The sequence below is a fragment of the Empidonax traillii genome, unplaced genomic scaffold (genome assembly GCF_003031625.1).
Source record: "Empidonax traillii isolate 1590-97213 ecotype Southwest subspecies unplaced genomic scaffold, ASM303162v1 scaffold451:size1465578, whole genome shotgun sequence".
In the NCBI taxonomy this organism is placed as follows: domain Eukaryota; kingdom Metazoa; phylum Chordata; class Aves; order Passeriformes; family Tyrannidae; genus Empidonax; species Empidonax traillii.
In genome coordinates this window covers 863,805-928,959 of record NW_020955644.1, presented here as the reverse complement: position 1 = coordinate 928,959, position 65,155 = coordinate 863,805, and the positions used below count along the sequence as shown (strand labels likewise).

At 50.5% G+C, this 65,155-nt stretch overlaps 7 protein-coding genes across 12 annotated transcripts; 3 read left to right on the top strand and 4 right to left on the bottom strand.

The window, feature by feature from the left end:
* The first annotated feature begins 7,557 nt into the window (after nt 1–7,557).
* On the top strand, nt 7,558–11,184 carry GUCA1A (guanylate cyclase activator 1A). The gene is made up of 4 exons (XM_027895193.1): nt 7,558–7,755; nt 9,877–10,026; nt 10,569–10,659; nt 11,027–11,184. Exons 1-4 carry the CDS (start codon nt 7,558–7,560, stop codon nt 11,182–11,184), a joined length of 597 nt encoding a protein of 198 aa, XP_027750994.1.
* A 5,805-nt stretch (nt 11,185–16,989) lies between these two features.
* Nucleotides 16,990–23,332, bottom strand: GUCA1B (guanylate cyclase activator 1B). Its single transcript, XM_027895175.1, has 4 exons — nt 22,615–23,332; nt 20,461–20,610; nt 18,718–18,832; nt 16,990–18,108 (listed from the first exon to the last, which is right to left on the bottom strand). Exons 1-4 carry the CDS (start codon nt 22,816–22,818, stop codon nt 17,981–17,983), a joined length of 597 nt encoding a protein of 198 aa, XP_027750976.1. The 5' UTR covers nt 22,819–23,332; the 3' UTR covers nt 16,990–17,980.
* A 4,737-nt stretch (nt 23,333–28,069) lies between these two features.
* IRF6 (interferon regulatory factor 6) lies at nt 28,070–35,746 on the top strand. 6 transcript variants are annotated; one of them, XM_027895218.1, is made up of 8 exons: nt 28,070–28,117; nt 31,263–31,439; nt 32,326–32,530; nt 32,825–32,947; nt 33,051–33,197; nt 33,899–34,291; nt 34,681–34,799; nt 35,159–35,746. In XM_027895218.1, the coding sequence occupies exons 2-8, from the start codon at nt 31,266–31,268 to the stop codon at nt 35,378–35,380; spliced, it is 1,383 nt and encodes a 460-aa protein (XP_027751019.1). In that variant the 5' UTR covers nt 28,070–28,117; nt 31,263–31,265; the 3' UTR covers nt 35,381–35,746. The 6 variants fall into 6 exon arrangements, with proteins under 6 accessions (XP_027751019.1, XP_027751022.1, XP_027751018.1 ...); XM_027895221.1 differs by lacking the exon at nt 28,070–28,117 and adding an exon at nt 28,695–28,699; XM_027895217.1 differs by lacking the exon at nt 28,070–28,117 and adding an exon at nt 29,362–29,582.
* Nucleotides 35,747–36,726: 980 nt separating this feature from the next.
* Nucleotides 36,727–37,639, top strand: CUNH1orf74 (chromosome unknown C1orf74 homolog). The gene has a single exon (XM_027895192.1). It carries the CDS (start codon nt 36,727–36,729, stop codon nt 37,558–37,560), a length of 834 nt encoding a protein of 277 aa, XP_027750993.1. The 3' UTR covers nt 37,561–37,639.
* A 478-nt stretch (nt 37,640–38,117) lies between these two features.
* Nucleotides 38,118–50,608, bottom strand: TRAF3IP3 (TRAF3 interacting protein 3). The gene is made up of 16 exons (XM_027895191.1): nt 50,096–50,608; nt 48,297–48,617; nt 47,080–47,194; nt 46,526–46,586; nt 46,287–46,311; nt 45,642–45,671; nt 45,429–45,524; nt 43,345–43,416; nt 42,938–43,078; nt 42,051–42,188; nt 41,702–41,837; nt 40,904–40,966; nt 40,772–40,825; nt 40,084–40,235; nt 38,753–39,025; nt 38,118–38,352 (listed from the first exon to the last, which is right to left on the bottom strand). Exons 2-16 carry the CDS (start codon nt 48,573–48,575, stop codon nt 38,269–38,271), a joined length of 1,719 nt encoding a protein of 572 aa, XP_027750992.1. The 5' UTR covers nt 48,576–48,617; nt 50,096–50,608; the 3' UTR covers nt 38,118–38,268.
* Nucleotides 50,609–51,063: 455 nt separating this feature from the next.
* On the bottom strand, nt 51,064–54,553 carry LOC114063139 (corticosteroid 11-beta-dehydrogenase isozyme 1-like). Its single transcript, XM_027895209.1, has 6 exons — nt 54,307–54,553; nt 53,634–53,764; nt 53,017–53,128; nt 52,698–52,883; nt 52,126–52,269; nt 51,064–51,739 (listed from the first exon to the last, which is right to left on the bottom strand). Exons 1-6 carry the CDS (start codon nt 54,392–54,394, stop codon nt 51,519–51,521), a joined length of 882 nt encoding a protein of 293 aa, XP_027751010.1. The 5' UTR covers nt 54,395–54,553; the 3' UTR covers nt 51,064–51,518.
* Nucleotides 54,554–56,058: 1,505 nt separating this feature from the next.
* Nucleotides 56,059–59,897, bottom strand: HSD11B1 (hydroxysteroid 11-beta dehydrogenase 1). Its single transcript, XM_027895188.1, has 7 exons — nt 59,766–59,897; nt 59,560–59,651; nt 58,817–58,947; nt 58,169–58,280; nt 57,393–57,578; nt 56,627–56,770; nt 56,059–56,294 (listed from the first exon to the last, which is right to left on the bottom strand). Exons 2-7 carry the CDS (start codon nt 59,645–59,647, stop codon nt 56,059–56,061), a joined length of 897 nt encoding a protein of 298 aa, XP_027750989.1. The 5' UTR covers nt 59,648–59,651; nt 59,766–59,897.
* Nucleotides 59,898–65,155: the final 5,258 nt, after the last annotated feature.

Sequence of the window (65,155 nt, the reverse complement as noted above, 5' to 3'; positions counted from 1 at the left end):
CCAGCACTGCTGGAAATGATTTTTTGTGTCATGCAAGCAAAAATCGAGAGTTAATGAGTAACACTGGCTACTAACAAATGCAGAGGGTTCTGGAGAACTTTAAACCCAAAATAGCTGTCAAAACATTAACTCTGAAACACAGTTTCCAGCTTCAGGCTCAGGTAGTCTTTTCTTGTATCTATTTCCACCAAATTCAGAGTCAAAATGATGATATAGATTTCCTTTTTTTTCAGTGATAAATGTAATTTATTTACTCGCTTCAAAATTACACTTTTCTTGTGAAAAGCATCTCTTTTTTTGCCTTAAAGTACAAATTAGGGTGACAAATCCCCTGCGAAGTGTGAAAAATGAGCACTGTTATGATATTCTAATAGGAAAATCCTGGCACAAATTGCCAGGCAGCACCTCAATCAAGTGAATTAACGTGAATGGCAAATGGAGAAGGAAAAGGAGAGTTAAAGTGTTGGAATTCGATGCTGTGGTTGTGGTAGAGAGGCTACAACAATTTAAGGGATTTTCCAGAGAATTTCAACCCAGGCTGCAGATGTTCAGCTCCACCCAGGGGGTCAGGCAGATTCTCCTGGCTGGGAAGGGTCAGCCTGCTCCAGGCTCCCACTGCTGCTCCCAAAATCTGCTGGAGGAGCGGCAGATGACGCCGAAGGGGTGGCTTTGTGCCGAGCAGCAGGCCTGCAATTAGCGGGGCTCGCACCCTTTGTGACAGTTATCTTAACTGCTCTCTGTGTGAGACAGGGCAGGGAAACACTCCTCTAACATCTGCCCCGGCTCCCTGCCCTGGGACACACCACAGGGACCTTTCTGAGCCAGGATGGCAGGAAAAGGGATAGCCCTGCCTGCGGGGAAGAGGGGTGGTAGGATGGAAACTGGGAAACAGCAGTGCTGGAACCAGCTCCTTGAGGGAACTGAGCTCCAAAGAGAGTCACAGAATCAATTAGGTTGGAAAAGACCTCTGAGGTCCTTGAATCCAAACTTTGGCATTTAAAGAGAATTCACTGGTCCCAAAAGCAGGAATCAGGTGAAATGAAGGACCCACTCGCTGCTGGAAGGACAAAGGACGTGATATCTCTGCCGGGTAGGCAGGACATAAGTGCTCACTGATATCCACAGTCCTCAGCTGAACAAATCAAACAGGATATACAGACACAGTCATGGAAAAGGGGAAGGAGAAGAGGAACTGTTTTAACAAGTGAAGCCAATAAAATTCCGTGGAATGAAAACTCCTCGGCTCGTGCACAAAGGTGTCCCACAAAATCTCATTAGACCAACGAGACTTCAAAGGGGCTGCAGAGATGCTCTGTGGGAGCAGCAAGGCGTGATTCAGCTCCCTGACACTGCTGCGAGGTGTTCCTGAGCCCCAGGGCTGGGGGGATGCCAGAGCCCTGCCCGTGCCACCCCACCAACGATGCCTTTGCCTCACCCTGGGTGGTAAGCGCAGGGAAAAAAAAAAATCACCCTCCCAACATGAAGGGATGTGTGTTTTGAGGTGAATTTATTATCCCAGTGAACACCAGCTGCTAAACAATTCTGCCAGGGTTCGTGTGCACACTCCCATTTATTTGTTCCAGATGAAAGGTGGTTGCTCTTTGCCTTCCACCTCCCAGAAGAGCACAGACCTCCCCTCAGAAGTCCAGAAAAGAGCCCTGGACCAGCATGAAGGGCGTGCTGGGTGTGCTGCTGGGCAGGGGGACTTCTGTGAAGTGCAGACTCCAGAGACATGGGAAAGTTGCCCAGTTTGGTTGTATTTTTAAGGAGGGACAACTGCCACTCAGTGCAGTGATTGAGGCCACACAGCTAAAGGGACGGGTGGGCTGGGCTTGGGCACGAAGCTCAGGAAAGCACTTGGAAGATCTCCAGCAGATTTTATAGCGTAGAGATAGCCATGTGAGCCCTGCTCTGATGTAACACGCCGTGGTGTGAGGCTGCCTTTGATCCTAGCACGGGTAAACACCCCAGAACAATCTGCTTTTGCATCGAGGGTGAGGAGCTGCACCCTGCAGATGTGGATTGTACCCCACCACGCTCACAGGGGGGAGAAGGGATTGTGCAGCTCGTGCAGCTCCAGAGGGACCTGGAGGAGGGAGGGAGGGAGGGAGGGAGGGAGGGCAGGAGGGATGGGAAGGGAAACTCTCATGTGTAGCTGCAGAGCAGCAAACTGCACCTGTGGAAAGAGAACCGACTTCTGTCAGTGGGGGCAGGGGTCAATACTGCCAAGGCCACGTTTCAGTGAGGGTGGCAGGGCTGGCAGAGCATCCTGTGCTCTGACTGGGGGGTTCCCACTGGGTGTAAATCCTAATCCCCATGGCTGAGCCCCTCCTCTGCATCCTCTGCCCGAGCAGCCCTGCTCAGCCTGGGCACCCCTGTGACACCCACCACCCTGGTGACAGCCCTGTGGTCACAATGGCCCCCGTGGTCACAATGGCCCTGACAGCCCTGACAACCAGCACTGCCCACCCTGTGGGTGCTGCCTCCACGCCCCACAGCCCCACATTCCGAGGTGCCCACCAGGCAGAGAACCTCACAGGTGGGTGCTCCAGGCTTAGAGCTGGGCAGGAGAGACACCCTCTCACCACATCCCCATCCTGAGGGCAGGGGTCTGGAAGGTCCTTGCCCTGAGGGTGACCAGGGTGGAAAGGTCCCGGTGATGTCAGTGTGGTGAATCATCCCCTCCCCGCTGCGCAAATCCCGCTGCTGCCGTCAGACGGCTTTGCCCCCGTGGGGCTGAGAGCTCAGAGCAAACCTCACGTCATAGTCCTGGGGTGGCTCCTTGGAAGTCTCCAGGGGGACAAGAGGGGACACAGGCAGCGCTGGCATCCAGGCAGGGCTCCGGCAGCTGCCCAGGGAATGCTTCACCCGCACGGCCGAGCCCTCCCAGCTCCCTTGGTTGCTGAACCAACCTGTGACCCCTCCTGCGGGATCTTCTTTGACAGCCAACAGACAGTTGGGGAGGGATTAAATGTACGAGTGGGTGCAACAGGATTACGTGGGGCTCTTCATTCAGGCAGTGCCATAAATAATGCTGTGGGCATTAAACTGGTGCTTCCCCTCCGAGGCAGTGATCACGTAAGCAGGTCCATTCACACAGGGCAGGGAGGATGTTTCTGCAAAGCTTCAGGTGACCCAGAGGATAAGTAGGAGCTTCCAGGGCACCACAAGAGCAAAGCCCAAAGCTCAGCACTCCCAGGCTCGGTATCTGCCCGTCACTGGAAATGACTGTCAGGTCTCTATCGCCCAGCAAGGCTTGCACATCTTGAAGGCATCTACATGACTTAGCAATTGGGTTGTCAAGGTAGCTACAGCCTCCCCTCCACGCCCCAAACACACGGGATTAATGACATTAGTGCTCCCCAATGGGTGGGTGCAGCAGCAGCAGCACCAGTCGTGTGTGTACTTGTCTCTTCCGAAGAGAGAATGTCCACGAGCTATCAGCCTGCATGTGTGTGAATATAATCATTTCTGAACAAATCTAAGTGTGTTCAGAGCAGGGATACACAAACCACACTGAAGTGACTGCGGTGGTACAAAATCTGCTCTTCAGGAGTTAAAAATCCCATTATTTTCTCCCCTGGGAGGTAAAAGGACTGAGGTTTCCTTGTGGCAACAACTGCTGAAATAACCCTTGTCCTGAGCTCCAGCCTTGCAGGTGCTGGAGAAATGAATGACCTTGGAGAAATGAACAGCAAGAAGAGGTGGTGAACCTGTAGGGATCTGGTGATTCCCCTGGGAAGGAGATTCCTAAACAATTTGCAGAGTTGAGGGCATTCCCCTGCTAATTGGTTTAGGAGCCAGGGAACAGAAATAGAGCACCGAGTACGTCACGGAAACTACGAAACCTCTTTACGAGGTTAAAAATAAGCAGAAAGCAGAGTGTTTATTTAGAACAGCCAGGAGTAAAGTGGCTAATTGCTGAGGGAAGAGGCAGTTTCCATTCGCACAGAGGTGTCGTCAATGAAAACAAGACAACTGAGTCATGCTTAGGTAACAGCAGCACAAATACCTCGGCAACCAAGCACAGCCTTGGAGCAGCCGTGGGTCACAAGTCAGCCCCATGTGTGTCTTGGGGCTCATCCACAATCCCCTCCTCTGCAAAGGGTTCTTACAAATGCCTGGGCCAAACAGGGTGTCTCTGCTGTCCTTGTCCCTCATGCTGTGCCTTCATGGGTTTTTTTGGGGGCGATAACCCACTTAAAGGTTCAGCAAGAGCAGTTCACCCAGTGGGGCGAGGCACGGGGTGGTGGGAGGTCCCTCAGAGGCCCCTGGAGCTGCTGAGCTGATGCTCAGGCTCTGAAGGACAGTGTCAGGTCTCTGTCATCACTGCTGTGTCCCATTACCTCGTGGGTCAGATTGTGTTGAACCATTTCCATGCCTTGTTTTCCGTGGCAGGAACATCAGAAACTGGGTAGCACCTTATATTTACTCTTCACAGCTGCAAATAACCAGCTGAAATGCGAGTCAAGAGAATCAAGTCCTTCCTGTCTCACCATGTGCATCCCCTCAGCATTTGTTTTATTTCCAGTAATTCACTTTTGTATTTCCAGAACATCACGGGATTTTTAAACTCCCTTTCTCTTTCTGCAGCACCACTTTAGATTTTTAGCTAAAGAAATGTAAATACTTCTCATCGTTTACCCTGTCATGTAAAAAGCCCTCCTTGTTTGTTTAACTTGCCGGTTTTGGCCACCAGCACACAGCTCTTGCACTGGGGGCCTTAAGCACTGATGAGGATGGCAAAGCATGGGGGCAACACTTTAATGCCTTTGTCTGGCTCTTTTGCTCCACAGGGATGATGTTTCTGCAGAGCTGCAGCTGCCCCAGAGGATAAGCAGGAACCTCCAGGGCTCAGCCACAGGTGGCTGACACAGCAGAAACCCCCGGCAAAGACCACACGAGACCCAAGGGAATGGAGAAGGCCAAAGCAAAGCAGGGGCTCTCCAGCGCACAGCCCCCCCCAAAAAACAAGCCCCCTGAAGAACCCCAGCAGAAGGACCAGCCTTTGGCCAATCGCTTCGTTCCCGTCGTTGTCCACACCGGGGGACGTCCCCTCAGCTCCTTCAACTTTGTCTTCTACCGAAGAACTTGCTCCAACTCCTACTGCCCCTTCTACACCGTGCAGAGGCCCTACTGTGGCTACCAGTTCCGAGAGGACACGAGCCACGGCAGGATAAAAACCGACCTGGAAAGCGCCGACGTTTTCAAATGGAGACCCTTCCGTAGCAAAAAGCTCTAGTCAGGACCAGGCAAGCCCAAGCAATAAAGCCCAAACAGCGCAACCAGCAACTGGTGTGGCTTCAGTTTTCCGTCGGTGTCTGAATTAGGACCAGCAGCAAACATGTGAGCCAAGGGGTGGGTGCTGAGGTTGTGTCGCTGCTCCCCAGAAAAATATGCAGCGTGGATTTTGCTCTGAAAACCCGGTCCAACTTGTCCTGTCGTTTATTGGCAGCTGCTCGTGCAGAGGCACTGGGTGTCAGCAGCACAGGGCACTGAGTGAGCGGCCACCCAGCCAAGCTCGTCTGCACCAGCCTGGCCCCAGCACAGGCTGCAAAACCTGGGAAGGTTTCACAGAGTCACAGAATGGTTTGGGCTGGAAGGGAACTTAAAGCTCACCTAGTTCCATTCCCTGACATGTGCAGGGACACCTTCCACTAGACCAGGTGGCTCCAAGCCCTGTCCAGCCTGGTCTTGGACACTTCCAGGGATGGGGCAGCTACAGCTTCTCCGGGCAACCTGTGCCAGGGCCTCCCCACCTTCACAGGGAAGAATTTCTTCCTAATATCTGACATAAATTTCCCCTCTTTCAGTTTGAACCCATTCCTCCTCATCCTGTCACTACAGCTTCCTTGTAGCCCCTTCAGATACTGGAAGGCTGCTCTGCCTCCACACAACCTTCTCTTCTCCAGGCTGAAGAGCCCCCAACCCTCTCAGCCTGAAGCCAGCTTCTCATTTCACCAGCTCCCCTGTCCGAGTCCAAATTCTGCTCCTTCTCTGAAAGGCCATGTTCTTTCACTCGGCTTTCCTAGACCCAGGCAAAGTGGTGTTCTCAGTGACTGGTGAGCCTGTATCCACTTTTGACACACAACATTCCCACTATTAACAAAAACCTCACTACTACAGCCCCTCTCTGTGCTCCAGGGCTATTCCAGCTGTCCCCGTGGTGTTGGGTCAGAGCCCAGGTTCACCTTGCACCCTGGGGGGCCTGGTGGTGAGTCCAGGATTAGCACATCCAATTATCCCAGCCTAATTCCCTTTTCATAACTCTTTCACTCTTGTGTAACGTGGCTTGTTTTAGCAGAGTTATTCCGAATTTGCTTCCGCGCGTACGCAATATTGACCTCTGAAACACGCAAGAGTCGGGCTCTTTCAGTCATTTGATAAGTCTTAGATATAAAAATGTGTCCTATGGGATGAAGCCCCTGTGGGCAGAGACCCAGCAGTCACATCCCTTCGGCTGCTGGTGGAGGAGTTGGCTCATGCTGCATTCCGAGGATGTATTTTATCCCCCTCCATCCTTCTCCGAGTGCTGTGTGTCAGAGTGAAAACAACACCAGGTTTGCTCATATTTACAAGGAGAATTTTTCGTGGTAATTCATCCCAAAAATGAAAATTGGAGCTGCATTTAACTCCACTGCTGTCAGCCAAGTTGTGGTAATGCACCAACCAGGACACACTCCTGGGGTGAGCAGAGTGTGGGGCAATTCTGAGGAGAAAACACCCAACTATCAGGACCAGGGAGGCTGAACACTGGGACTCTGCAGATGGGAGGAGAGGCACCTTCAACTTCCCGGTGCTTGCAATGAAAGCACTTAAAGCTTTACCATTTAAAGCAGTTATGTTTCTATATTTGTCTCAGCACACCAAATTTACCCTCAGAAGCATCTCTTCTAGGAGCTCACGTGGCACTTCCCCCTCCCTGAATTTCAGGCTCTAGAGCCCTGTCTGGAATCCTCTGGCAGACCAAGCTGAAGGGAAACCAAAAAGACAATAAGAGCACAGAGAATTCTGAGTGGTTTTCTCTCTTTCTTCTTAGTCTGATTTTGGTGTAAAATTTATTTTTCATGAGCCCCCCCCAATGATAAATGAAGTGGATTAAGAGATTAGATCATCAAGGAGAAAATTCCACCCTCCTAATCTCCTGCTGGGCCTGTAATCTGCAAGACTTCCCCATTTTACCTCTTTTCTATTTTAACCCTGAACCCTTAATGCCTGGCAGGAGCCCATCACCCCCCCCTCCCCACCAAGCCTCATTGGCTGGGGAGGGATTTGCTGGGTACTTAAATGTCACCCTCTTGTCCAAAGAGGGTTTTGTGCTTTTGAGTTTTCCCAGGAAGACGTGTCTTCTGCACCCCACAGGGAATTGATACAGCCCTTGCACTGGGCAGCTGATTCTTCCTGATACTGTGACCCCTGAAGAGCTGGGAGCATCTGGGCTTCGAAAGCAAGAAGCAGAACTTTGAGAATTTTTTTTCTCACACTTCACAAACCCCCCTTTTTTTTTTATTATTTTTTTTTTTTTGGCTGCAAAGAGGACTAGCACGTGGTGTGGAGATGGGGAACATGGACGGGAAAACCGTGGAGGAGCTGAGCACCACCGAGTGCCACCAGTGGTACAAGAAGTTCATGACGGAGTGTCCTTCTGGCCAGCTCACCCTCTACGAGTTCAAACAGTTTTTTGGCTTGAAAAACCTGAGTCCTTCAGCGAACAAATACGTTGAGCAAATGTTTGAGACGTTCGACTTCAATAAGGTAAATATTGTCCTTCCCACTCGGCTGCGCTGGGATGGGCTGTGCTCTGCTCCCTGCGATCCCCTGTGGTGTGTTTGTGGGGTGTGTGTGATCCAGAAACTGTCCTGAGTATGCACAGCCTGATTTTCTGTGGCCTCGTAAATTGCAAAATCAGTTATGTGAGGTGAAAAGTGGCAGCAAAAAAAAAAAAAACCTCTCCACCTGCTGCCTGTTCTGCGAGGGAACAGACTTCTCCCAGAGCTGATATTTTCCTTTTGGTTTTAAGTGATTAAAACAGTGGGGTTTTATCTGGCAGGCTGTGATCCCTTTAAAATGAGGTGCCCTTTAATCCTTAAGTATCAAATGTTGTGACAGTAAGGAGCAAGGGGTGTGAGAACAAGGGCTGCATTCATGCAGAGACAGCGAGTTCCCGAGCCACGAGCCACAGTTTACAGAACAGATCGGCTCTGTTTTGCATTGCTTTACATTATAAATGGATTAGTTTCATTGATTTTTTTTTTTTTTTTTCCCCCGTGTGCTCTGCCCTCTGTGATAAGGAGCTCAGGTCCTTTGTTCCCTGTGAGGAGGGAGGTTTTGCTGCTCGGGATGTTGCTGTGCTGGACCTCCAGAAACGGGGCAGTCCTGGAGCACCTGCACAAATTTGGGAATGCTGCCAGGAAAGCAGCTGGATGCTGAGTCTCTGAGAGCAAACAACATCCTCCTTTGCTTGCAAATGATTTGCAATTGTGCCTCCTGTGAGATGAGGAGTATATTTTAGGGCAACTCCAAGGTTTTAAAGCCCTTAATCCCATTGATAAAAATGCAAATCAGGCCCCAAATCCTTCAGGTGTTTGCTGGTGCCTTGGCCTTTACCTTTATCGCTGCACCATGTTTCAGTGCATGCCTGAAAAGGGAACTGATGCATGGGAAATCCTGCTGGGCATGGGGCTTAGCAGCTATTTATACTTAATCTGGCTCCTGCAGCAGTGGGATAAAGCAGATGATCTCCTCCTGAACCAGCCCCATGGAGCGGTGGCTTTGTTCATTCACAAAACCCTGACTTATGATCTAATGAACTGTCCGTGGCTGGTAGTACGGAATCATGGAATCATCAGGCTTGGAAAAGACCTCTAAGATTACCAAGTCCAAGCCTTAACCCAGCTCCACCATGTTCACCACTAAACCATATCCCCAGGTGCCACATCCACTCGAGTTTTGAGCGCTGCCAGGGCCGTACGTGCCACGTCCCGTGTGCCACTTTCCTTCCAAGTGCCACGGGAACGCTCTGAGCTGGGCACGAGGCATTTCAGCAACCTTGCAGGAGCTGTGGGCATCGTGGGTAGTGTCTGGAGGCAGGCTGGTGGCCTGTGAGCTCATGCCAGCAGCTTTGCAGTAAGCCACAGCTCTGGGAGTGAGCCCTCCGTGGGTCCAGCTGAAGGTCTCTTAACGCCATGGCAGGAGCTGGAGGTGGGCAAACACCTGGGAGGAAAGTCAAAGATAAAAGTGTTTGTGCTTTTGGCGTGACCAAATGTGAAGCAAATACAGAAATGGCACAGGCACAGAGCAGCATCTAGGCCCAGATGCCACCAACAAGATGGGGTGACTCCTGATGTTATTCCCCTCCGGGATTTTTTCATCCAAGACCCCCTTGCAGCAGAAAAGAGCTGTAGGTGTGTGCAGGCAGGATAAGGTTGTGTGATCCATCAGGACTCATCTGCATAAGCCTGTGCCTCTTTGGCCTCTGAATTACCACTGCTTTGCATAAAGAGATTCCCTGAGCACAGGCTTTGGAGGCTTCCTTAGTCCCCAAGCCAGGAACACCCACCGAGTTCATTCCTTTCCCAGCACATAACAGTCCAAGGTTGGATCTGATGATCTTGGAGGCCTTTTCTAACTTCAGTGATTCTCTAATTCTGTGATGGCTCTGCACAGATTAAGATGGAACCTTGGCTTTAACCACTGGGCATGCAGGGGACCCACACCCCCCTGCCCTCTGCTGTGCTCCCCAAGATCCTGTCTCAAGGTGGAGGCCACCAGTGGGGGCCAGTTCCATCAGGGACCTCCAGAAGTGACCAGGAAAATCACAGACTGCCTGGCTCTCTGCTTTTAATCTCATCTTAGCTTCTAACCTTCTGCTTTCAGGATGGCTACATAGATTTTATGGAATATGTGGCAGCTCTGAGCCTGGTCCTGAAAGGGAAGGTGGACCAGAAGCTGCGGTGGTACTTCAAGCTCTACGATGTGGACGGGAATGGCTGCATTGACCGGGGAGAGTTGCTGAACATCATCAAAGTGAGTGGGCTCAGCTTTTCCATTTCTAGCACAGGTGGTCATTACACGCAGGTAGACAGAAAGGTTGTAAGAGGAACATTCCAACCCAGCTAATTCCGTGGTAAATTAGTAGGCACTGGCCAAACCTGCTGCTTGTCCTCTGCCAGTCCTCCCTGGTGGTCCTGTCTCCAATATCCCACAACCTCCCATGGCACCTACACACTCTGACACACAGCAGCCCCTGGTCTTCTTCTGGTTGTTTAACCCCATCCACTGAAACTTGGACTGAGATAAGCACCCTAATCTAAGGGTTTCCAGAGGTGAACAGCTCCTGGCTTATCCCAGCATGCCCAGAAAATCTTGTAAAGCACTGACTGCCTTTCAAAGTGATTTTAATCTCTGGTTTTCTTAGGCAAGACTTATTGCTTTTGAAACCTAACTGCCTGCAGAATAGTTCAGCCTCTCATGGTGTCTGGTCTCTCTGGCCCCTTGGCCACTTGTGCTGATGGACACACAACCTGCACAACACTCAGTAATTCCTTTGTGTCCTTCATTCCCTCCAGGCTATTCGATCCATCAACCGCTGCAACACCTCGATGTCGGCTGAGGAGTTCACGGACATGGTGTTCGACAAAATTGATATAAACGGAGATGGTGAGGAACCTCCCCAAGCAATTCCCATGCTCCCACCTTCCCCCTTACCTGCAGTTCAGGCTGCCAGAGCAACTGTAGGTCCTGCCATCCCAAAACACCAGAATCTGGGGAGAGCTGGCAGGGGGTGGCTCTCTGTGAAGGTTGAGCTCCCCATCCCCTCTGTGGGCTGCAGCTGGCCCAAGGGGACGCTGCAAACTGCCCCTTGTCCTGCTGGCAGGGCGGGGATCTGCGGTGGGGTTCAGGGTGTACGACACACATATTCAAGACCCCGAATTCAGAGTCTGTACAACTCCCCTGGGGGGGCTGCTGCGACACCCTCAGGGAGGCTGCAGGATCTAACAGGCCCTTTCTGACCGTGCTCCCGCAGGTGAGCTCTCCCTGGAGGAGTTCATGGAGGGCGTGCAGAAGGACGAAATGCTGCTGGACATCCTGACCCGCAGCCTGGACCTGACGCACATCGTCCGGCTGATCCAGAACGACGGGAAGAACCCGCACGAGCTGGAGGAGGCAGCGGCCGCCCCGTAACGCCCTCCCCTTCGCCTCCACCTCTCCCCCCCTTGCGTTATTAACTTCAAATCGTGTCGTGGTTGTGGGAGCTGGTGGACTGTCCCAGTGCCAGTGTGTGGCCAGGACTTGCTCCCCTGGCAGATGGTTCGGGGGAGCTGGGGGCCCTGCCTGGCGCAAGAGGAAAAGCTGCTGCAAGGAGGGGACGTGGACATACGGAAAACACACGCCCCACCCCAGATTTCCACGAGCCCTGAGCTGTGCAGGGGCCTCTGGACGTTGCTGCTGAGCAGAGTGGGGGGACAATGCCACCTCCCCAGGCAGAGGAGCATCACGAGCCTGAGAACACACAGCCCTTCAAAATTTAGGCTGTGGCCAACACTGGCATCTGCAGCCTTGGCAGGGGACAAACCCCAGGGCTGCCCAGCACTTGGCCCCAGAGAGAGGGGGTCCTAGAAAAGCAAAACTAAACCTTCTCCTCCCGTTCATATTTCCAGAGCCAGCAGTCACCATTTCTGGTCATCTGTTCTTTGATTTATTATTAGCAACGATTAGTGATAAGGTAAGGTAAAAACATTTACGAGCTAGAAAAAGGGGAGGGGTGAATGCAGTGGCTTTTCTTTGTTTAAAAGCATTAAAAACATCGAATGGTGCCTTTTTTTAAAAACAACCTGGACTTTAAGGGCATTTTATTCCTTGAAGTATCTGGAAGTAATAAGTACTTCCAGATAAGTAGAACCAGACATAAGTACTGCAAAGGCAGTAACCTGAGAGGGAGAAGCTTTGCACCTCTGTAGGAGTATTCCTGCACATTTTACCACCTGGACAGCAAAATCAAGCTGCCCTATGTGTTACACTCGAGCATCAAGGTGGTCTTCACTCCAAAGCCTGCGTGCATTTTGGAGAGGTGGGTGAGCTGCTAGAGACGGGCGAGCCGCGGCGCCCGCACCACGAGTACCCGAGCCACGGGTACCATCCTCTGTGACGTGGGATCAATCACAGTCCCCCATGGAGTAAAAAAAAACCCCTTCTCAGAGCACCCTGGGCACGGCAGCCTCGTGCCACGAGCAGGGGCTGCTCCCAGGACCCCGCACACGCACAAGGGCGGCTGCGGGAGCGGCGGCCTCGCCCCAGCCCACCCACCCCCCGACCCCAACGCCGAGCCGGGGCTGCGCCTTGGTTGCTGCTTGGGAGAAGCTTCCTCATCTGATGGGAGCAGGTTTCAGGCATGGTGAGGCAATACAGGACACCAGGAAGGGTTTCTTGCCCAGATGAAAGTCTTGTTATTTAGCAGTGGGGGTTCGCGATTCGTAAGCAACTTTCGGACCATTTTTCCTGTCTTGTTCACTGGACAGTGTATTGCCTGGAAGCTTTTGTACTTCCAGTCTTGTAGTGAACTAATAAAGGTGTTTTACAACATTATTTCAGGTTGTGCTTCTTCTTTTTATCAATCAACCCTTCTGTTTCCAGCAGGACAGATTAACTGGCTCATGCAAGTGCAAAACTCTTTGGTTTGACTTTATTAAAGTAGATCTTCTACAAGAACAGGGCAAGCTCTGGGGAGAGATCTGTAAAGTGTAAAGTAGTTCTTGCATCCCCTGGGTGCTGCCTGCTCTTCTGAACCTCATCTGCATCAAGTCAGGCAGCTTCACCTTTACTAAAACCTTTAGTAAAACCTTTAGTAAAACCTTCAGTAAAACTTTTAGTAAAACTACCACCCCCTGGGCAGTCCTACAACTCTTTCCTCCGGAGCTCTGCTTTACCCACCCACATTTCCAGGCGCATCCTGTTTTCCTCCCTTCATGGCAGCCCCACAACTCCCTCCTGGCCTGTTTTTCACCCAAACAGACCAGCAGGTTCAGGCTCTGGGGTTGTTGTCAGGCACAGAAACACACCATGGAAAGGAACCCTTTTGATGGGCCAACCTGTCCACTCACACCGGTGCAAGAGAGAGAAGCTGCAAACTGCTTATTAAAGGTGGGCTGAGCTGTTTACTCAACGTGTGACACTCCTCATTGCAGCAAAAATTAACTCCCCCACAAATGACCAGCACAAAACTTAACAGCGCTTTGGCTTTACAACAGCACCAGGAGGGAGCTGAGCTCAGTGTGGGCTTTCTAAGCCAGTCCCTCCTGTGCTTCCTTCAGCCCCTCCTCTGCACCCAAAAAGCAGCTCTGACAAGCCCAAGGTCTATTTATAAAGACAAAGTTATTCTGAAAAGGCTGTGTCAGAATTGCCAGCAGGCCGAAGACACCTTTCAAACCTCCCTGTCTCTCCTCCAAAGGATGTTTTTTCAGCCTCTAAGAAAGCAAATAAGAAATAATTAAAAACCAAACGTTGTGACTCTCCCTGCCCCAGCTCATGCATAATTAATTTATTTCCAAATAGTGGTGGCTGTTGAGGTGCCACAGGCACATTGCTCACCCTTGTGACGATATCCCTGGTGCTGGGAGGCAGCACAGCCTCCCTGGTGAGTGTGGGGGAGGATTTTTTGGGAGGGATGGGCCTGGGAGGCTGCAGGTCTGACTCCAGCTCCCAGCTCTGCCTCTGCCTTGGGGTGAGCTGGGACCAGCCCCTGGAGCCAGGTTTGTTCAGAAGAGCTGTAGCTGCACTAAAATGGTGGAATTAGAGAACAGTTTGAGTTGGAAGGCACATTTAAAGGACATCTAGCCCAACTCCCCTGCAATGAGGTGGGTACAGAATGATGGAATCATTAGGGTTGGAAAGATCTCCGGGATCACCGAGTCCACCCTGTGCCTGATCCCACCTTGTCCCCCAGCCCAGAGCACTGAGTGCCACGTCCAGTCCTTCCTTGGACACCTCCAGGGATGGGGACTCCACCACCTCCCTGGGCAGCCTCTGCCAGTGCTTGAAAAACACCTCCCACCAGCCCAGGTTGCTCCAAGCCCCATCCAACCTGGCCTTGTACACTCCCAGGGATGGGGCAGCCACAGCTTCCCTGGGCAGCCTGTGCCAGTGAACCCTCAAAGCAAAGAATTCCTTCCTAATATCTCCTTTAAGTCTCTCCTGTGCCAGTTCACAGCCATTCCCCCCCATCCCTGTCTCTGTTTTTTGGGAGCCCTTTGGACACTCTCCAGGTCCCTTCTCCCGCGTCCGGCAGCGCCCCCTGCCGGCTCCATCGGGAATCCCGGGAATCCGCCGGGATGGGCCCGATCCACCCCAAAATCAGAGGGAAAGGGAATGATGAGCTCAAAAGGCAGAAACATCCCCCTTGTGTATCCCCGAGAGGTGGGGCAGGAGACCCAAACGGCAGAGAAATTATATAAAACTCTCTCTCAGATTCCCAAAGGTCTTTTTTCCGCTCCACAGCGCTTATCCCGTTTTCCTGCAGCACCCCCCTGATCCCAGAACACCAGCAGGCTGCCTTAAACACAGGATATTTAAGGGTGATGCGTTTGAGACACTTTCTAAAGTTCTGAGGGGCTTTTTCCTTTGAAGAAAAGGAAGAACAGAAAGAAGAGAAAGGAGAGGAGAAGAAAGGATAGTAGGGAAAGGGAAGGAAAGAAGAGAAAGACAGAAAGAGAAAAAACAAAGAAAAGAAACAAAAGAAAGAAATTAAAATTTTAAAGAATCTTCCCATACTGGTAGAGCTGCACAGAGGTGCTTTGGGAATGACCTGGACACAAAGCTTCCCTCTGGGTACCCGCTGAGCCCCACTGCCCAGGGATGAACCTCCCCTCTCTGAACATCATTTCACAGACCCAGAGCCTGCCTAAGCACAGAGCTGGGAGTAATGATCCTCTTTTCCTCTCAGCCTTTTATTTCTGCTGCTCAGTGCTTTCTCCAGGAATGCATCTTCCAGAGTATTTTAGGATGTGATGCCTCCTTGGCCCCTGATCCCTCTTCCCTTAAGCAACAGCCAACTTTCTAACCTGATTATTCCACCTTGAATCCTGCCCAGCTCCAGGGGCATCAAACACGGGAGCAGATGGTAGCCCAGAAAAATCACATGGCATTTGCCTTTTCCAAGCCATCCTATTTCCAAATTTAGCCCAGAAAGAAATCCGATCAGCCAAATCCAATTCTAGCTGGGCTGTAAGTCTGGAAAACGGATTATGCAGAATGCCTGACATCAACAGCTTGCTGCAAACAGTTGAGTTGAGTTTGGGAAGAGATCAGAGGGTTTATACCTATTGATTTAAAAATAGGACCAAGGCTAAAGCAGCCTGTGATTCCCTGACAAAAGATTACACAACTAGTAAGAGGAACAGTTTTCCACTGGGCTGTGCCAGCACTGACATAGCTATATCCAGCAGTTCCATCCCAGATCTGCCCAGGCCAGAGGAGGTGGAAACATCCAGCTCCTGAACCCAAAATTCCTTGGGGTTCCTGCTTCAGCCCTGGCAGGGTCAAAGTAGGGGCATCTGCAGCGCTGTCAGCTCACTTTATTTTAAGCACCTATTTCAAATTCCATTGGGAAATGTGATTTTTTTTACTCATATTGTTATGCTTTTTGCTGTCATCACATGAAAGTTAAACAGAAGAGACTCATTCCCTATTCTGCCTTATCTCTGTCTTACCCAGCTCTTACACCAACACCTCCCCTAAATTCAATATATCAGTCTCACAGGCTACAGTTTCACTCAGATGCTCAGGTGCTTACACAGGTCTTCCCTTTTATGCTTAGCAAAAAAAAAAAAAAAAAAAAGAAATACTGCAAAACAAAGGGCTTTAATAAATATTTCTTTATTCAAGTCGTGTGTTTACAAAATTTCTACCAACAGCTGTACAAGTGCTCCGTGCTGGATGCCCTCTGCACCCCCAGGAGAGGGGTGCTGGCATGAGACCACCCAACAGCCCCTGCAGTGCCTGGGGCCGAGCAGAATTAGAGAATTTAAAGCATTTAAATAAACCAGCGACATGCAACTGCAGTAACTAAACTAAGCCACTTCAAAACGGTGCAAGGAGCGGAGTTTGTTACGTTGGTTGAGATGCTGAAATTCAAGGAATTAGAGATTTGTATCCTCTCATGAAAACGTTTCTCCGCAAGTTGAATGTTTTCATGCCAATGTTTCACAAAAGTGAATGTTTTCACGGGGGGGGGGGGGCTTTCAAGTCAGAAGAAAGATTTTCCTGTCAGATCTTTTTGGCTGATAAACTATTGACTTGAAAGAGCAGCACAAACCAGGATTCTAATCAGCTCTGATAAGTAAGCACAGCACAGACTAGTGTGTATTTACAGAGAACTCTTAGAAAGGCTATTTTGAAGTGGAAATCTATATGATTTGAACTCTAGCACTGATTATGTCTTATCCTGAACACTTCCTCCTGTTCCTGAATTTAACCACTGGCTAAACTGACGTGACCACAAACCAGCCAACTAATCAACTAATGACAGATAGTACACTCCTAATTAAAGGCCACAAAAAAGGGATTGTAAATAGTTTCATTGGTATGACCTGGTCCACTGACCTCAGGGGAAAACTAAAATAAAACAGGCAAACTCCTGTTATTTTTCCTGGTTACATTTCTCTTGTAAATGAGCCGGTAAAGCCAATCAAGGTGACCCAAAATATTGATTCAACCAACCCAAATTCTTTTTCCACATGGATATATGTGGAAATACGGGTTGGAACAGCAGAGCTCAGCCTGCAACGTGTGCAAATTTTGTAACTGTGGCTAAGTTAAGTCCAGTGTAAAACCACTGTACTGCTACATAACTCAGATTTTTGTCACTTTTTCTCTTCTTTTCAAGGCCAGGCTGGACAAGGCTTGGAGAAACCTGATCTAATGAGTGGCATCCCTGCCCTGGGCAGGGGGTAGGAACTGGGTGAGTTTTAAGGTCCCTTCCAACCCAAACCATCCTGTGATTCGTGATTAGGTGGTCCTGCCAATAAAGCAGCACAAATCCTCTCATTGCAGAGACGCTGCCAAGCAAAACTCTGCTCCTTCTTTATCTCTGCTCCCACAGAAAACTTTCCCCAGTGCAGTGAAAGCCCTGGAGCTCCTGGAGCTCACCCACCCCTCCATGGAACAGGGGCTGTTCCAGAGGGATGATTCCCTAAGAACCAAGGGCTCAAAGGGAGCCCAGTCACCTCTGTGCCCTTCTGTCCTCTAAATGGGGCCCTGAAGAGGAACAATTCCTGTGCTGCTCAGTGTTTGGAACAGCATTTATCCAGCCCCTCAGAGACCCTCTGAGCAGGCAGAAGGAGCACACCCTGGTCCACAGGAGGGAGGGGAAGGAGTTACTGCTCTCCCTCTCCAGCCCATGCACTGTTTTCCTCAGCTCTGTGTGTTGGCTTGGCTACTGCTCTAGCCCAACTCCCATTTTTGACAGCAGTAATCTGTTGGTCTTCAGTAATTTGACATTTTAGGCTACAAAATACCCACCCAGACATCCTGGACATCTCACACCTGCCAGAACCCCTCTGCTGGTGCCACAGGTGGTTTGTTGTGCTGTATCTCTGAGTGATGCAAACACCAGGACCGCTGCCTGGATTTCTTACCTCCCGATCCCGTCTGTCACCAGACTGAAAAAAAACCCCTGCTCAGGATCTGCTGCAGGAAGCCACAAAAGAAATACCAAAAAAAAGTTTGTTCCTTGGGGTGTAACCAAAAACCAGAGCTGGTAAACACAGTACTGTGTACACAGGAAGACTTATTCATGGGCCAAAAATAGTCTCTGGGTACCAGCAGCACGTGGGTTTTAGGTCGAGATACGGCTTCTTAAACCATCCCAAGTTTTCATCATCTGGATGCTGAGATTGGATTACAAGGGAAAGTCCCTACCACCCTAGAGGAGGAGTCACACTTGGAGTCAGCATCACTCTTTCAGCTGAATCAAAGCTGAATTTTCTCAAAGGGAAGCACTCTTCCTCCTCTGCTCACTGATCCATCCCCCGGGGTTCACATCCATTTGCAACATCTTCATCACCCACTTGTCTTTCCTGGCTCCATCAATGAACTCCTCAAGAGACAACTGCCCTGTGGATGAGATGAGGAGGACACAAGATTGCAGAGTCAAAAGGGGAGAGATAAGAGAAGGCAGGAAGCAAATGCCATCTGTGTCTCAGATAATATGCTAATCAGACAAGAGTTTGCTTCATTCCCCCACCTAGTTCAGGCCAGGGCTCTGAAAGACAAACCACAGGCTGTGGCCAGTGCATTCACCTGCCCCATCAGAACAAGAGACAGGAAATGTCTCAGCAGCTCCCCCAGGCTCCTCCAGGGCTGCAAGTCTGATCCTGCAAGCCCCTGTTGGGAACCACTGTCTTTATTCAGGCTGTTTGTGCTGGGACCAGGACCTGTCCTCTGGCTCCTGGGGGCTTTCAGAGGATGAGATCTGTGTGGCATCACAGTCCAGAAAGAACAGTGATTCCTCTGTGTTTTATGTTAAAATAACAATAACAATCATTTCACCCTCCTCCACCAAGTTACTTTCGATTCTATCAAACACACCAGAACCAAACCCAGGGAGTCTGTTATAACACAATAGTGCCAAGGGGTTTCTGGAGAGCCACAATCAAAGCCAGCCTGCCCAGCACAGGTAATTCTCATTAGACATGAATGCAATCTGTGCCACTGATCACTTACCATCCCCATTCTCATCCACTAACTCAAATATCCTGTCCACAACCTCCTCTGGGGTGAGCAATGGGGTCCTGTCCTCAATGTTCGACCAACACGCCCTCTTCAGCTTGTAGATGGACTGAAAAGACGGTCACAAATTAAGAAAAGAACTGGAAAGTGAAAAGCAGTGAGCTCCATTATCATCCCCAACACTGTAAAGGTCTTTTCCAAAGGCCGTGGGTTTGACCTTTCTGGAAGGATCTGCCACTCAGCAGCCTCAGATCTGGAATGAAACCCCTGACCTTCTGCCTGCACAGGCTGCGGATTTACCTCATCTGCTCTTTGAAACTGCTGCCCTCCCATTTTCCTCACACATATTGGTCAGGCCTCAGGGTTCCTTTGCAAAGAGCAAAGTGAGAGTTTCACAGATGGGAAAGTCACCTGACCTGACTGGGATTTTTTCGCTCACATCCAAAGCCAGGCATAGCTGGACTCACCCAGCCCTCTCTCCCCAGGAACTTGTGCCCAAACTGCAAGATCAAGCCTGCATTAGCACAGAGTTTGACCCAACAGCTTCTGTTCCCCTTTGCCACGGGAAGGGGTCAGGTTTTTATCTACTCCTCCCTCCCTTGACAGCCACCTGTTCACTGTTACCTTTACTCCTTAGGCTGAAGGGTTTTGTCTCAAATCACCCCAGAGGGGGGATTAGCAGTGGCCTAACACAGTTCTGGGCAGTTCTTAGCTGACCTCAAGACTAAAAATGGGATGTGGCCCAGACAGGCTGACCCCGTTCCCCCACACCTGGGGCTGCAGGTGACAACCTGCTCACGCTTCCCAGGCAAAATCTGCTTTCCCCACGTTCAGTTCCTGATGTGTCCTCGATACTGCGTTTCCCCTGAGATCTTAGAATGTGGGGGAACCACTGGCTGAGCCTCCCATGTCCTGCTGTGCAAGGGGAGCAGCACCTGAGGTGCTCCAGCACAAGCACCAAGGTAGTCCCATCAAGTAAGGGCACAGGTCCCCTGTGTCTGACTGTCTGCTGAGCCCCAGAGGATGGTTCAGCTTGGAAAAGACCACCCAGTCCAACTGTTAACCCAGCACTGCTGTGTTCACCACTAAACCATGTCCCCGAGTGCCACATCTACATGGCTTTTAAATCCCTCCAGGGGGGGTGACTCCACCACTGGAGAACCCTTTCAGTGAATAAATTCTCTCTAATAACCAAATCTAAACCTCCCCTGATGCAGCTTGGGGTGAGTTCCTCCTGTTCTGTCATTTGTTGCTTGGGAGAAGAGAAGGTGCCTCTTCTCACACCTTCACACAGTCACCAATCAAATCTAAGTGCAGAACTGCAGAAACCCAGAAAGGAACGATTAAAAATGGATTTCTGTGCTAATTTGTGCCACTCAGTGTGTTCTCACCAGCTACTCAGGGCAGGAAACAGCTCCTATAAAGGGGAATGGTGTGAAACCCTCTCCCAGCTGGCCAGTGAGATGAATCTTGGTGTAAAGGGGTTGAAAGGGAAGGCAGAGCAGAGATCCAGGATCTCTGGATAGAGCAGCAAGGGCCAGGTTGCCCACAGTGGGTATAACAGACCCCTCAGACACCCCACCAGGCTCCACTGAGCACAGAACCCCTTCCCCAAAGGTCAGGCATTTTCACTTGATCACCATCCTTGAAACCTGGTTCTCACAAGCCCCATACACATCATTACATTGCCAAAGAACAGGCATTGCTTAAATAAGTGATGAAGCAATGCCCACTTACCTCAACGATTTCCAGCAGCTCAGGTTTATCTATGCAGCCATTCCCATCCTTGTCATACACTTTGAACGTCCACCTCAGCTTGTGTTCCAGTTTTCCTCGTAAAACAAGATTCAAGGCAGCGACATATTCCAGGAAATCAATGGTGTTATCCTGCAGAAACAGAAAAGCAGCAGCTGGGTGACACCTAACTGGGGACAGTTGATAGAAAACTGCTTTAAAAGCTCTAAAAAACCTGGATAGAAGTTGCCAGAAAGGTATTCCATGGGACAGCTGTTTATTTGGCACTTTAAAGAAGGTCTGTGCCAGCTCAGCACCCTCAGTAAGCACAGCCATGCCCCTCTGGGGAGTCTGGCAGTGGGGATTCTGCAATTCTCCTGCAGTGCAACAAGGGGGGAAGGGACACCTGTCAGACTCCAGAAATGAGAGATTTAAATGCCCCACAAATTTACCTGAAGGAGAGGGAGGCAGATCATGGAATCACAGAATGGTTTGGGTTGGAAGGGACCTTAAAATTCATCTCATTCCACTCCCTGCCATGGGCAGGGACACCTCCCACTAGCCCAGGTTGCTCCAACACCCAACCATTACCCCTGTCCCCCATCCTTCTGTCTGGTTTTCTCTGGATTGAGCAGGAAGAATCTGACAATGGAAATGTCACCAATCTGAAGAAGGCAGCAAGAAACACCCCCAATAAAGGATTTACACCAGGATGTTCATCCTCCTAAAAACTTCACCCTGAAGGGATTCAGGGCACTCAAAAATATGGTCCTCATAAAGATCAACACCCTCCCCAGGGCTCAGCCAGGGCCCCTTTGGCACCTCCCAACCCTCCCCACCCTCAGCAAACCCTTGGGAGATTTTGGGCTGTGTGACCCCATCTGCCCACAGGCACCAAAGTGCTCCATAACCCCTGGGAGCAACAGCTGCTTGTGCTGCCCAGGGAGCACGAAAAGACAATTGAGAATTTGTTTCCATCTTCTTATTGTATTACCAATAATCCTTTAGGTGGTTAGGGCTTGCTCAACTGATTATATTCCAGCAAACTCCCTGCCTAAATTTAGTGTTCTTTATCTATCAGCATCCCCTAAAGATAGGCTTTTGGTCTCGTTAGGAAAGCTCCTAAAAACTAGGATTGGGACTTCATCTTTTAGGCACATTGTTTGCTCTGCACAACTTTCATAACTAAATCTGGGACATGAACCTTTCTTTTCTTGTTTTTGAGGAATGTGGGTTTTTCCAGCTTCAGATTCTGAGACAAATCTGACCTGCCCACGTATTCCATGAGGGTTTTTTTATCCTTTCTCACAAACTGACTTTTGTTGCCACCTCACTGTGATTTTTCCCCACTTATTTCAAAGGGAGCTTAAGGGAAATCAGTTTATCAGAGATGACTGACTTGTCTCCCCTTCTCCTGTATTGATATGTGGCAACAAACAACCCCCCACACCTGGAACAGGATCAAAAGATTCAGGAAAGAAGAACTGAACCACTTGGCAAGCATTGCTTACCCATGTCTAGATGAGAAAAGCAACTCTGTTACATTATTTTAAGTACTTAAAATATCCCAGGCCAGCATTAGGCTGCCTTTGGCAGCAGAGCCTGGGTATGTGTGAACTGTGACTAAACCAGAAAGCCCACTTTTTGCAGGTGCCTGATGACAAATACAGCAAAGGGAATCAAAACCAGAATGTCAGAATTGTTCAGCATTCCTTTGCTTTTGGAAGGCAAAGCTAAAATCAATATTTTGTTATATACCACCTGTTCATACTGTATATATAAATACACTTACTCCAACATACAGCAAACCTGAGAAGGACTTTCCTCCACTGTAATTCCCCCTTTATCACAACAGAGACATCATTTTTCCACGTAGCAACCTTGGCTACATGACGATCTTTCAACAACACCCTCTCAAAGTGGGACTGCCTAAAATTCAACCTTTTAATCCAGCCTCAGTCCCTTAAGGGGACATTCTGATCTTCCTTTGGGTAGAGATTTAGGAGAAGATAAGCTCACCCCAGCCCTGTGCAGCCCGTGCTCCTCCTCAAGCCTTGGTGTCATGAAGGGTGAGCACCGCGCTGAAACACCTCCAAAGCACAGGAAAGGACACGCAAACCGTGACACAAATAACTGCAAAAACTCCTCACCACTTACCCCGTTCTTGTCAAAAGCTCTGAACATGTTTTCAACGTACTCAGCTGCCTCCTGGTTATTCTGGACCCCGAAGAACCTCTTGAACTCGTGCATGAAGAGGGTCCCACTGGGGCACTCAACCACAAACTTCTTGTACCACTCCTGCAATTCTGCCACGTCGATCTCTCCTTGCTCCCCTTCAGCGTTGGCAAACTGCTGTCCCATTTTTGCAGGTTAAAAAAAACACAAAACCCAGAAGGTAAAGAGGGAAAACCTTCTCAAATTCCTTTTGCTTGTAATATCCTTTAGTTGCTGTTTCCTTGCTCTTTTTCTTCTGGCTGTCTTGTGCCTTTATTTGATGTTAATACTGTGGTTACTTGACCTCCTTTTCCGGTGTTTTATTTTCTTCTTCCCCTGCTCTTCTCTCCTGAGTTCTCTCTGCCCCAGTTCCTTGTGCACACTGGGTGATCCCAGAGTTGCTGCTCTGCACTAGAGCACTCTGGTCTCAGGCAGGTATAAAAGTAACTAAGATCATTAGGAGATTCCCTCCTATGAGCCCCAGAGACCTTCAGATGTTCTGAGCTGTGCCCTATTTAGAAACAAACTCCAGAGGGTCAGAGTCTTTCCATGCATTAATGCCTTCATGCCACAGAATTGGAGAGCTGAGGGTCCCTTGACACACAGTGCACAGCCCCACTCGCTGTGCTGGAGATTTTCAAGGGGGGGAAAAAAAAAAGATTTTAAAGGAAGTAGCTTTAGTTTTTTCAATGCTGGCTTGAGAAGGGGGTGGCTCAACTGCTTTAGTGAGATGGGGCATAAGAACAAACAACAGTTAGAGAGAGGAAATCCTGAAAAAGACTAACACTTCCATGAAAAAAAACCCTGCTAAGGCATGAAGTTAATTGAATGCCTACTACAGGCTGTGCTCTCTACAAAATAGTTGAGAGAAACACACTTTTTCCTCTTATTTTCACAACTCAGTCTTAGAACTTCAAGTTAAAAGTAGCAGGAACAGTTTATTTCCCTGTTTTTAAAAGAGTTCTCCCTTATCCCCTTGCCCTCTTCAGTGCCTTCATCCATGGAAACGCTCCAGTTCCCCCTTCCCACTGAACTTTGCTTATTGCTTTTATTGCAGATACACCCTGACCTCTGCCTGCTCAGCAACAGCCACAGCTCAAACCCTCCTCTCTCTTCACACAACCCACTCCTCCTTCCTTTTCTTGCAGGAGCCACCAGCTTTTACCCCCATCAGACTGATGGTTCTGAGTCCAACCATTATCTGTGTCAGCTGGAAAGAATGACCTGTAGCTATAAATGTGTCCGAGCCAGCCTGTTATCTTTATTAAGAGGATTGGAGCAGCATTAATAGGAAACAATGGACTCTCTTATTCTAATGCTGAGGCCCTGGAGGATTTAAGCTGCTCACTTTTTTTGGATCTTTGTTTTTTGGGTGGTTTTTTTTGGGTTTTTTTTGTTTTTTTTTTTTGCTTGGCTTTGTAAGGAGAGTCTCTCACAAGGAAGAATACTGGCTAAGAACCAGGCTAAAATTTGATATTGCAGAACAGCAGAGCCATTCATGCTGCACTGTAGGAACAGGCTTTGCTCTGAGTCCACTCACATCTCTGAGTAACCCATCAGTGATATTCCATGTGTATTCCATCAGGGATATGCCTGCAAATCCACAGTGCAGTATAACTTTACTCTTTTACATGTAGAGCACAACTTCAAACTTTTACATTTTTACATTTAAGTGAACCCATGCCTTGAGAGGTTTCACTGAAGAGAAAAGCAAGAAGAGGATATAAGACAGCTGAGCAGAAGCATCCCATGCAAGGGAAGGGCCAGAGAAGTTGCCAGAAAGATTATCCTATTTTAATTAAAATATTTTTATTAATAATTCAGAGTACTCGTGTTTTCTATCCTCGTGCCTAGAGGAATTCAACACATTTAATGAACTCAGTCCTTCCTTTTGTAAATGTTTCAGCCAAACTTCAGGCCCCGACTCAGGTTTCTTTTCCACAGCAGAGCAGCTTGAGGAAAAATCAGGAAAAATAATAGTAAATCCATCCCCCAGTGTTTCCCTCTTAACTAGACCCACTGGAAACAAGCCTGTGGCAGCCACGGTGGTGTTGATAAATTATTTTATGCAATTTTTTCAGTCATCCCACGGGTAGCATCTGGTGAGGACATGGGTTCTCCCAGGGTCACAAACAGCTCCCAGGCCACAGAGGTGCTGCCAGGACAGGGCTGGGGAGGACTCATCTCTTTTCCTGCACACCTGGGGGAGTTTTGGATGCGCCCGTGGGGAGCCTCCCACCATTTCATGCTGCTCTCCTGCCTGCTGGAATGTGAGCGCTCAGAGCACACGACAAGACTCCACATGCCCGGGACGTTTTGCCTCGGCTCTCTCTCTCTCTCTCTCATTGCATAATTTTGTTTTGCCTCGTGGGAACTCGGTGATCTGTTCCCAGGAGAGAAAATGGTTCCTCTTTTGTTTTGATGACTGCAGCCTTCCCCGGGCGAGGAACAAAAAAAAAGGGTTGCAGGAGGCCCAGGGTTGCAAAGCCTGACTGCTGTTCCTGTAGGTATCATGACATATAATAGTGTTGATAAAAGCAGTGATGCTGATTTGGCACTGAAATAAAGCAAATCCTATAGCTGCTGGTATGGGAATTCATCTGCACATCCTCTGGTGATGTGTGCTCTGCAGAGTGCACTGGAAGGGTCTCTCAGCCAGCACGACGTGTCGCTTTGTGAGGGACAGTTCATCAGCTGAGTTATTTCTTAATTGGATTCGAAGCAAATGAGGCAGGTAGAGGTAAATATAAGCAGAGAGAAGTAAAAATAAAAATAATTCTGTCTAGAAAACGCTACACTGAAGAGTTTGGTGCTTTCTTGGCTGCCTGAAGGAATAGGATCAATGCTCTGTGCGTTATGCCAGAATCAACACTTTGGATGATTACTTACAAACAGGTAACATCTGATTACATGGCCTGCCTAATGAGTTATCCCAAGATTATTACCCATACAGGTCCAAAGCTGTGGAGTTTCCCAGCCAAGAGCATGGAAAAAAAGACAGCTTATTTCCCGTCAGCTCAGTACCGAACATGCTGCCACACGCTTCAGCAGAGGCTGGGAGAAACTCAAGAGGGGAAAAAAAAAACCACCAAGCCCTGCAGAGGGCTGGGAAGACTCATTTGTTTGGCATCTGCTGCTGCTTGGGAGGCTGGAACAAAGGCAGCAGGGTGCTGGCAGGAATGAGGGGACCAACTTCAGGCAAACTGGAGGCAAAATGAGACCTTCTTCCCAAGCTGGAGGAGTCCTCCCCTGGTTGTTTTGCCACGTTGCTCCATTATTTTAAATCCCCCAGCCCTGACCTGCCCCAAGACCCCTCCTGTGGGTTGAGCACCTCAACTGCCCTTCTGATGGGCCCAGAAAGAGCAAAACTGTGCCCGGGGCAGCTCCCACCACTCCTCACAGCCAGCCAGGGAGTGCAGGACAGGGAGCAGCATCACTGCCGGTGTCATTCCCAAAGCTCCCCGAGCATCCAACCACAAACAAAGCAAACCTGAAGCATCCTTAGATGTGCCCGTTGTCTCCAGGCAGGAGGGAGGCGTGGACAGCAGGAATGCAGGGAGGATGAATGGCAGCTTTTGTGCTGAGCCATCTGAGGAGAGATCAAAAGATCCTTCCTAGTTTGGCTGGGAGTTCAGCCCAGCACCTCCCTGAGTCTCTTCCCAGTTGCTCCCAAGATTGTCTGTCCCCTTGCACGGTTTTATACAGCAGAATGTGGATGTAATATATGTATTATTGCATTACAGGTGTAATGCAATGCCCCTTGGTTTACATATTAAAGTGAAGTACAACCAACCAAACCCATCTCACCCCCCATTTTCTGTGTCACCCAACACACTGACCTTGGAGTGTCACCTTCTGTCTCCTGTTTATTGGCAGAAGGGTTGGATTATGTGCTGTCAAACTCCTGCTAACCTTGTCCCTGAGTGGCACTCCGTGCCCAGTGAATGAAGCCTGAGATATTTACCTTGCACTTGGCATCTCACAAGGCAAACTTTCCAAGAAAAACGTCTAATTGCTTTCTCTGGGTGTGAGGATTTCCAAAATCTCGCAGAGTTCCAAGCCCTTGGCTCGGGACTGAGCTGTGGAGGTAAGTCAGCCTTTCCAAAGGCAGGACTCTATTTAGTGATCATGATGATCATGGGAAGGAGAAGGGAAATTCCCACTTTTTTTTTTTTTTATTTTCTGGTTCATTGAAACTGAATGGTAAAGTCTTGTGTGATCCTTGAAACTAAGATTCACCACTGAGTCACAGCCCTCCACCTACGAGGAAAATAAATCAGGTGTGAGGCTGGAGGGGCAAGAGACTTCGGAGGGACCGGGGGAGATGCTGCTGAGCCCCTTCCCAGGGGTAGGTGTGATCCCAGAGTGGGGATGGAGGTGGGAAAGAGGGATGTTTTTATGCTTTCCAGAAAAAAACCAAAACCTCCCCAAAAACCCTAACAGGAATGTTTTGTTTCCTTTCCAAGATATTCCATTTAAAAGGGGAAAAAAAAAAATCCCATTTAAAAGGTAATTTTCATTCCTAAATATGCAATTTACGAGGGGAAAATATACCTCAATAGGAAATTTTATATTCTAAATATTTAATTTGAAATGAAAAAATATATCCCCTTTAGAAGGAAATTTTCTTTCCTAAACATTGAATTTGAAAGGAAAAAAAATTATCCCATTTAAAAAGAAATTTTCTTTCCTAGATATTCAAATTAAAAGGAAAAAAAATACATCTATATCCCATTTCAAAGGAAATTTTACTTCCTAAATATTCCATTTAAAAAGAAAGAAATATTTCCCATCTAAAAAGAAATTTTATTTCCTAGATATTCAGTTTAAAAGGAAAATATATATATATATGTATATCCCCTTTAAAAGGAAATGTTACTTCCTAGATATTCCATTTAAAAGGAGGGGGCAGAGGGAAGTTTTAAAAGGAAATTTTAATTCCTACATGTTCCATTTAAAAAGGGGAGGGGAGTTTAAAAAAAAAAAAAATTCCTTCCTAGATATTAATTTAAAAAAAAAGGTTTTGAAAGGAAATTCTACTTCCTACAAATCCCATTTAAAAGGAAAAAGGAAACTTATTTTCCTAAATATTCCATTTAAAAGAGGCGGGGGGAACCAATCCAAAATGACTTTTTTTTTTCCCCTAAACATCCCTTTTTTTTTTTTTTTTTTTTTTTGGGGGGGGGGGGTCCTTTGCTTGCTTACCCCCTCCTCTCCCCTCCCCTGCGTGTCCGTGGGCGGGGCGGGTGTCGCGGCTGCGCCGGGCGCACCTGGGCAGGTGAGGGCGGGGCGGGGCGGGGCGTGCCCTGAGTGTGCGCGGCCGCCTCGCTCCCCGAGCCCACGCGCGGGCCCCGCGGGGCGGCCCCAGAGCCCCCGCGGGCGCGGAGCCGCTCCCCGACCCGCCGGCGGACCGATAGACGGACGGACGGACGGACGGACGGAGCGGGTGAGTCGCGCCGGGATGGGATGCGGCGGGACGGGAGCGGCCGCGGGATCCGCCCTTCCCGCAGCTCCCAGGCGGAGCGGGGATCGCCACGGGGAGCGAGGGGATAGTTTGGGTGGGAGGAAAAAGCCAACAGGACGCGAAGGGGTTCCGTGGGATGAAAGCTCGGCGGGAGCGCCCCGGTCCCGGCGGGATGGGCGGTGGTGCGGGGTGGTGGTGGTGCCGGGGGGGGTGGTTTGTGCGGCTCCCTGGGCAGCCGGGAGGGCAGAGCCCGCTGAAAATGGCAATTTATGGCTCCCTTCCCCATCTGCGCCGCGGGTTGGGCTGTACTAGCCCCGGGCTACGCCTTTCAAGTCGGGGTAAAGCGAGGCCTAAAGTTGGGGCAGGGGTGTTGTTTGCCCCCCCAACCGCTTTAGCCCCCGCTGTTATCACCCCAAGAACCAACGCTGTTAACGACTCGTGCCCCTTCCAACTTCCCCCCGTGGCAGGGGGCTGAGGTTTCCAGATTGGGCTGGGAATTGTGAGAATTCGTCATGAGGGGGAACTGTGAGAGTTAATCGTGACTGGGACTTGTGAGAGTTCACCGTGTTTGGGTGTGTTGTAGGGGGATGGGGGGGGGAACGCCAGCGGATGGGAGAAAATTAAATCTCTGAAATGTGGGAGCTCAGGGTTCCGGTGCAGGGAGGTGATTAAGTGTCAGATGGAAATTCAGTTTCTCAGTGGGAACGTTTGCCTTTGTAAAGATGGATACAGAGCCATGAAATACAGGGTGATGTAATCAAAGGCAGCAAGCAAGGAACGGGATCTGAGCTGTCGAACCCAGAGAAGACCTTTCCTCCTTCAGAGACTTAATGGACGAGGTGGAGCAGGAACACTGAATATATTTGGGAGTGCAGGCAGAGAGTGAAAGCATCTGTGCAGCACAGCTGGGCTGGGCTTCAGGCCGCGTTTTCCTGGTGCACCGTGTGTTTTTGGGTTCTCTGGCCCCACTCCAGGGCTCCGAGAGTCACCACAGCTGACCGGGGCTGTCCCTGACCTTGGTCACTCCTCTGCAGCCCCAGGATGTTTGCTCCTTCCTGGGTTTGCTCGAGTTGCTCTTGTCGGGGTGACTGTCTCCTCTCCAAGGAGAAGTGTCAGACTTATTAAGTAATAGTTAGGGTACAGGGAATAATTACATTGCTGACCGGGCATTAGCAGCACAGGGATGTGCTAATTATCCCCACACACCACCCAGATTGAGTGGGAATGAAGCGAACTGGAGGGTCCAGAGTGAGGGCCGAACCTCCCTTGATAAATCCCAGGAATAGTGAGAAGACATTCCCGGAGTCTCTGGAATTACAGGATCCCCCCCACCCCCCCAGATCGAAGTTGAAGGTTGTAGGAGGCTGACTCACCGTCTGGGCCCAGCAATGGGATTCAAGTTGATTTGCTCTCGGTTATTGTGTCAACAAGTCATTGGTGATAAAAGGTCCTAAAGCATTGTCAAGCCGGGTATTGACAGACGCTGTCTGACAATCCGAGCCCAGCCCACGGGACCCGACTCGGCTGGTGTGAGAGGGGCACTAATTTCTCTGCCTGTTCAGTGGGTTTGAATTTACTGCTGACCTTGCAAATGCGTGTGTACGTGGTGGTTGTTGTTGGAAGGGACTGCTTGTAAAGCCAAGTGTGAAAGCGGTGGTGGAAACGAGCCTCAGGAGGGATTTTTTGTTAAAATGTCACTTCTTTTTTTTTTTTTTTTCCTTTTCCCAAGAGAAATCCGTACCTGGTTTTGCTCTCGATTCCAGGATTAACGTGGACTTTGTGTCTTTGCAAACACGCTGCTGCAAGTTTAATTCTGAGGGCGCTTCTGACACGGAGAGCTAACACAGAAGAGTTTCAGGAGCACAGAATAATTTTGGTGATTGCTTCCTGATCCTTTGCAGCTCCTGGGAAACACTCTGCTAATGTGCCCACACATTTTCAGACTATTATTCAAAGATGATTTGCAGTTGAAGCTGAATATTTTCTTTGTTTAACAGATAGACTAAATTGTGTTTGGATTAATTTTGTGTGAGCGCTTGCATCTGAATAGGATCTACAGGTATTTGAACAAATAAAACCTGTTCCTAGACTAGTTCTTGGATAGGATTTTTTTTAATCTTCTCCATCTCTGCCATTAGACGTATTTTGCAACTCCTGCAGCAGTGTTCAGGGCTTATGGCAAAGGTTTTACTTAACCTGTAACTGCTTTATTAATGGGAATATTTGTAACTTCTCACCTCTGTTTCAAGATTTGCTAATGAATATGGGGGTGCAGCTTCTAAGCACATGTAGAAGTCCCCTTCCAAAATTTAAAGATCTGAATGTTTCCTGGCCTTGCAGAGGGACAGGCGTAAATTTTGTTTGTTTGGCTTTGTTCTACACAAGGAAAATATTGTTGGTTGGCTGCAACTGTATCGGCAACACGGGGCTACTTAAACGAAAACATTAAGTAAACAGCACTCGATTTTTAGCAGGAGCGCAGGGCAGACCTGCAGTTCATGTCCTTCTGGATAAACATCCTGGTTATTACAGGTCAGTGGTGTTTGCCAATGATTATGCTGCGTTCAGGGCATTCGTGAAAAAGCCATAAAGTGACTCTGAGAGGAACTTCTGTCTCTGGGATAAACCAGCCCCCTCCAGCCCAGCTGGGCTAAAAGCCTCTCGTTCAGCACAACACAGTGTGAGTTTTTTCTCCTCCTCGATGGCAGGTCTGACAGGACTGAGGGAGCACGAGATCAGATCCGGCCCCTTTGCTGAGGCTTTGGAAACTCTTGCTGCCCGTTCTTGCTGTGGCTTGTTCGTGGCTTTATCTCCGGCTCGGGTTCGCTCGGGGCTCGCCCTCCGCGCGCTCAGCGGACGCGAATAACGCGCTCTGGGAGATTTAAGAGCGAGTTGTCGTCCTTGTAACAGTCCTGCTCCCCGCTCGGCGATGTGTGTGTAACCCCTGCTGGCAGAGGAGTCGCCCAGCTGAGTCTGAATGGGTGGTTTCAACGTGCAGCAACACGAAAAACAGCAGCAGGAGCGCAGCGGTTTTCTCCTTAAATGAGTTCAGGTCGTTTTAAAGCGTTTGGGTCCTGACTGACCTGCAGCGGTGGGCGGGTGGTTATTGCTCCCTTGTCTCTTGCAGACCATGGCGCTGCACCCACGCAGGGTCCGCCTGAAGCCGTGGCTGGTGGCCCAGGTGGACAGCGGGATGTACCCCGGCCTCATCTGGCTGAACCGGGAGGCGAAGCGGTTCCAGATCCCCTGGAAACACGCGACCCGGCACAGCCCCCAGCACGAGGAGGAGAACACCATCTTCAAGGTGAGGCAGGGCAGAGCTCGGGGGCACCACAGCTCTGAAACGGGGACAGAGGGGGCGGATTGTTGGCCCGGGAGCTGCTTCCAGGCGCATTTTGTCCTGTTTATCTGACCTCAGAAAAGCCACTTTTGTGCACCTGGATGCCGGGCTTGGCACTGCCTGAGTCGGTGTTGAGTTCTTTAACCCTTTCCAACCACCAAAGGCCAGGTGGTGTCTGAGCCGTGGGCTCTGGAAGGTTACTGCTCCTTGAATCATCTGCTCGGTTTGGGATGTGGGAGCTGCCTTGCTCTTGGCACCAAACCATGAAATGCTGTTAAGTGAATCTGAAGAGGTCCCACCACAAGCTCATCACAAGCACCCATCGCTGCTGCCCGTAATATTCTTATCCCATGGGATTCATTATAACTCCCTGCACTCCTTTGAGGAATTTCTGGCTTCTATCTCAGAGGGATCTTGGGCTGATAGTCTGATTTTTGAGGTGAGGGAGCCACTGGATGTCTGTGGCTTCCCTTTCACTCCATTTTAACAAGTCCATTCCTCCTGCACAGGGTATGGCTCCAAATGCCTTCTGCTACTGAACCTGAGAGACCTAGAAAAATTCTGGGCATGATCCTCTGCAACTTGTACTTTGCATGTTCAGAATTACTAATGATTTTTTGAAATTTGGATTTCCAACTTTTTTTTGTGTGTGTTTTTTTTTTTCTTCCCCTTTCTTTTAATGGCAAAAGCTATTAAAGAGGGAATTTCTGTTTTGTTGTTATCAGAAGAGCTCTGGTTGAGACTTGTGCAGGAGAAGGGTTTTTGCAGTGAATTTGTGTGGAAGCTTGATTCCTGATAAAACCTGCTCTGTGCAGAGGGCCGGACTGAGCTCCGTGTACTTTGTCCCCAGGCATGGGCCGTGGAAACAGGGAAGTACCAGGAAGGAGTGGATGAGCCAGACCCTGCAAAGTGGAAAGCCCAGCTCCGATGTGCACTTAACAAAAGCCGGGAATTCAATTTGATGTACGATGGCACCAAGGAGGTGCCCATGAACCCCATTAAAATTTATGAGGTGTGCGACATCCCGCAGTCCCAGGGATCAATCATTAATCCAGGTGAGGGCCCTGCTGGTTCCTGAGCAGGCATTTGTCCAACAATTCCTTTCCCTCTGTGCATTTAACTCTCCAGCTGCCTTGGTGTGCAGCAGAGAGCAGCTGCCATGTTAATGTTTATTTATTAAACTGAAAATATCGTGTTGTACAGATCACATTTGTGCTTTTACTCACATTTGAAAAAGACACAAATAATTATGCAATGTTGGGCACAACCAATATGAAGATTTTATTGTTTTTTTCAAGAAGTGCATCACAGTGTTTCGCATCCACCCACAAGAATGTGCTTGCTTTCAGGTTCCACTGGCTCAGCTCCGTGGGATGAAAAGGATAATGATCTTGATGATGAAGAGGAGGAAGAATTGAATCAATCTCAGCATGTCCCTATTCAAGAGACATTTCCATTTCTTAATATCAATGGTTGGTGGCACAGACTAATGTACTGTTGAAGCTGTTTATTTGCAAATTGATGCATGCTTGAAGTAAGATCTTGGTTTATTGAAGAACTGCTGCCTTTTTTTAGAATCTCCAATGGCTCCAGGCACTGCAGAAAACTGCAGCCCTGAAGCTGTGTGGCCAAAGAATGAACCTCTGGATATGGAAATGCCCCCAACTGCGCTGCAGCACGACTTCTTCAGCAGCCCTGAGCTCTGGATCAGCTCTCTGCCAAGTATGTGTGTGGGTTTGTAATAGTGCTTCTGCCACTGTACTTTAAAAAAAAACCAGTGTTTGACATTTTTTCCCTGTGGCTGTTTGTTTGTTTGCAACAACTGTGTAGAGTTTGAACGTTCCTGTGACTGTAGTGTGGATTGTTACAGTCCAGAAAGCCAACCCTGTCCTGGGCAGGAGGGGAGGGGGGGGATTCTGCCCCTCTCAGGTGAGACCTCACCTGCAGAGCTGCCTCCAGCTCTTGGGGAACAACAGCACAGCAAGGACATGGAGCTGTTGGAGCAGGTCCAGAGGAGACACCAAGTTGATGAGAGGGATGGAGCAGCTCTGCTGTGGGGAAAGGCTGAGGGTATTGGGGTTGTTCAGCCTGGAGAAGAGAAGGCTTTGGAGTGACCTCACGGTGGCCTTCCAGTACCTGAAGGAAGCCTGCAAGAAAGAGAGGGACTTTTCATAAGGACATGTAGTGGCAGGACAAGGGGGAATGGCTTCAAACTGAAAAAGAGCAGGTTTAGATTGGATATTGGGAATAAATTCCTCCCTGTGAGGGTGGGAAGACCCTGGCACAGGTTGCCCAGAGAAGCTGTGGCTGCCCCTGGATCCCTGGAAGTGTCCAAGGCCAGGTTGGACGGGGCTTCTGTGGTTCCATGGTGTGTCTCTGCTGCTGATGCTGAGAAAAAGCCACAGTGACAGTTTCTCTCTCAGTGACAGACCTAGAAATCAAGTTTGAGTATCGAGGGAAGGAGACTGGACCCACGACGACCGTGAGCAACCCGCAGGGGTGCAGACTGTTCTACGGAGAGCTGGGCCCTATGCCAGACCAGGAGGAGCTCTTTGGGCCCATCAGTTTGGAGCAAGTGAAGTTCCCAGGAACAGAGCAAATCACCAACGAGAAGCAGAAGATCTTCACGAGTCGGCTGCTGGATGTTATGGACAGGGGACTGATCCTGGAGGTCAGCGGCCACGCCATCTACGCCGTGCGGCTCTGCCAGTGCAAGGTGTACTGGTCGGGGCCCTGTGCGCCTTCCTCCACCACACCAAACCTGATTGAGAGGCAGAAGAAAGTCAAACTCTTCTGCCTGGAAACGTTCCTAAGCGGTAGGTAACTTCTGCTTTTGGGAAATGGCTTCGGGTGCTGGTCTGGGCACTCGGTGGCACTGTTGGAAAGGGTTGGTCTGGGTGCACTGTTTATTTTGTTTGTGTGTGGAGTGTGGGTTGGGGCCACCGTTTCCCTGACTCCAGAGGACTATGGAACAGATGTGTGGCAGAAGAAAGGGAATGTAAACTCATTTAATGCTCTGAAAGACTCTGAAGGACCTTGCTTTTAAAGAAAGCTCTGTGGGTGCAAGAAATAATATGTAATTGTGTGTATATAAGAGGTGGCAAAGGACAGTGTGTAGGCAAGACCCGGGATGATACAGTGAGGTGGGATGTGGTGTTTCTGACTGGCAGAGGACAACCCTGCAGCATTCTGCTTTTCTTCCCAGAGCTGATTGCCCATCAGAAAGGACAAATTGAGAAACAACCACCCTATGAGATCTACTTCTGTTTTGGAGAAGAGTGGCCCGATGGCAAGCCCAGGGAGAGGAAGCTGATTGTGGTGCAGGTAGGAGCTGAGGCTCTGAGGTGGCACATAGAGCATGGTGTTTGGTCACAGGTTGGACTGGAGGATCTCAGAGGATCTTTTCCAACCTACTGGATTCTGTGCCAGCCTTGTTGGGTTTGGTGTGTTGGCTCTGGATCAGTGAGACCTGTGGCTTCTGACACTGGAAAACCCCAGTAAGGGCTGGTGGTTTTGGGGAGAGCAAATACCACCATTACATGTGTTGGATAGAATCAGTCTGTGAGTGCTCTTTAGATTATTGTGGAAACAGTCCCCTGCATCCAGAACAGGGGTCTTCCTGCAAAATAACGGGGTTATTCTGTGTTCCACCAGCTTGAAACAAATGACTTCTTCTCAAACAGGTCATCCCCGTTGTGGCCCGGATGATCTACGAGATGTTCTCGGGGGACTTCACGCGCTCCTTCGACAGCGGCAGCGTGAGGCTGCAGATCTCCACCCCTGACATCAAGGACAACATCGTGGCCCACCTGAAGCAGCTCTACAGGCTGCTGCAGAACCACCAGGAGGGGTGGCCCATGCAGGCCCCCCCCTTGCACATGGCACAGCCGCTCCCGGCGCAGTGACAGACCCTGCCCTGGCTTTGTCCCCACCCCCTGGGGGTTTATTTCTGTTGTACATATAGAGAAGTGTTTCTTAACCAGTGCCTTGCCTAGACCTGAATAAATAAAATCTGTAAATCTGGCCACCTGATTCCATAATTTCATAGGTGCTTTTTGTTCTGGAAGCCTTTAAACTGAGGGGTTTGCAGGAATGCTTCTGACTCCTTCACCCTTTTCAGCTGTTTTGCTTAAGCAACCCCGGTGTATAAATCAGATTTTCAATTCTGTAATATTTTTTTTAATCTGCTATTGATACGTTGTATATAAGCACTTGATCATTAGAGGGGGGAAGATAAAATAATCTGCTCTATTAAAACTGCCTGGAGAATATCACCTTGTCTAGTTTTTTCTCTTTAACTGGGCTGTAGCAGCAAGCTGGGATGCTGATGCTTCCTCTACTGTGCTTTTTTTATAGGGGTGGATGTAGGGGTGTATATACAGGCACTGTAAATGCATATATCACAGAGTTGTTAGGGTTGGAAGGGACCTCTGGAGCTCCTCCAGTCCAACGCCCCTGCCAAGGCAGGGTCACCTGAAGCACATGACGCAGGAATTTGTTGGTTTTTTTTTTTTTTTTTTTTTTTTTTAAAAAAAAACAGCTCTGCAAACTCAGAGAAGCCACCTGGAGAAGAGAATGCTCTGGGAAGACCTTAGTGCACCTTTCAGTATGTAAAGGGGCTACAATAGAACTGCAGAGATTTTTTTTTTTTTTTACAGGAGTATGGAGCGATAGGGGGAGTGGTTTTAAACTAGAAGAGGGGAAATTGAGGTTGGATATTGGGAAGAAATTCTTCTTTCTGAGGACGGGTTGCCCAGAGAAGCTGTGGCTGCCGCATCGCTGGAAGTGTTCAAGGCCACCGTGGACGGGGCTGTGAGCAACCTGGGCTAGTGGGAGACGTGAGGAGGGGATGATTTTTAAAGTCCCTTCCACCCCAAACCATCCTGTGATTCTGTGAAGCTATAATATCACATCACCCCTCTGCGCTGCCCCTTTGTCCTCGCCTCCTTCCTTTCCCTCCCCGAGCTCTGAGCTTTCTGCTCCCCAAAAACAGCCTTTTCCTTATCCACGGCTCCGCCCTGGCAAGGTCGCTCCGCCCGGGGCCGGGCGGGACCGGGGCCGTGCTTGGTCAGACCCGCCCCGGGGAAGGAGGGGCCGTTCTTAGTTAGATCCGCCCCGGGGAAGGAGGGCTGTGCTGGGTTAGATCCGCCCCGGGGAAGGAGGGGCCGTTCTTAGTTAGATCCGCCCCGGGGAAGGAGGGGCCGTGCTCGGTCAGACCCGCCCCGGAACCGCCGGTTCCCCCCGTGTCCCCATGGCACCGGGGGCCACCGCGCTGTCCCCCGCGCTGCTGGTGGCGGCGGCCCGGGATGCTCTGGGGACACGGAGCGGGCCGAGGGCGGCTCGGCGGCGGAGGCTGCCGGCGGCCCGTGCCCTGCATGCGGCCGGGGAGGTGCTGGCGGTGGCGGCGGGGCTGAAGCCGGCGCTGCTCTGGGAGTGCGGGCCCGCGGGGCCCTCCGAGCTGCGGCGGTACCTGGGCGGGCTGCGGGATGCGGGGCTGGCCCCGCACCGCATCCACGTGCTGGGCGTGGAAGGCTCGGCGCTGCTGCTGCTGCACCCGCCGCTGGCCCGCGGGAGGCTGGAGGGGATGCTCCGCGCCCGCCCCGCGCCCTTCGTGGATGTCTCGGCCGGGAGGAGATGCCCGGCGCTCTGCGCGGAGGAGGAGGCTGAGGCCATCAGGGGACACCTCGCCTCCCTCCTGAGCCACCTGCGGGATGCTGAGGCCGCCAGCGCCGGGCCGGTGTCCTGCAGCGAGGTTGTGCCCCAGGACTGGAACCTGTGCACCGTGGTCGGGGTGCTGCTGGGGTACCCCGCGGTGTACACCTTCTCCAGGGAGGAGGGCACCAAGAACTGCCTGGCGCTGACACCGCTGAGGGTGTTCACGGTCCAGGCCTCCTGCCCCAGGATAAAGGACGGTCTGAGGGTCCAGATTTACTCCTTCAGCATCCCGGAGAGCCTCTGCACGAAGCTGGGGGAGGTGCTGGATGCCTGGTGTGATGAGCTGAAGGAGGCATTCAGTGCACAGAGTGACTTTGTGGATCTCTGCATTTCCAGCGAGGTCGTGACTCTTCCAGCAGTTGCCTTGTAAAACATGAGCAAACTCGGACTTTTTGGCGCTCCCTACATTGGGGACCGAGACAAAAGATCCAGTTCCCCTGTACGTGGTCCACTGCGTGAGGGTGAATAAAAACTTTGAACACCACAGTGCTTTGAATTTGTGAAGTTTATTGGAGGTTCCATGTTGTATTTACTGCTCATATGAGGTGGTGCCATGCACTGGGTCATAGCTGAGCCTCTGCATGAGTGAGGGTCAAGTTCTGTAAAACCTGCCAGGGCCTGGTGGATGGGAGGTGGAAAAATTGCTCAAAACAGGAATGGGGGGGAAAACAAGGGGATTGTGCTAAACAGCCTCCCTGGGCCAGGTTTCATTGTCAGGTACAAGCAGAGAGGGGCAGTAAATAAAGGAAGAGAATTCTGGGGGCAAAAATCCCGAGGGTGTGGGATGCCCTGTCCCTCTCTCCCTGTGTGAGACCTGTGTGATGACCAGAGTGGCTTTGTCCTTCAGTGCCATGGGGGACAGGATGGTGCAACCTTCAGCTGGAACAGAATAACCAAAGCAGCTGAGGGAAGGGGTGATATTCCAGCATTTATTGGGAGTTTGTCTGGAGTGAGACCAGCTCAGGATATGAACCAAACACACAGGTACTAAACAGCAGAAGGTGCACTGTGGCGAGGTCGTGACTTTTGGGGAAGCACAGTCAGTTCTTGCAGTAAAGTCAGTCATCAAGGAGGCTCTTCATGGCCTGTAACTTGCCAGGAAGGTGGCAATGGCCACTGCTGTGAGTGCCACCAGGAGGGGGATCCAGTGACAACGCTGCCTCTGCGGGGAGAAGCAAGGGTTAGTAGGGATTTCGCAGAATGTGCTGAGTTGGAAGCGACCGCAGGGATCATCAAGTCCAACTCCTGGCCTTGCACAGAACCATTCCCAACGTGTCTGAGGGTATCATCTAAATGCTTCCTGAGCTCTGTCAGGCTTGGAGCTGTGCCCACTGCCCTGGGGAGCCTGTTCAGTGCCCAACCACCCTCTGGGGGAAGAACCTTTTCCCGACACCCAACCTAACCCTGCCCTGCCACAACTCCAGGCCATTCCCTCAGTCCCATTGCCAGAGAAGAAACTTCTCATCTCATCCCTCAGCAAACACCTCATTGATCTTTCCACACTGGGGGGGGGTTTCCCAGGCTGATGTGCAGCCCTGGGATTTGGGGTCGGGGGCTCCCACCTTGGCCTGCTGGCCGTGGGAGCGGTTGAGCTCGTCCCGGCACTGGCGCAGCCTGGTCAGGCACGAGTGGTACTCCTCGCTCAGGGCCTCCAGCTCCGAGCGCAGCTCCCAGCACTGCAAGCACAGCAAGGGGGTGTTACCGGGGGGGGTCCCCTCTTTTTTGTACCCAGGCAGCCTGGCAGGGCCCCCGCAGAGGCTGCAGCGCTTCACCCGCGCGCCGGCACCGCCCGGACTGGGGGGTCTGGCTCCTGCTGCCTGCGCGTCCGTGTGTACCTGCAGGGAACAGAGCAGAGCTCGGGGTTAGTGGGAATGTGGTGGTGGAGGCAGTGCCCAGTCTGTCACCACCCCGTGACCTGCTTGGCTTTGCTGCCAACCTTCACATCCCACAGGAGAACGTAGGGATAACGATTTTTATGACCGGGAAGAAGACAGGGAGTGCAAACTCCTGTCAGGGTTTGCCTCTCATTCTGAAATTCATTCTGCACTCCACCCACCCCAACAGCAATCCCAGAGTCCTTTAAACCCTCTGGGATGTGGGACACGTGGGTTGGGCAGCTTGGTTGTGCTGCACAACCCCAAAACCCGGGGAGGGCCCTTTCCTGAAGGTTCCATGGCACAAGACCCTGTTGCCATTCTGATGAGCAGGTCATTGGCAGCAGCTGTACAAGGAGCTGCCCAGAGGCTTCAGGAGCCAAAGAGGGGGCAGCTGGACCCCCTCCCCAGCAGTTCCCACTTGCTGTGATTGTGCTTTATAAACCCTTCCCCAGGGCATGCTGGGTGATACCTGGGGGTGCTGCTTTTCTCCCCATTATGGTCTGGCATGACAAGCTCTTCTCCTCTGTGGCTCTGAGCTCTGCTACAGTAAGTTATAAATAATTTTTTTTACAAGTCCCTTTTTGATGAATCCTTGCTGTCTGAACACTGCTCTAAGAATTGTGGGGCTGTTGGCAGAAGGATGGTTTGATGGAAAGGGATGTGTAAAAGGCTGGAAAGGCTTGGATTTTTTTTTTTGCAGCCTAGTGGCAAGGGCAGTGCTTTTGTTGGCAGACCCTGCCTGTTATTTTTATTATTGTTGTTATTATTATTGCAAGCCTTTTCTTTTCCTCCTCTCCTTCATTTGTGTTTAAGGTTTTAATTCTTAAAGTGGCTTTTTCCTGTGAGGCTCTCGAGACTCTCGCCTGTGGAGATTTAGGCAAGGCTGGTATCAGGATAAAAGTTCAGCAGGGAGAATCCTTACAGGGGACACCAAGTTCAGGTTACCTCCAGGACCTTTGGTGTGTTGTGTTGCTGCTGGAGCTCTTAAACCAGCAACAACTCAGTGACTTCCTCACCTCATTCTCCTTTGCTGTGAGCTGGGATGTCCTTTTCTGCATCTCATCCTTCAGACTTTCTTCTCCCTCCTCCTCCTTGGGGTGCTCTAACAGAGTGTTTTGGTTTTCCTTGGCAGGAGTGAGAGGTGGGGTCTGGGTGGTGAAAACCTGGTCTAGAAAACAGTCAGGCTGCTGATGAGAAACAGGTCCAGGCTCTGGGTTTGCTTTACATCTTGGTTACTCAGCAGTTTAAGGATAATATTTATGTGTTACACACACAGCAGAAGCTCAGTTCATTATCATTATCACAGGCCTGTCTCTGCTGTAGCTACATGTTAATAATATTTAGAGCTATCTTTCTAAGTAGTTGCCAGAAATGGAGGGGAGAAAGATTTAAAATGCATTTTATTACTTTTTTTTTTTTTCAAGTACAGCTGTAACTGCAATTATAAACTGGAATGTGTTTTGTTTGGGAAAAAAAATGGCATAGCCACTGAAGTAGAATTTGCAATGAAATCCGTTTATTTTTAAAGTGTTTGTCATCATAAATACATTTCTGTTTTAATGTTAACTAGCAAAATATAATAACTCGTTTTGTGCAGCTCTAAAATAATCCTTTCTTCTAAACCAGTGTAGACTTCTCCTAGAGTCAGGACTAACATCCTTGTGTCCAAGTGAGTGCTAGCTCGGGCTTACAAAGTTTGCTGACCTGTCCTCTGCACCGCCACCTCCTGGCTCTTCTCTTGGTTGTTCTGGATCAAGTCTGTGAACCCAGAAAGCCACATTATTGTCCTCAGCACCTACAAAGGCCTCTTACCTTGTGCCTCTCTGTGTTACTCACTGTGCAAGTGGCTGACTGTTGCCTCCAGCATCACCTTCTGCTTTTGCTCTTTTTGTAGTTTGTCTGAAATAATGACAGAGGGAAATAAATAAATCTCTGTGTCTCTGTGCAAGGATGGTGACTTTCCCATTCTCCATGTGTGTAAAGTGGAGCAGATAATTATTGGCTGCACTGAACTTTCTTCTCTGAAGGGATGTGATTTTTAGCTGTTAATTGCCCTTTTGGTTTTGGCAGCTTTTTCCAGTGTGCCTTGCATTCTACTAATTTATGGTTTATTTTAAAGCTGTTTGTCCAGGACTTACTATGAAATTAGAGCTGCCACCCATTTGCTCTTCCTTAATTCTATTTTAAAATAGCCAGATGAAGTTTGCTTGTCTCTATCCAAATCAGTGCTCTAGGACACTGTTAGCTCATATTTCTAGGCTGGTAATATCCACCACAAGCAGCATCTCAGATAGTAACAGGCACTGCATTGCTGTGTTTGATGGGTCTGGAAGGATGCAAAGTCCTCATCAAAGCTGAGAGCTCAGCTTTGATTTTTTTACTTTTTTCAGGTCTGCCAGGCCATCCTTTCTTCTAGGAAAGTCGCTTGACTTCTCTGAAGTCCTTTAATCTAGTAGGAAATGGCTTTAGGGGCCTTCTGGAAATCAGAAGCTTTTCAGGTGTACAGCGCATTGAAAACGAGCGAGTCTTGTGTGTGTGTGTGGCTTTAAGGACCAGAGTTTCAAGAGTACATTCCTTATATGCTCTGCTTTTTTTTAGAGGACAGATTTGGCACTATTTCCCTGCACACAATACCTTCAATGGCAGTAATGTGCTGGGCCTTGAGGTCGTTGTCCTGGCTCAGGGCAGTTGCTCTCAGGTGGAGCGCGGCGTGTTCGCTCCGCAGGCTCTGCAGCGCCTGCTGCAGCTCCTCGTTCTGGGCCTCTGCTCTCTGGGGCCAGGAGAGAATCGTGGGGTGGGTTGGGATGGAAAGACCTTAAAGCTCATCTTGCTCCACCCCCCTGCCACCTTCCACCAGCCCAGGTTGCTCCAACCCCTCTACAACCTGGCCTTGAACACTTCAGGGATGGGACAGCCACAGCATCTCTGGGTGACCCAGCATGAGCTTTCACGTGGAGGCTGTTCCTGCAGGCAATCAACATACCTGCAGCTCACTCTGTAAGCTGTGGAAGCTGTTTTTGAGCTCGCTGTGGGCCGTGGTCATCTTGGTCAGTTCGGCTTTGAGGGCAGTGTCGTGCTCTTTCCAGAAGGCAAGGTCCTCTCTGGTCGCTGCCAAGCTCCTCTAGGGAAGAAAGCAAAGACCCATGGGTGGGCTGGGACCCACAGCCTGGGGTGGGATGGTGGCAGGCTGGCCTGGATACCATCAGCTGGGCTGCCTCCTGCAGCACCAGGGAGATACATACATACATATATATATATAAATACACACACGTATATATATACAATAACCTGTGTGGGGCTGATGCCATCTGATGGACAGAGCAATCATGGGCAGTGTGTTCCCTGTGGAACACTAATTCCCATGCTCCCAGCAGGCTTGAGAAGCCTGGCAGTACTTGGGATAAGATTTGCTTGTTTTTCAGCAAATACCAGTTATCCTGTGGGTTAAAGCAAGCTGCTGCCTCTTGCGGGGGGGAGGTGGAACTCATCTATTTTCACATAAAAGAGTGACTCCAGAAAAAGCATCTCTGGGGACCTCATGCCCTGGATGTCTGTGTGGGTGGCTCATTGTCCTTTGTGTGTGCAGAGCAGGGAATGGGACAAAGGGATGGTGGAGGAGAAGGGATTACAATTTAAGCTGACAAAGAGCAGCACATTTCCCCAGCTGTGAGCTGGTTTTAACAACTTGGTGTGCAGCTCACACAGTGAGCACATGTCAAAGCATTAAGCTGCTTTGGGCTTTACTCAGTAGCTGAAACATCATATTTTTGCATCTTTGTTGCTAAGGATAAGCCTTTCCCCTGACATGTGTTTTGTTTGTCGTGGTTGGACTAAATTGAAGCCAAGCCAGGTGTAAAACATGTTCCTCACCTGAGAGTTTTGCAGCTGCTGCTCTGTTTGGAGCTTGTCCTCCAGCATCTTCTGAAGAGCCTCTTTTGCCTTCTGCTCGTAGGTCTGCTTCTGGTCCTCCATCTCTATCAGGATCTTCTTCACACACTCCTTTGAGTAACTCTTTGTAAGGGAGAAATAAAGTGCTTGAAGGGTCTTTGCTGACAGATTCCTAACCTTGTTAAACCTGAAGATTAGCGAATCCAGAGTGTGTAAATGCTGCTGCTAATTTGCTGTGGAGCATTGCTTCAGCAAAGAGGAAAAATCCTTTTTGGATACGTGTCTAATCTGATTGATCTGGAAACTGAGACCCGACCCAATTACATGGTTTGGTGTTTGGTTTTCATGCCTTTCTTCCCCCCTGTGTTTCTCGGTGACTCAGACATTACCTGGGTGCAAGCCTGTAGCTGATTTTCAAGGGCTCTTAGTTTACACTTCAGTTTGTCTTCGTTCAACTGACCCTGGGGAAAAAAAAAAAAAACAAAAAACAACAATTGAACTGTCGTGTTAAACCAGGAACCACACAATATGCCCCCAATCTTTTTTTAGTTCGTGTTTTGATTCATTTTTTCCCCTTCATCTGTAATATTGTGGCTGGATTGGTTCAGAGTCCTCTTCAGTGCTGAAGTTCAGGGGAACCTTTGTGATCTCCAGATAAGTGGGATATGGGGGGAGCAAAAGTTTTATGGGTTGAAAAACTGTGCTGAGGCAGTTTCTCTGGTTACAGAGTGCAGGTGCTGGCAGTGAAATTATAAATTAAGAGGGAGGAGATTTGAGTCTGGAAGGGTCTCTGTGCACAGCCCTGTTCCCTGGCTCGTGGTCCCTCCCTGCTGGTCTGACAGTCCTAACTTGCTGGTTCCCTTAGAAAATAGGTCGGGCCTGTGTTGCAACATCTTGCAGTTGGGCAGGGGGATAGAGGGCAGCAGTGATGATTCATTTTGCTTGTTATCACCATCTCCTCTCAGTGTTAGTCAGGCTGCTCGGGCTTTGTGAAACCAGAGTGATGCAAATTCAGACGAAATTTCCAGCAAAGACATCACATAGGCTGGTTTTTTTTTCTACCACCAGTGCTGAGAACACCAGTATCCTCACTGCTCTTTGAAGTCACACCTCTGAAAAGAAAACTCCTTGATGTTACAGGAATAGCTGTTAGACCCAAGCAAAACCAGGTTCCCTGGTGTCTTGGCACTGTTTATATTTGCACAGAACCCTACAGCCCCCATCATCAAGAGAGCCTCAAGTCACCTCCTATAAGCCAAGCAGGGGTGAGGATTAGGGCTAATGTGCTCAAAATACACCCAAATACACTCAAAAAAAATATTTTTTTTTTGTACTTCTACAGCCCTGTTTTTTCAGAGTCTGAGGTTACCTGAACAAGCAGCTCCAAATCTCAAACTCTACTGCTGACATTTAAGTGCCATTTTAAGCATTTTAAACTGCTGACAGCTGCAGTGCTTTGGCTGTCCTGTGATTGGGGAATTCTGTGATGCTGCTTCCCTTAGTCATTTTAGATAGCTGGTGGAAGGTTATAATAATAAATGCTGTTTCTGGAAAGCTCCCAGTTTGCCCAAGCACGATGCTCGTGCTGGAAAAATCATTCCATATAGCAGCAGTGATGTGCTGGAAATGGCAAAGAGCTTAAACTCTGCAGAGTTCTGTGGCATTTCCAAAAATCAGGTTCAGCTTCAAATGCCAGGAAGGGGAGGAAAACTCATTAAAACAGCAATTCTTTTTTAAGAAGAGAAGAGCTTAAAATGAATTACTCCTGATAGTCATAACCATGTCTTAGCATCCCTCATCTGCTCCACCAAGCCAGAAGCACCCAGGAACACGAGCAGCACCTCAGAAATGAACTCTGTGGAGCTCCAATATCATTCATGTGTGTTCTTTGAAACTCAAAAATAACTAGGAAAGATTTAAAGAGCTGCCACAACAAGTTTTTGGCACCTCAGCTGGAAAAAGGCAGCCCGCCATCAGTTTGCACAAGCAGTGTTGTGGGGTAGGACCTCTCCATCCCTCCCTTTGCCAGCACCCCCTGGAGAAAGCCCCTCAGGTGGCTCCAGGAATCCCCTCCAAGCAGCACCACCGGCTCCAGCACCCAGTAAATTTTTAGGCTGATGAAATGCTGGGATGCAAGGAGGCAGCGGCAGAGACAAGGAGCAGCAAAGAGCACCCACCTGTTTCTAATCTGAGGTTTCATGGCTACTTCCTGCAGAGTGTGGCAGGGGTGTTTTTTTTCCTGCTCATATTATATTTGAAGAAGCAAATGAAGGAGGAAGCTTCAAAAACCACAGGATGTCTAACACAAGGTTTCTGTGCCCTCTCACCCAATCGCTGGCTTTTCTGCCCCAACAGAACTTTCAAACCACTTTTTTTTTTTTTTTTAGTTGCACAATGAACTGTAAATTAAATTAATCCTGTAGAAAAGCTTAGTATATTACACAAGATGAATTTTTTGGGGGTGTTCTGGTACCTGCCATGATTTCTCTGAGGCTTCCAGCAGTGTAGAGAAAAGCTCCTGCAAAATCATCATCTTCTGCTTGAGCAGCAGCTCCCGGTGCAGAGCCTCCTGTGGGGAAGAGAGTTAAAATTGGGCATTTAATAATAATAATAATGATATTTTTAAGTATTATTCTTGATGAAAACCAGCTTTCCCAGTAGGTGCTGAGCACTGTTTGGTACCCACCTTCAGGTAGTTGGACAGCTGCATCATTTCCTACAGGGGAAAGGGTAGATGGTTAAAAATAGGATTAGATCAGTTTATAAACACTTAATGATCTGGCTCCATAATCTAAATATTTTTAAATAAAAGTGAATTAACAGCCTATATTTGCATGGTGGGGGAGAGCCTGCTGGGGTTTGTTTGGGTGGTTTTTTTTCTTTCCCCAGGGAAATGAAAATATTTTTACAGCCACTGGTTGTATTGGGGTTGGGGCACTTTTGCCATGCAGTGTGTGACATCAGGGCAGGTGCTGAGTGAGAAGAGCAGAAATCCATGGGACAGCAGTTCCTTTCCTATAGCAGCAGTGTCACAACTTTGGAAAACAGGGAAATTTAACACCACTCAGTGTCCCAGTCAGAAATTCATGGAATGGTTTGGGTTGGCAGGGACCTTAAAGATGATGTAATTCCACCCCTCCCACTAGCCCAGGTTGCTCCAAGCCCCGTCCAACCTGGCCTTGGACACTTGCAGGGATGGGGCAGCCACAGCTTCTCTGGGCAACCTGTGCCAGGGCCTCCCCACCCTTAGAGTAACAAAATTTCTTCCTTATATCCCCTCTAAATCTTCCCTTCTTCAGCTGAAAGCCACTTGGAAAACTGTTTTGCTTACCTTATTAAAAACTGCTGTTCCACAGCTGAAATAAAAAACCAAAGAGTGTTACTGAGGTGTGTGCTGGGGGGTCTGCAGCCATCTGTGCTGCTGGGCACCCTCTGTCACCCCCACCCAAGCTGAGGTTTTGGACAGCAAGAGCTCGTGCCTCTTTGAGGGGGAACATTTTGGGCTTGGGAAGCTGCTGCCCTGTGGGATCTGAATTCACAGCCCAGGGAGGGAGGGCAGGGCCAACTTACTCTGTCTGCTGGCTCGAGTCTTTCACTCCTTCTCTTGGACTAGCAAGGGGGGTCTGTGTTCCTGGGAAGGCAGAGTGAAAGGATGTGAGTGATCCCCCTGTCTGAAGAGCCAGGAACTTTGTCTTTTAGGGTGTCCATCTCCACTCCCAGATGGCTCCTAGGATGGGCAGCAATTTAAACAGTGTCCAGTGACAACTCAACGGGGACAAAAAGCAAAGAAATGTCCTGCTCTGATGGACAGAGAAGTAGAAGTTGAGTAATCCTGCAGTGAAGTCAGCCTCCAGAGCCCTGGATAACACTGGGACAGTGACAGGGAAAAGCTGTAGGGCAGAGCATCTGCTCAGCAGCACGGGGGGGTTAAGCTGTGGGCTGGTTTATCCCTCCATGGGAAAAATATTCCTCATTCCTGCCGTGTTCAGGGGAAATTCACACTAGGATGGTCAAACCTGGCTGGGGAGCTGGGGCTGGAGGGGAGCCACCAGCTCATCCCAAGGAGTTTGATGATGGAGATGTGGATGCTGCTGTGCTGGGAAAGCCAAGCATCCCTCACCTACCTTGGGTGTTCACAGAGTCACTTTGCCCAGGAATGGTTTCTGCAGGAATGCCAAGGGGGATGCTGAGGTAGAGCAGGGGCTGTGCAGGGGGTGACGTGGGGCAGCTCCACGAGTCCTGGAATGAGAGGGCAGCTTGAGGCAGTGTCTCTCCAAAGCAGGCTGGGGGGAAGGGGTTAAGGCCTGGTCAGGCTTTGTAGCTGTGGTGACTGGGTGAAGGGCACCAAGAAACCATGGCAAATCCACGAGGATCTGCTGCTTTGGCTGCAGCAGCTCCAGAGCTTTGTGGGCAAGTGGGAGAAAAACCAGCTGGCTGCTGGGGCAGGGGGAGTGGCAATGCCAGAACAGGGCAAGGAATCCCCTCTAAGGGTCTTGAGATCTTTTTGGGCAAGATGAGGACTTTGGGTGGCAGGAAAATGGGTCCTGGTTTGGGTCTCTGCTGCCATTTGGCTGCCTTGGAGCAGAGGTGCCAGTTCTGCACTGGCTTCCCCCAGGGCTGGAGCCTTGATATCTCTGCAGGAGTAAATAGAGAAGGCCCTGTGAGCGTGTAAATGCCTGTTCCAGATTCCTGTGACTGAACCTGGTGAACCAAACAGCAGCAGGAGGCTGGTAATTGCCAGGGAGTTGGAGGGTGTGCCCATTTAAGTCACCTCGTGTTTGGCTGTCTGTGCTCACACGAGTTTGTGAAACCCCCAGGGATCAACTCAGCCTACCAGGGAATGGTTCATTTTCCATGGATAGAAGTTTAGAAGGAAATCTGTTTGGTTCTGACTGGCGTGTTTTGCAACCTGCCACAGATGCTGTTCGAGACAGAGAGCCCTCTGGGTCACTGTCAGCTGTGCAGCACAGGGCAGGCAGCGAGTGCCAGGGAGTCTCCTGATCCCTCCACCCTTCCTGCCAACAGCAAAGGTGACTGGAGGCAAACCAGGTGCTTGGAGCTCGCTTAGCAAGGCTAAAATAACCTGTGTAAGTGCAAACCTGTAGCCTGGCAGCTGGGATGTGGGGTTGTGCTCGGAGGAATGGCAGAAAATGTTTGGTTCAGGGTTCATAAAACAGGAGAGGGGCACTCAGGGGGGTGACAATGTGTGCCCACACCTGACTTTGTAGGGCGTGAGAAAACATGTGCTTCTGTCTGTGCAAATCTCATATTCTGGCTGCACTGTGATTTGGATCCTGGTGTTCCAGTGGGTGCTGAGCTGTGCCCCAGGGGCAGGTGTTACCTGGAGCAGGACCGAGGAGTCCGGCGGGGTTTGCCCCTCAGGCTCCTGCCTCGGGGGTGCCCTTCCCGCGTCGCTCGCCAGGTTTCTCCTCCTCAGGAACTCCCTTTGGCGAGGGCTCTGGGGTGGCTGCTCTGCTCCCCTGGGCAGGTGCCGGCAGGTGGTCAGGTTGTTCCTCCTCCACAGGTTCTCCCTGCTCTCGTGCCGCCGCTCGCACTTCTCCTCGTAGCTCTCGCCCAAGCGCCGGCGCCGCGGCCGGGCCCCCCCGGGCTGGCTGATCATCCTGGGCTCTCACCTCCCTGGGGTCCTCTGTCCTGGCTGAAACTGAGGGAAAAGACACCATTTGAGTCATAACTAGCTGATTCTAAGATTTATCGAATGTGAGGTGTTTGTTTCTGGAGTCCTCAGACAGTGGGTGTAAATGTTGCCGGAGAACAATCTCTGTGAATCCCTGGCAGGAGGGTGTAGCGGGATGGGTATCAGGCTCTTCTCCCGGGCAACCAGCAGCAGGACAAGAGGGCACAGTCCTAACTTGTGCCAGAGGAGGTTTAGATTGGACATTAGGGCGAAATTCTTTTCAGAGAGAGTGATCAGACACTGGAAGGGGCTGCCCAGGGAGGTGGTGGAGTCACCGTCCCCAGGCGTGTTTAGGAAGAGGCTGGACGTGGCACCAGTGCCATGGTCTGGCAGGCAAGGTGGTGTTAGGTCAGAGATTGGACTCAGTGATCTCAGAGGTCTTTTCCAACCTGGTTGATTCTGTGATCCTGTAAATCCATAGCCCATGAAGTCTAAAACACACACCACTGATCTTGCTCTGTTGGATGGGTCCTGACCCGGGATTAACCAAGCCCTGGCTTTCTTTCATTGCACATACAAGTGTAGAGACCAATCATTATTCCTTGGGATTAATTAATTGTTAAGCTGTGCTCAAGGACTGGGGGCCTGGACTCTTAGTTTGCCTCAGGCATGAATTCTGCCCCATTTCCTGGGAATTTGGGGCCCAAACCAGGCAGTGGCATGGCCAAAGGAGGAGATGCTCCATTCCAGCACTGTTACACTGTCTACATGTGTGCACAGGGTGCAGGTATGGAGCCTCCTCCCTCCTCGTGACCTCTCTGCACAGTTGCAAGTCCACCACTGTGTTATTCTTAATTGTATTCTGAGACTTTGCCTCTGCATCAGTTAAAGGGAAAGCTGAGCAAGAACTACCCAAACAAAAAAAGAGGAATTTTAGTATCTGAAAATTCAGGTTAAATGTTCTTCAGTATGAAACAAAAACTATGAAAACTTCACTGGTCTCATTCTCTCTCAAGCAATTAGGAAGTTATTGAGTCTAATGGGGGGAAAAAAATGGGAACTAGTAAGTCCCATTTACACATAAAATACTTCTGTGCTTTTGGGTCTGCATTAAAATCTGCTCTGTAATTCTTTTTATCGGCCTTGTGTTCGCTGTGGAGTGCTCAAAGCTCATTCCTGGTGCCATCTTTCACTGCAGGGGCTTCCTTTGGAAGGAGCACATTGTTTTTTGGGTGGTCAGGTGCCCACAAGACCCAGCCAGGGCACTGTTCTGAATGCTGAGAGTTTTTTAACTGATTTTGCTGAGTTTTAGGAAAGGTTCAGTTAAATATCCTGCCCAGTCTGCACTCATCCATCTCCTCCCATCAGGAATAGCTCAGCCCCTTTCCCACCTGCGCTGCCTCTGGGCTGCCCAGCCTGTCCCAGGGCTGGAATAGCCTCAGTTAACCAAAAATGCCCTTTTAAAGCAAGGTAAAGCTCAAAGAAATACACAGTCCATTACTCACCCCGAGCTGAGCAAACTGCTGAGGCCTTCTTGACAGGCTAACACTCTATTTCCTCCTTCTGTTACCCCAAATCACCCTCTCTAATTAAACATGTCCTTTATCTGTGCTTTCCAAGCTGTTACACTTCTTGCTTCAAGGGAAACCAGAAAAAAAAAAAAAAAAGGTGCTTCTTGCTGGTTCATGTTACAGCTTCCCGGTGCAAGTTGTGGAGGCTGAAAGTGGGGTGAAAAAAAAAAGAGGGAAGAAGGTGCATGTTGCTGCTTTCAGTCTCTGCTCCCCTCCAGTCCTCACCGGCCCCGGTGCTGTGGGTGCTCCAGCACTTACCTGGCTCGAGGGGTCCTGTCCTACCCCTGGGCTGCTGTGCAGGGGCAGGGTGTTATCAGGCATGAACACGCTCCAACTGCCATCCTCTTGCCAACCACCTCATTTTCTGCTCTCACTCTCTTTTTTCCACTCTGTAAAACAGGAAACGTTGCAGCTGCAGCCGAGCCCCGGTTCCTGTCTCTGCTCACGGCCCCGGCTTGTAGGACACCAGGGGGGCCCTTGGGTTATCTTGGGAGCCCAAACTCTCTCCAGCTTTTTCTCTGAGCAGACCCCACAATTATCTTTTGGGCCATCTGCTGGTCTCAAGCATGCAGAGGTTGAGTGCTGGCTCATGGAACTGCTCGTGGCACTCGGTGACTGGGTTTCCCCCGAGCTGCTCTGGGGTAGAGAAATTCAGACTTAGGGAAGTACAGTAATGCTATTATTTTAAGGGCTTTTTTGCAGATTGGAAAGGAGGGGGGGGGAGGAAAAAAGCGTGTTTTGGCAGCTGAGGAGAGCTCAGGAATGGCAGAAATTCATTAAGGTCTTTAGAGGAGCGAAAGCTTTGTTAATGCAAATCGGGAGGAGGTGGGTTTAGCCAGCTGGGTGCTGATAAGGGCTCTACGCCTGGGCACGTGGAAAAGGAGCACAAGGAAACGTAGAGATCTCATAGTAATGTAGGATTTATTTTTACAAAGACCAACCTAGAAGGGATACAAACAAATTTCCTGGTTCTTGTGGCTTTGGGTGGTTTGTGCTGCTTGGCCCAAATCACCATTCTGGCTCACGTCCTGTGGCACTTGCTGCCTCTGCCTTGGTGGCTTTCCATGGAGGAACAGTTTCTGGAGGTTGAGCAGGACACTGGCAGCAGATCCTGCTGCAGGACTTCCCTGAAGTGCCTCTTGGTTGGAAAAAGCCCATTGCAAGAGTTCATTACTAAAAAAGGGCATTTTCCTGCTGCCTTACAGACTTCTGGAGCGTCCTGTCTTGAGTTGCCGGGGTGAGTCAGCACGGGCTGCCCAGGAGGTGTGGAAAAGGGCAGCCAAGCAGCTGGATTAACACCCCCAAACCCCTGCTGCCCGGCCCAAGGTGCCCTGGCACCCTTGCTGTCCCCTGGTGACTATGTTCTTTTGAGGTTTTCCACGTGGTAGTTGTTCCTGATGGTGGAGTCGAGGAATTCGGGGGCGATGTCTCGCAGGAGGAGGGCGGTGCTCACCACCCAGGGTGGGTAGTGCAGCTCCCGCTGCCTCAGGGCTCCAGCCTTGACGATCTCCAGGGCACACTCCTCCTTTGGTGCCGGTTTGTCCCGGATAACGTGCGAGACTGCTCGCACAGCGCTCTCTGGAAGGGTGGGAAGCACAGGGAGGGGAAGAAGGAGTGGGGTCAGAGGGAGGGTCTGCCACAGGCACCTGTCAGGGTGTCTGGAGAACTCTCGAACTGACAAACTCCGGGGATCAGACCTACTTAACAAGGCTTGTGACAATTAAAACAGCAATTATAGCTACACCCTTCCCATTCCTTTCCACCTCCTGAGTGACCACAGGGTGGAATCCCCACCTCCCCTGCAAGGATAGCAGAGTTAAAAGCCTCAGACCATGCTCTTTAAAGAGTTGGGGTCCTGTCCCCACCATTGCACAGACGCTGCAGGCAGAGGGTCCAGCAGTGGTGGCAAAGCAGCCTGGAGTCAGCTTGGCTCTGCCAGGAGGCCCCAGTGGTGCTGAGCTCACCTGTGTTGATGTAGCCCAGGATGCAGAGCGTGATGGAAACGTTGACCTTGTCCATGATGAATTCGTGTCGCAAGGAGCTGAAAAAGCCCTCCAAGGCGAACTTGGTTGCGGAATAGGAAGCAGCAAATGGGGAGCCAATTTTACCTGGAGCAGAGACACAGTGTTGGGGTTCATGTGCTGGGCAGGCACCAGGCTGCACAGCTCTCCGTTCCTCTTACCCTTCAAGGAGCTACACTACTGTGGTTTAGATGATGGAGTGAACTGTTATGAATGCTTGAGGGAAATAAACAAATGCAGGAATGTTTAAAATGTAACATATGGCATGAAGTACCTTCTGTTGTGGATGATACTGTTCCTGTATTCAGGAAGAGATAGCCACATGCAGCAAATGCATGTGTAACATGTGGCTATGCATGAAGGTGATTAGTGGGTGGCTAAAAGGACAAAATACAAGCTATAAATCTCCCAGAGGACTTAAATTGTGCGTCCAGGACCCAGGTCTGGCTGACCCTGACTCCCAGTGGGTGACTCTCTGCCTTATTCTGTCACAGAGAGGCCCCCTGTGTGCTCACCTGCCACGGATGAGACCACCACGATGCTGCCCTCGCTCTCCTTCAGCATGGACAGGGCTGAGGTGGTCATGGCCACGTAGCTCAGGAAGTTGGTCTCCATGAGCCTTCGTACTTGCCCGACGTTCCCATCGAAGTAGTTGAAGCCGGACTGACCGATGTGGTTCAGGATCAGCATGTCCAGGCCGCCTGCAGGCAGAGCGTGTTTGCCATCAGCAACAGGCACCTCCCAGCAAAGCAGCTTCCTGGGGGTTGGAACGGGCCCCAAAGTGTAGCATGGGGTGTGCTGGGCAGCGAGGAAGGGCAGCTCCACAGCACCTACCCCAGGTGTTCTCAGCCTCCCTCACCACCACCTCGGGGAACGAGGGGTCCTCCATGGAGCCGCTGATGTAGCGGGCGGAGGCAGCTCCCAGCTCCAGGCATCGCTCCACCACCTGTGGGGACAGTGGGAATGTGGGTGTTAGCATGGACTCACCTTCACAGAGCCCCCCACCTATCATCCCAGGCTGTTGCTGTCCTGCTGGAAACCCTGCTCCCTTTACGGGATGAGACATGTTGCTTGGAAAACTGTTTCTGTCTGCAGATGTGAATGACAGCACATCTGAGCCAAATATGTAGTATGTACAAACAGGGATCCAATTGCTTAACGTCAGCATTTCGATTCTGTTTTATACAGGATGCAAAACCAGTTCAGAACTGGAGAAAGGGCAAGGGTTGATCAGACAAGGTCTTGAGCAGGTCTTGTCTGTGGTGGTGGAGGTCAGAATTCACAGCTAGAGGCTGCAGAGAAGGAAATGCTGTGCTGTCAGCATTGAAAATGCATTTTTTGAGGTGGTCTGTGTGTGTGTGTTAGAACGGGATACACTGGGGTGGGTCTGCAGGGTCTCTGGTATTCCCACGTGGATATCCGCACCCATCCCGGCTCTCCTTGCCATTTACTTTCTGCAGCTTGGCCTCAGTCCGCGCCGTGAGCAGGAGGTGTGTCTCCATGCGTGCCAGGTGATAGGCCATCTGCTCCCCGATGCCGCTGCTGGCTCCCGTCACGATCACCCTCTTCCCCCGGAGCATCTCTGCAGGAGGAGGGCGCGGAGCTCAGAGCCAGCACAGCCCCTGGTTCTCTCTCCACACGTGGGCACTGTGGCTCCTCTCTGGCGCTGCCGCCCCTCAGCTTGGGGTGCAGGAGCTGCCGGCAGCAGCACAGCCCCACCGCGGCGTGCACCCTTCGCCAGACCCCGCCGGAGCCCGGTCCTTAATCCCGGTTTGATGGGGAGCAAGTGCGAGGCTCGAGCTCCGCACCCAGCCTGGCCTGGGAGCGGCGAGAGCTGACTAATAGGAGGATTGAAGCAGAAAATGCACGTTTCCCAAGTCAGTCATTTACAGAGGTCGCAGGCGCTGCGTGTCCCAGCAGAGCCAGAGTAACCCCGCGAGTTTTTCCTGTGCTCTGACCCCTTGCACGGGGGGCAGCCTGCCCTGCCCTCCCCTCCCAGCCCTCAGCCTTCCCACGCTTTGGCTTCTCTGGCTGTGTCTCCCTTCAAGTGGCCTGTGCCCCTCTGCATGGCACGCTCTGCCACGCTGGCACAGCCTCCCTGCAGTTGTATTTCCCATGACTTACCTTCATTGAAACCCGGAGGCGCTGAATAAAAATAAAAGGCCAGTGCTGCTCCCAGCAAGGGGATGAAAATCTTCAGGAGCAAACCCATCCCCCTGCAAAAAAATAAAGGCAGGAGTGAGACAAACCCCACAGCTCTGGCCACGGGAGGTGTCTGCAGGTTGCAGATGGGGCTGGGAAGGTTTGAGCTGGTTCTGGTCTTGCGTAAGTTTGCTGGTATCTGTTGGACCTTTTCGTTGCTCTGCCTGTGATTTAGCAAACATTAACCTAATGAAGAGTGTGTGGCTTTGGACTTTAGGCTGTCCCTTTGCACCCTTGGCCTGCCAGGAGTTTCGGGTGTGCTTTTTGAGAGCGTTCAAGGGAAGGCACTGAACAGTTTCTCGCTCTGTGGAGTGGTGGGTGTGTTGTTTGGTGGTTGCTTTTGGGGCTGGGACACCTGTGGCCCCTCCAGAGAAGAGAGGGGGATGGATGGAGATCCTTCCCCCTCCACTTCTAAAATAAAAACAACACTTCCCTTCCTCACTGGCTGCCACAAGGATTTATTTATCAGCAGTATCACTGTGGTACAAGTTCACAGAAATATCTGGAGAGAGCAAGGCTGGAAAATTTGCCTTTTCCAATGAGTATTGATGTTTCTGGCTTATCCTCTATGATATCACCGTTGGTACAATACTGATAGTTTGTTCGGTGGCTCTTACACCTGAAAAGTTGCACTCTTGAGGAATCTGTGGATTATAAAAGGCAGCAAAAGAGCCAAGTGGATGAATAAGAAAACCCTTCAGCTTCCACAGCTTTCTGAATCTCACAGCTCAGCATCTGCCTGGGCATATGGAGAATGGGTTTGTAAGTAATTGTCTGAAAGAGGAAGTTGAAAGGGCAAAACCTGCTCAGTGTGAGCTGGTTTGTGCAGGCAGTCTGGGGAGGTTTTGTCACACAAGGGGTGGTAACAGTTGGTGAAGGAATGGCCAGAGTCATGGGAGGTGTAAATGGATCAAGTTGGGGAAGTGGTGTGGAGCTCGCTGTGGGCTTGGATTTGCATTCAGCATGGACTGCTCCCACTGCCCTGCATCTAGAAGGTGTTTTGCAGTTAGAATGTCTGTGAAGGAAACTGCCTGGCAGTTTGGGAAGATTTGTTTGGATTAAAAATGTGCATTTAATGGGGAATGGGGAGTGAATGACTTTAAGCCAAAGAAGGATATATTTAGGTTGGGTATTACAAATAAATCCTTCCCTGTGAGGGTGGTGAAGCCCTGGCACAGGTTGCCCCGAGAAGCTGTGGCTACCCCATCCCTGGAGGTGTCCAAGGCCAGGTTGGACGGGGCTTGGAGCAACCTGGTGAGGTGGAAGATGTTCCTGCCCATGGCAGAGGGGTGGAATTGCATCATCTTTAAGGTCCCTTCCAACCCAAGCCATTCTGTGATTCTATAGTTCTATGAAATTGGCCTTTAAGCTAACAAATAGGCTGAAATATCCCCGAAAACGAAATGATGAGGGATTATTGCCACGATTTCAACCTCCCCTTGAAAGCCGAGTGGGCAGAGAGCCACGGCAGAGAAAAGTGATAAACGCACGAAGCTGTCCGGTTAGTACATTTTATTTAATAATTAGCTCAATAATTAGATTTGCCGGGGACAGAGGGGAAGCAGGCAAGGCTGCGAGACCTCCCTCGCCCCTCCGGGTGCCGCCAGCGCATCGCAAACCGGCGGGGCGGTGGCCGGGGGTGGCCGGGCCGAGCATCCGCGGTGCCCCCGCGGCTCAGAGGGCAGGGCGGGGGGTACCGGGGGTGTCGGGCAGGCGGTAGCGGCTCCTCACCAGGTAGTCGAGGAGCTCTGCGGCGCAGTCCCGGAGCAGCAGGGGCAGGCGGGTGGAGCTGTAGCGATAGTAGAGCTCCCGGCGGCGCAGCGCGGCCCCTTTCAGGATCTCCAGCGCGCACTCGTCCCGCGGCGCCGGCACCTCCCGCAGCACCTCCGCGGCAGCGCGGACAGCGCGGTCTGCGTGCGGGGAGAGGGTCAGGGCGGCGGTGCGGGGGGCACAGAGAGTGGAGGGATCCGTGGGAGACACGGGGGGGATGAGGGGAGAGTGGAGGAGCGCATAAATGAGATGAGGGGTATAGAGAGAGGGGGATGGAGGGGCACAGAGAGGGGCGAGTGGGGACCCCCAGGGGCACAGTGAGGCTTAGGGGTGGGTGGGGACCCCGAGGGGCTCAGAGAGGGGATGAGGGATACTCAGAGAGGTGAGGCAGAGGAGAGGGTTGAGGGGCAGGATGAGGAGCTGAGGTGGTGATGCTCCACTGCTGACCAATGCATCCGACAGCACAACTTACCAGTATCAATGAAGCCAAGGATGCAGAGTGTGATGGAAACATTAATGCTCTGAATGGTGAATTCCTGCCTCAGGGAGCTGAAAAATCCATCCAGGGCGAACTTGGTCGCAGAGTAGGGGACAGTAAAGGGAAACCCAACTTTACCTGGACACAGAGTGAAGTTCTGTTACAGCACAGGGAGCTGCTCTGCCCTTCATCAGAGAGAGTATTTTCTCTAAGGGGAGTTTACTGTTAGTGAAATGTCATCCTGACACCTGAACAGCAGCGTTACAAATATTCCTGTTGGCTTCCAGCTCTTTTAAGGTCTTATGCCCAACACCAGGGCTCATGTCTCTGCTGAGGGCATAAGCAACCCAAAGTAACCACAAAACCCTCCGTGGGGAGGGAGGGAGCAAAGTTTAAACTCCTGTCCCTGGATCCTGGGCTAAACTGATGACCAGAACACTGCCCAGCACACCAGCTCGGGGGTTTTAGTTGCAGGGCCGGTCAAAAAGCAAACTGAGGCGATTGGATTGAACAGGAAACAAATTCCATCAAGAAAATCCCAAAATAACCTGGATTTGGTGCTGGGGTTGTTTTTGATGGTGTGGGTTTTTGTTTGTTTGTTTGTTTGCTTTTGGGGTTTTTGTTTGGTTGGGTTGGGTTGTTTTTGTTTTGAATATTAAGCAGTTGTGACTCTTTTAGGATGCCTGTGTGCTACTTATGAAAATCACCCCTTGGTGTCTCTTGGGTGAATCCCATGTTGCCTACCTCCCTCCCCACTCACCTGCCATGGATGAAACCACTACAATGCTGCCCTCACTCTCCTTCAGCATGGGCAGGGCTGACGTGGTCATGGCCACATAGCTGAGGAAGTTGATTTCCAGGAGCTTTCGTACGTGCTCAACATCCCCATCGAAAAAACCAAAGTATGAAGCACCAACGTGGTTAAGAATGAGCATGTCCAGGCCTCCTGCAAGCAGAGGAAAGGGTGTTAGTGCCTGGGGCTGAAGGGGGAGAGGGCTACAAACAGCAAAACAGCCTTTCCTGGGAGCAGAATAAGTGTAATCAGAAGAAATCAGGTTTTTGGGTCAGAGCTGTGGCCCGTTATCTCTGGGGCAGGGATATACTCCAGATGGTGGCTGCCAGTAAAACCTCTGCTGTGATATATTTCTTTTTGGTTCAAATCACAAATACCACGCCACAGGGGAGATCACCCCCAGCTGTGTGTGTGGGCCCTGGGAGGGAGAAGGGAGCGCTCCCCACGGAGCTGGAGCCGTGCATTTCCACAGCCGTGACCCGTGACCGCGATACCGGGGCTGATGGGACACTCCAGCCCCCTGGGTGACGAAATCCGGGATCGTGGCCCCTGCAGCAGGAATGTCATGAGGGCACAGGGCTGAAAAGGAGAGCGCAGTTCAGTTTGAGGGGCAGTGGGGAAGCCAGGCAGGGGGGCAGAATCAGGGGGAAACTTCTCCTACTTTTTTTTTTTTGTCAATAAGCCTGGCGGGGATGAGATGCCCTGTTCTTCTGGCACTCGTGGAGGGCAATCTGCAGACATACCCAGCGAGGCCTCTGCCTCCCTCACCACGTGCTGGGCGAAGGCCATGTCCTCCATGGTGCCGCTGACGTACCGCGCCGAGGCTGCTCCCAGCTCCAGGCACCGCTGCACCACCTGCCACCAACACAGCCCGTCAGGAACGCGCCTCCCCCCTGCCCTGCCAGCCCGAGGTGGCACCAAACGTGGGTGTCTGGGCTCCCTGTGATGTCTCCCCACCTTAAAGCAGCGGTTTGGGAGCGTGTCTGGAGCCTTCTAAGCTTCAAAGGGAGCTTGGGGAATTATTCTTGCACCCCAGGCAGTCTGGCTCTCCATCCAGTCTGGAACTGCGTGTGTGTGGGGAGAGCAGGAGCTTGGATATCACTGCAGTGGAATGAGGGTGGGTGGGTGTGTGTGGGGATGTGTGTACTTAAGTTCAAACCTTATAACACGTTCTGCAGGGTGTGTGTGTCTGCAGGAGAGGGATTTCTGTGCATGCAGGAGCCACAGGGGTGTCTACCCGTGAGTGTCGCCATTCCCAGGTGGGATTTGTGCTGTGGCAATGACCTGTGTGGATATTCCTGCGTGGTGGATGTACCTGTGGTGCGAGATCAGCCTTCGTGTGGGTGCCCTGCTGTGAACATGCATGTGAGAGTGCCCGCTTTGCCATTTACTTTCTGCAGCTTGGCCTCTGTCCGTGCCGTGATCAGGATGTGGGATCCCATCCGTGCCAGGTGGTAGGCAATCTGCTCCCCAATTCCAGTGCTGGCTCCCGTCACAATCACCCGCTTCCCCTTCAGCATCTCTGGGGACCGAGGCACAGGGATTTAATTTATCCAAATGCTGTTCGGAAAAAAAAACCACCCCTAAAACTAAAAAAAGAAAAAATCCCATAACACCCTTCAGAACAAGCAGTTAACTGGAATGTAAATGAGCCTGTAAGTGCAAAGCATCCAGCACCAGGAAAAAGCTGTGGAGCTGCTGCAGCTCCTCACGGAATGCAGCGACACAGGGACAGCGCTTGACTCTTCCAGCGGATTTTTCCACGAGTCAGGACGCAACTTATCAGCACCCCGACTATTCTGTAGTAAAAATCGCCCACTGAGTGCATTGTCTGAACTTAAAATCCATTATTTTAAAAGTAATTTTTATAATCTGCTGCTGCACACTGGAAAATGGAGCATTCAGAACCCTCTCCCCCTCAGCCCCCTGCCTCACCTGCTCCCTCGGGAAGTATTTACGAGTATTCCTTGCTCAGTTGGATTTTAAATCTTTGTTAAAGCAACTTTCTGCTATCAGCCACCGCACAAAGGCTCAGGCTTGGCTTGGTCCGAGCTCTGAATGGTTTCTATGCAAAGCACTCGAATGTGGCTTCTCATATTTTTAATTTAAAGGCAGAGTCGCTTCAGATACTCACCCGGTTTGAAATTCTCCCTCGCAGAATAAAACCAGAAGGCCAAAACCAATCCCAGCAAGGGAATGAGAATCTTTTGCAACCGACCCATCCCACTGTGGAGTGAGGAAGCACAGCATGAGAGAGAAGGAAGGAACAACGACAACGAAAAAAACCCTCTGCAGAGCTGCTCCAGAGGGAAGCAGCGATGAGAATCCTTAAAAAAAAACCTGTTAGCGGAGGAGCTGCGACTTCCAAAACCCTGGAAAATCACGGGTGGATGGATGAGAGGAGCCAAGCCTTTGATTTGCTCCCCGCTGCTCGGCCTGGCCAGCGGGGCTGTTTGGGTTCTGCCCGGCTCTTTTCATATTTCCTGTCCTACGTTAAAATGCAGAATTTTGCACAACACCCTGGAAGAGGTGTGTCTTTGCTGAGCAGCGTCAAGTTTCACTTGGAGAACATCAGAGGGAGCCCAGCGCAGGTGGTTAAACATCCTCCTTTATTCCTACTGGATGTGACCCGGGTCTGGCACTGGGAGAGCGACTGGGGGGCCTGCTATGCCATGGGGGGGACACGTAGAGAATGTCCCTGTGCTCCCCAGGGTGTCACTGCTCTGTGCCCAAAGCTGGGCAGCAGGGGCCCAGCAGCACATCATGCTCCGAAACAGCTCCAGAAATGCTTTGCTGGGGCAGAGTTTAGTTTTTCATATCTTTATTTTATTTTTTTTTTCCCCATCTGGGAGCAGATGAGGGAGCAGGGGCTGAGCTGAACCTGTCACCAGGGTGCAGCCAGCCCAGCTCCAAGGGGTCCTCTGGACACAGGCAGGTTTGCAGTGAAACTTTGAACGTGTTTTCTGCACAGAAATAAGGGGCCTCTCTGCTGTGGTTCCTGCTTTGAGTTTTGCACAAGCTCAGTTCTGTCTTTAGGTGAATATAAATGTTCCAGCTTTGGTCTGGTGCTGGGATCTTCACTGCACAGTCCCAGCAGCTGCTGTGGGGTGAGGACGTGCTGTGGGAGCTCTGTGTGCTCCTGGAACTGCCCTGCTGGAGCCTTGGCCTTCTCTGCCAGGGGAAGAATGTGTTTGCTGGGACAAGAACCTCACCTGATTTCCAGGTGGAAATCAGTTAAAGGTTGGACTTGATGGTAGAGGTCTTTTCCAACCTAAATTGTTCTGTGATCTACAGGACAAGGGCTGCTCCAAGGTCTGATTTCCTGGGAACAGCTCTGTGGTTTTCCCTTTCAGAGCAATCTGAAGGAATTATTAATTTGCATCTTCAAAATAAAGATGCTTCAATTCAGTGGTGTACCTGTTAGGGCAGTGGAGCTCTCTAGCCTTGCTACTGCTTTACAGGTTATTTTTTTCTCTTCTGCCTTTCTAATTCAGTCTCAACTTTCCCTGTGATAAGAAGCACTCAGCCCACACTTGGTCAGATAACACCAGTGCACTCACTGCCTTTTCCTGCCTCCCTTTGCTTTGAACTTGGGTCACAGTCACAGGGCAACCATTTAATTCCTTGGCTTGCAAACCAAGACTGAAGTAATTAACCATATCTCAGCTGATCTTGTCTGTGCTGCCGGCAGGGAGAGAGGCTCTTTTTAGATAGTTTGGTTTATTACCAGCATTAGGTTACTGCACTAAAGCAATAACCAGCAACCTTTGTGCACCATCTGCAAGCGTGACAGGAAGGTATCGTGCTCTTTGCTTTGCATCAGCAGCAGGAGATGTGGGGATGGAGGCAGGGGGGGATTCTGGAGCCAACACTGCGCTTGCCTTGCTGGTGGTAATGAGGTTTCGTGGGGTCGGGTTGGGTTTTTACCAAGTAGCTGATAATAAAGGACAGAAATACTGAACGTTTTGGATGAAACTTATGCAGATTTTCTTTTATATGCAGTTCACGTGCAGTTCAGTGTGAATGGAAATGAAGCTGGGGTGGTCCCCAGGAGGGTTGGGGGCTGTGGCAGGAGCTGCTGGATCTGGCTGTGCTTCTCTGCCCACGTGGGTTTGCTCTTGGCCATTCATCCCTTCCAGGGTGCTGCTGCTGCTGCTCCTCACTCCCACTCGCAGCTTTTTCTGGGCTTGTTTTCCCGTGTGCAACTTAAGAACTTGTTTTTGACTTTTTCCTGGGGGCGGGGAGTGAGGGGAAGGGAGAGGAGGGCAGGGAAAGGCAATGACGGAGAAAGGTTTTCTCCTCTCAGCTGGTCCAGACCTCGGAGAGGGGAGCCCGAGGCTGTGCCTGGCCCTGATCCGGTGAGAGGGAGCTCTGTGGCTTCTGAAACAGCTTCACCCGGCTTATCCTGGCTGTATTCCCCCGCTGCAAGTCCCTTCCGTGTCCCTGTCTGTTGGGAGCTGTGTTTTCCAAGGGGTGATGCTCAGCGTGGTGCTGCCCTCTCTGTACAGGGGGAGGTTCTTCCCTTAGAGCTGCCGGGAGCTCCTTGGAGGAAACGAAATCTGTGAAGGAAACTTGTTCTGACAGCAAACTGGGAGAGGGGAGCTTGGGGAGCCCCTGGAGGGAGCACGTTCCAGAGCAAGGCTGAGGCTCAGGCAGGTTTGTGCAGGCAGCTCAAAGACTTGAACACACTCAGCAGGAATTTGAATAGTGTTTCTTTTTTCCCCCCCTCTTTTGAGTGATATTTGGCTTTTTTCAACTGATGGTCAAGTCTTGGTTAAATGCAGAGGATTTTCCTCTTTATTTTTTCTTTCTCCTCTTGCTTTCCTTTATCTTGTGGATAAAGGAAACAGCTGCACCACTCCAGAAAAACGCACTGGACTTGAGTTGATTGTAGGATGGGTTTGGTTTGGTTTGGTTTGACATCGTATTTCTACACACTACTGGTTTAGAGAAAATACTGTGAGGTTTAAGTCATTTATAAGTGCTAAATTAATGGGTTTTTTCCCCTGTGTGACCAAATCAGGAATTGCTGCCTTGCTATTTGATGGTTTGAGCTGTGGCTGCTTTGAGTCTTGGCCACTGTCCATGTTCCCAGTGACCTTGATGTTGGGTGCCTGAGGTTGATATGCTTATCTGCACCCCTAAATTTAGCCTGGCAGCTCTTGAAATATCCAATATCCAAACTACAAATAGAGAGTGAGGGCTCTCTGAAGGCATTCAGCTCATGTCTTTGAAGTGGTTGATGTGTGAGTGAGGGCTGCTGGGTCTGGGTGGCCTTCAGCTCCATGCAGTGAAGGTCTGGAGAACAGCTCCAAGCTGAAATAGGATCTTTGAAGAGATGCTGCAGGGTGGGTACAGACAAACGCTCCCCAGCTCTCGTGCCAGCTTCAGTTTTCATGGGAACTTCACGTACCATGGAAATGTCACGTTCACAGGTTGGAATAAATTAGATACAAACAAGTCTCAGAGAAAGCAACAGAAATCAGCCTCGTGCAAACTCAGCAGTGCAACTCAGCCCTGGGGCAACATGTGGCTGTCCTCAGGAGTTTATCCCTCAGGGCCTGAGTTTAGCTTAACCTTAAATGCTCTGTCTGCTTCCACACAGTAGCTTGCCTGAGGTGTCCTCACCAGTACTGTCTGCGTGTCTCATTCCATCTGGTTGCTGTCTGGTCTGTCCCAGTGCTTATAATTAAAATTTGCCTTTGCAATTCATGGGAACGATTGTTTGCTCCATTGCAGGTGTGGGGGGGATGCTGTATTTGCTGTTATTTGTGGCACTTGTGTTGGCCAGGCTTTGCTGCAGTTTACCTGGAGTGGGAATACAGACTCGGTAGGGGTGGGGAAAATAGGTTGGGTGGGAGGGTCGTGCCGTGGTTTAAGGGTGGGGAAGTTTGCTGAAAGCCTTTTAATCTGCTGCATGTGGCAAGCCTGCCATCCATCATCGTTAAAGTGATGTTAAAGGGGGTTCCAAAGCCTCTGTGCACACGGAATTTATCGTGTGGTTCAAATAACCCTTTTTATGGCCGCTGTGGTGAAGTAGGCTATTAATGATTGTCGAATTCAGCGCTCTGCAGAGAGCCAGCCTCGTCCAAGGGCAGTGCAATCCCCTGGGGAAGCGCTAACACGCAGGGATGACCTCCCAGGCTGGCCTTTCAGGGTGATGTGTGCCCAGAAACGACCTCTGAGCTTGCAGGACGTCAGGAGGCAGGAGGTTGTCGTGGCAGGATATGATTTTCCCGAGGTGGGTCCCGAGCTGCCGGCGCAGGCCGTGGTTTATCTGTCTAATCCCGTTAGCTGCCTTAGGAGGAGCTATTTTGACTGGCTCACAAATCTCTTTGCTTTAAGCCCCTGAGCCCCGTGACTAGATCACTGTGGAGAGGAGGTGTGGGCAGCAGGGCATGGCACAGCGTGACGAGGCCGCATCTGTGATGTGAAGACAAACCCAGGTCCAAACCCAGCTGTCCTGAAGCTCCCCTGGTCACCTCTGGACTCCCAGGCTGGGCTCCTTGAGACCAACTCCATCTCATCCTTTTTAAAATTCCCCTTCCTCACAGGGCAGGATGAGACACCTGTGACTTGTAGAGTGGCACTAATCCTGGGAAGTGATGTGGGATTAACAGTTTCCTTGGACAGAGATGTGACTGTCATCTTGGTTTAATCCGTTTAAGTGATCAGAGCTGGGAACACTTTCATGCCTGATACAGCCACAGACATCCAGGTCCCTGCTCTGTCCATGCACCAAGTGTGACACAGAGAATACCAGGACAGCCTTCCCTATCCCTGAGGTTGGGTTGCAAACATATAACCTCCTTAAAGCTGGAATTGGCAGGTAGGGGAGGACGATGGACGCTCCTCAGCAGATGGCTCTCTTAAGGCCTCAATTCTTCCATTGCTATCAGTGAGGGGTTGGGTTGTTTAACCTTGCCAGAGTCCAAAGGCTTGGCTATGGACTAAATAAAGTACTTCTCAAAGATCATTTTATTTAAAACCTTAATTTTAACTGAGGAAAAGGTACTTCAAACTTGACTGAAAGTTTGTACCGAGTTTTAGTGCAGAGACTGGGTAGGACTCCTCGTCTGCAACGCGCTGCTGTTTTCTTGTTTGTTGGTTTTGGTGATTTTTTTTAAACACAAATAATGGTCAACAAAATGAACTGTGGGGTGTGTGTTATGAAACCTTGAGGGTGAATTTCATCTGTGCTCTGGAATTTTCAGATGCTGATCTCGACTCGTGCAGCTCCGGGAGGAGCCGCGCGTTCGGCACCCGTGCGGGGCGGCATTTTAAAACCTTCTGGGATCCGCTGTTTGGATCAGTTGTTTGGCTTTTTGCCAGAGAATAGCGTATTCCTGACAGGTCTCCCAGTCCCTGTGCAAGGTGTGTAGCCTGGCTCCTACCTCTGCCCTGCTGGTGTGTCTCTTTGAGCAGACCAAGAGGGATTTTCTGCCCCGGCCGTGAGTGGCAGGGACTGTTTCCCCTCCTTCCCTTCCCAAGTGTGGTCGGGATCAGTCAGCTGTGTCTGTCTGGGGGCTTTATTTGACTAACATGACATAGTCCTGAATGCAACAGATTCTTGCTGAGCCCAGAAAGATTTTTTAAATGGGTGAAAGTCCTCTAATGATTTTGGCAGTGCCCCTGGGTACAGCCTGAAGCTTGGAACTCTGTTTCCACACCCTCCAGACTGCCTGTGCCACCTCCATGCTTCAATTTTTCCACCTCTGACACCCCTGTAA

What these genes read in the sequence shown, in the direction of transcription:
- GUCA1B (XM_027895175.1), bottom strand. Translation starts at nt 22,818, where the DNA reads ATGGGACAGCAGTTTGCCAACGCTGAAGGGGAGCAAGGAGAGATCGAC. An exon ending in GAGCTTTTGACAAGAACGGG is followed by an intron (nt 20,611 to 22,614) that starts GTAAGTGGTGAG and finishes CTGTTTCTGCAG; the next exon opens with GATAACACCATTGATTTCCT. An exon ending in AGCTGCTGGAAATCGTTGAG is followed by an intron (nt 18,833 to 20,460) that starts GTAAGTGGGCAT and finishes CCGTCTTTTCAG; the next exon opens with TCCATCTACAAGCTGAAGAG.
- GUCA1A (XM_027895193.1), top strand. Translation starts at nt 7,558, where the DNA reads ATGGGGAACATGGACGGGAAAACCGTGGAGGAGCTGAGCACCACCGAG. An exon ending in AGTTGCTGAACATCATCAAA is followed by an intron (nt 10,027 to 10,568) that starts GTGAGTGGGCTC and finishes CATTCCCTCCAG; the next exon opens with GCTATTCGATCCATCAACCG. An exon ending in AATTGATATAAACGGAGATG is followed by an intron (nt 10,660 to 11,026) that starts GTGAGGAACCTC and finishes GTGCTCCCGCAG; the next exon opens with GTGAGCTCTCCCTGGAGGAG.
- IRF6 (XM_027895218.1), top strand. Translation starts at nt 31,266, where the DNA reads ATGGCGCTGCACCCACGCAGGGTCCGCCTGAAGCCGTGGCTGGTGGCC. An exon ending in AGGAGAACACCATCTTCAAG is followed by an intron (nt 31,440 to 32,325) that starts GTGAGGCAGGGC and finishes CTTTGTCCCCAG; the next exon opens with GCATGGGCCGTGGAAACAGG. An exon ending in CTGGATCAGCTCTCTGCCAA is followed by an intron (nt 33,198 to 33,898) that starts GTATGTGTGTGG and finishes TTTCTCTCTCAG; the next exon opens with TGACAGACCTAGAAATCAAG.
- HSD11B1 (XM_027895188.1), bottom strand. Translation starts at nt 59,647, where the DNA reads ATGGGTCGGTTGCAAAAGATTCTCATTCCCTTGCTGGGATTGGTTTTG. An exon ending in CAGAGGCCAAGCTGCAGAAA is followed by an intron (nt 58,281 to 58,816) that starts GTAAATGGCAAA and finishes TGTTGGTGGCAG; the next exon opens with GTGGTGCAGCGGTGCCTGGA. An exon ending in GGAGGCAGAGGCCTCGCTGG is followed by an intron (nt 57,579 to 58,168) that starts GTATGTCTGCAG and finishes CTCTGCTTGCAG; the next exon opens with GAGGCCTGGACATGCTCATT.
- CUNH1orf74 (XM_027895192.1), top strand. Translation starts at nt 36,727, where the DNA reads ATGGCACCGGGGGCCACCGCGCTGTCCCCCGCGCTGCTGGTGGCGGCG.
- TRAF3IP3 (XM_027895191.1), bottom strand. Translation starts at nt 48,575, where the DNA reads ATGATCAGCCAGCCCGGGGGGGCCCGGCCGCGGCGCCGGCGCTTGGGC. An exon ending in GGTGGCGGTGCAGAGGACAG is followed by an intron (nt 40,236 to 40,771) that starts GTCAGCAAACTT and finishes ACTGTTTTCTAG; the next exon opens with ACCAGGTTTTCACCACCCAG. An exon ending in TCACAGCAAAGGAGAATGAG is followed by an intron (nt 39,026 to 40,083) that starts GTGAGGAAGTCA and finishes TGTTCCCTGCAG; the next exon opens with GTACACACGGACGCGCAGGC.
- LOC114063139 (XM_027895209.1), bottom strand. Translation starts at nt 54,394, where the DNA reads ATGGGTTTGCTCCTGAAGATTTTCATCCCCTTGCTGGGAGCAGCACTG. An exon ending in CTGAGGCCAAGCTGCAGAAA is followed by an intron (nt 53,129 to 53,633) that starts GTAAATGGCAAG and finishes CTGTCCCCACAG; the next exon opens with GTGGTGGAGCGATGCCTGGA. An exon ending in GGTGGTCTCATCCGTGGCAG is followed by an intron (nt 52,270 to 52,697) that starts GTGAGCACACAG and finishes TCTCTGCTCCAG; the next exon opens with GTAAAATTGGCTCCCCATTT.